The sequence below is a fragment of the Euphorbia lathyris genome, chromosome 5 (assembly GCF_963576675.1).
Source record: "Euphorbia lathyris chromosome 5, ddEupLath1.1, whole genome shotgun sequence".
Lineage (NCBI taxonomy): Eukaryota > Viridiplantae > Streptophyta > Magnoliopsida > Malpighiales > Euphorbiaceae > Euphorbia > Euphorbia lathyris.
This window is the reverse complement of record NC_088914.1, coordinates 42219366-42291454: the sequence shown is the minus strand read 5'-3', so window position 1 is coordinate 42291454 and position 72089 is coordinate 42219366. Positions and strand designations below refer to the sequence as shown.

The window sequence follows — 72089 nt, the reverse complement described above, 5'->3', positions numbered from 1 at the left end:
GTGTCGAATTTTCTCTCTCTTGGACTAGGTGATTTTCGAAAATCACAGTAGGGTATGGCTTTCTTGGATTTCGAAAATCTCAAGGGAAGGGGTATTTATAATCTCTTGTATCTAATCCTTAGTCAGATAGAATTAGGTTACTGAATAGGAATTCAATTCGGAATAGAATTCCTAATTATTATCTCACTATATATCTAATATATTAAGGATAATAATAATAACCTTATTGGATAATAATAGGAGTATATTAATCTAATTAAAACTCCTAACTTAATTATCTCTTAATTAATTTAATTCATATTCCTAATCTAATTAGGATTAACAAAATCAAATTAATTATTCATGTATATTACTACATGAATTTCGACCCCCTTATGTCCATGGGCCTTATTGGGCTCAATTGGGCTTCTATCAATTAATTAACATCTATCTCTCTTTTAGGTTCCAAGTCTTATGTGTGATCCATTAGGTTCTTATTGCTTCTAGCCGTATGCAATGTTATTAAATTAATTTTCAAAGAATTATATTTAATCTTTGCATAACGGAATGATGTACATAGTATGTGATTAGCAAGTCCGTAATCATTCCCCCAGAGCTATAAGAAGACAGGTTGATTCTGTCGTTAACCTTTCCGTATTAGTTACAGTATAATTCGATCCTTTATCAACTACATCCTTGAACTGAATCTTATGACTATGGGCGATGTCAAGTCACATATAGTGAGACGTTCGTTTTACTTGTACAGGCCGAGTCAACTCAAAAAGATAGGTTAAGTGAAATCTGTATTTCTTACTCTTAAGCTATCACCTTGCAAGGATTTAGAGTCGAGTCTTCCACAAGCGATCCATGGATGTATCTCCTATTTATCGGGAGTGATAAATGCTCAATCCAATATATAACGACTCCACAATTACTTCTTGTGATACCCAACGTCTACTGTTCACACCCCAGAGTCAAAGCATCACATTCCGTAATCCAGAATACCAATTAATATTCCTTTGAGTCTGAGGATTAGTTATACCTATTAATACCAATGAGATGAACAGGTGACAAGGATGAATCTACCCATCCTGTTATCTCAAATCGGATCCCCAATCCTAATGAACAACGTTTCATCGGATCTATGTAACTGTCCAGATATCTGTATATATGAAGCTTGTGAGATCAGCTTTCTGTCGGACAGAAGACATTGTTACATACAAGTCTCAACAGTGATATGTCAATCCCAAACATATCACTTGACTTGGGGTGGTTTTAAGTTTATCAGTTTACTATAAAGTTTTGTCTCACTTCATGCTTGTATGAACACTTTATAATCACTTTAAATAAACTTACGAATTTCCTTTTATTAGACTTTATTTAGTGCTTAAAAGGGATTGCCTTTATATAGTTATAAAACATATATCTCATTAAATAAATGATATAAAGAACAATTCATTTACATTAAGTTTGTATCCTAGAACAATTGTCTATAGGATACTAAACCCCAACACAATATTCGTTCAGTTAAGCATTTACTAGACAAAATAAAAAGCAAGCAGATAAAGGAGTTAAGGGATAGAAAAGGTTACTCAGTAGTTTTATCATGGTTCGGCCTCTTGTCTACATCTAGTCCCCGGAATCCTTCTGAACTTTAATCCACTATTGAGCTCTTTTGGGTAGAGCACAAACCCCTTACAATAGTCAGCGAGTATACATAGTACCGTCCTCTATATCCTATACTCAACACTATCTACCTCTGAGTGCTAAATACTGATAGCTCCCATTTATATAGGGTTTTTAGGATTGTTTTAGTTCGTTTTTGCTTTATTTCCATTCAATTTCAGTATCATTTTGCTATCTTTCAGTCAAAATCAGTAATTTCCATTATTTATGGCATTTTCTGTATTTTCAGGTGTTTTGGGACTGTTTGAGCATTTTCGAACCAGACCCGTGCCTTGTGGAGCACCTCCGGGCAATTCAGGGTCCGTTGGAGCAAATTTCGGAAGTCCAGGGACCAAAACAAAAGAAAAACCGGACTCAGCCCCAATTTAGTGCCTGTCTCGCCGAGATAGTGCATGTCTCGTCGAGACAGGCCCTCGTCTCGTCGAGACACTGCCCGTCTCGACGAGACGAGGCGGGCCGATGGTTCCCAAAAAGGAACGATCGCGTGGTGTCTCGACGAGACGCCTAGTGTCTCATCGAGATACCCTCTTGTCTCGACGAGATGAAACGCTGGAAGCAATTTCCCAGCGTTTCCTCACTCCTTAGGCGCGAATTTCAACCTGCAAAATGCCCAAACTACCCCTAACTAAGCCTGCACTATAAATAGAACATGATGTCATCTTTGTTAGGGTTCTTCTTTTTTCCTTTTTGTTCTTCTATCTCTCTCTTTCCTGTATTCATTTTTATTATTTTACTTCCATTGTAACAGTTCTTAGCTTGGGGGGAAGATTGAGATAGGAGAGTCCTCTCCCGATTTGTAATCAGAATCAGACGAAATCGGGTTTTATATTCCTAATTCCTTATTCTGTCTCTTGCTTTTTGCTTATTTGAATTAATGATGATTCAGGCTTATAATGCGTGGTATAATTGCTTGTTTAATTTAACTATGAACTAATCCCCATCCAATCTGGGATGGGGATGAATTGATTGCGTAACCATGTATGATTAGGGATTTAGTTTACTGGATTGTTTCCAATTGATTAGATTATGGGAGCTTAATGTCTAGATTTGTCAGAGATAGGATGATTGCTAGAATGAGATTCGATGATGATCAACTAGCCTGACATAGCAGAACCTAATGCATTGAGTCTGACAAATTTAGGATTACATATAGGTAGATACCTGACCAAGGAATTACTTAATCCGAATTAGCATAATCTGACCTCGCTAGAGACCACTAGGAGTGCGGGATAGTGGCTGGGTTACGGCTTTAGCCTTAATCACCACAGACCCTAATGCTTTGCATGCCCTGGGTTATATGCCTAATCAAGCCGTCAACCAAATGCATGTGAATAGACTACAGGAGATTCACAATCTCCACGTGGTTAATTAGGTGGTTACCGTCAATTATCATTATGATATGAAACTAAATCCCAGTAAATCATACATGGGATCCAATTAAGGGAATCCCCATCTTAGATTGTGTCATCAATTAATTCGAATTCTTCCCTGTCAAACGTTTTTATCTTTTATTTTAGAAAATTTAGCTCTTTAATCACTCCACCATATATTTAACCTTCCGAACAATTGTGTTCCTACCTTGGGCCGACTAGTTGTGATAAATAGTCCTTGTGGTTCGATCCTGTGCTTAGCACTGTATTACTTGCTGCGATAGGATACACTTGTCCTATTAACCGCTATATATTTTACGAGCATCAAGCTTTTGGCGCCGTTGCCGGGGACTATTTTTGTTTATAACTAGTTTACTTTTGGTGATAGGTTTATATAATTGTTTGGAATTCCAAGAACCGAGGTTCTGGGAATTACTCATCATTGCATCTTGATTCTTAAGCTGATATTGTTCTTGCAGGACGTAAAAGGGGCACACAATGGCGGAAGATCCGTCGGTCATGGAGTTGTTAAGGGCAAAGCGACCTATAAGCACCTCTGGCATCCTCGATCCGACAATAACAGCAATGTCATTTGAAATCAGACCAACAATGATTCAGCTGATCCAGAACTCGGGACAGTTCGGTGGGGATTACTATGAAGATCCTAACTCACATCTTGACAAATTCATGGAATACTGCAGCACTTTCAAGTGCGAAGACGTCGCATCTGAACAGATCTTCCAGAAGCTGTTTAGATTTTCTCTGAAAGAAGAAGCTGCAGAATGGCTACAATCCATTGAGCCAGGGTGTCTCACTGACTGGGGCACTACAGTATCAGCGTTTCTAGCAAAGTACTTCCCTCCGTCAAAGACTGCATAATTTAGAAGCGACATCACCTCGTTTAGGCAGTCCGACAGTGAGAACTTGCATCTGGCCTGTGAGAGGTTCCAGAAGTTGTTAAGACGGTGCCCCCACCATGGTTACCAGTGGTACCAGCTTATTGACATGTTCTACTCAGGAATATCTCCTGTCAGCCGTGCCTTTCTGGATGCAGCAGCGGGAGGAAATCTATTCAACAAGACTGCAGTTCAAGCATACAATCTGATGAAAGAATTAGCTGAACGAAGCGCATGTTGGCAAGTTGAGAAGCCGGCTCCAAGAAGAGGCACAATAGCCAAAGAGTTCCCTGGAATATTTTCAGAATCAAATCATCAGATAGCAGCGCTTACAGAAAAAGTAGATCTGCTGGGAACTCACCTGAAATCATCGGAACCAGTATCAAGCTGTGAGGTTTGCAGCGGAGGGCACAAGAACGTGGAGTGCCCGATGGTACTTGAACAGATCCATTATCTAAAACAGTATGGGTCAAATAGCACGCATTGGCAGCAGGACATACATCGAGGATCAGGTTCTGAGACTGAATGGGAGAGAAGTATAGATGTCCTGAGACAGAGCCTGAGTGCCATAGAAGGAAGATTGGCACACAATGAAGCTTTCTGCCAAAGGCTTCAAACACAGGTCATTAAATTGGTAGAAGAGGAAGCACGAGCAATCACGCTTAGGAGCGGAACACAGGTAAGCGCACCAGCCTTTGTGCCTCAGTAAGACAAGGCTTCAGACCCCATTCCTGGTAATATCTCTACCCCGTCTGCTCCACAGGTAAGTGTTTCTGATCCAACTCCGATTACTGAAACTGATGTACCACCAACACAGGTTACCTTGCCTTACCCTACTTCTGGGAGAGCTAAGTTAGACAAGGATTATTCCAAAATGTTAAATGTATTTAAGAAAATCGAGATTAACCTCCCGTTTCTTGAACTTCTTAAGAATATGCCTGTGTATGGAAATTTTTTAAAAGAGCTGATCTCTAAAAAGAGAAAACTAGGAGATCATGAGACTGTAATGCTAAGCCGGGAATGTTCTGCCATGCTAACAAATCCGTTACCTAAAAAATCTAAAGATCCTGGTAGTTTTAGCATTCCCTGTACAATAGGCAAGGTTCATTTTAAACGTGCTTTATATGATCTTGGTGCAAGCATAAATCTTATGTCGTTGTCTGTTTATAGGAAATTAGGAATGGGAGACCCAAAGCCTACGTCAGTCACAATTCAGTTGGCTGACAGGTCTATAAGGCGTCCGGTTGGAGTGGTGGAAGACCTTTTGGTCAAGGTAGATCAGATCATCTTCCCAGCTGACTTCGTGATCATGGACATTGAAGAAGATGATCAAGTCCCGATCTTGTTAGGGAGGCCTTTTCTCGCCACTGGACGAACACTAATTGATGTTGAGGGAGGCAAACTGATTCTCAGGCTTCAAAACGAGGAAGTTGAATTCAACATTCTAAAATCTATGAAATTTCCTGTTGATGATGAATGTTGTAATTTTTTGAGCGTAACTGACTCTTTGGTTGAGAATGTTTTCCAGGAAACTGAAGAACGGAACCTGAGTATTGAACTAGATGAGGAGCCATTGGATTTGGAGACCGAGGTAGAAGGTAAAGAGGGTTGTCATTGGCCCCAGCACGACGAACTCCTGGACAGAGAAACAAAGACAAGGCCTAAGACCTCGATTGAAGAACCACCAACCCTCGACCTCAAACCCTTACCTGCCCATTTAAAATACGTGTTCTTGGCACCTCCTTTACACTTACCTGTGATTATTTCGGCTGAACTTACAGGTCCCGAGTAAGATCGCTTGGTGGAGGTGCTGAGGAAGCACAAGGGAGCGTTTGGATGGCAAATGTCTGACATCAAGGGAATCAGCCCGTCTCTCTGTGAACACCGGCTCTATATGGAGGATAAGGTGAAGCCGACTGCTCAACCACAGAGAAGACTCAACCCAAAAATGAAGGAAGTAGTGAAGGCTGAGGTAATTAAGTTGCTTGATGCAGGGATGATCTATCCAATCTCTGACAGCCAGTGGGTGAGTCCCGTGCATATGGTGCCGAAGAAGGGGGGCACAACAGTGACATTGAATGAGAAGAATGAACTAATCCTGGTGCGGAAAACCACCGAGTGGTGAATGTGCGTGGACTCCAGGAAATTGAACGACGCCACCAGGAAGGATCATTTCCCTCTTCCGTTCATTGATCAAATGCTTGAACGGATGGCAGGTAAGTTTTTCTTCTGTTGTGTGGATGGGTATTCGGGCTACATGCAAATATCAGTGGATCCTGACGATCAGGAAAAAACCACTTTCACTTGCCCTTTTGGGACATTTGCATATAGACGGATGCCCTTCGGGTTATGCAATGCACCTACTACGTTTCAGAGGTGTATGACAGCTATATTTTCTGATATGATAGAAAAATTCATGGAGGTCTTTATGGATGATTTTTCTGTTTTTGGTACCACTTTTGATAGCTGTTTGCATAACTTGGGATTAATGCTGCAAAGATGTGAGGAAACTGACCTAGTCCTAAACTGTGAAAAGTGTCAGTTTATGGTCACTGAGTGTATAGTTTTAGGGCATAAGGTATCACGAAAAGGGATTGAGGTAGACCCTGCTAAAGTTGAGGTCATTGAAAAACTACCTCCCCCTTCCAATGTCAAAGCAGTTAGGAGTTTTTTAGGCCACACTGGTTTTTATAGGCGCTTTATTAAGGATTTTTCTAAAATTGCCAGGCCTATGACCCAATTGTTGCTGAAGGATGCCAATTTTGTTTTCACACCTGAATGTCTTGAATCTTTTAACACTTTAAAAGATAAATTGATTAAAGCTCCCATAATGGTTAGTCCCAACTGGGATTTACCATTCGAGCTAATGTGTGATGCCAGTGACACAGCTGTAGGTGCATGCTTAGGTCAGAAAGTGGATAAAATTTGCCGACCAATTTCATATGCTAGTAGAACTCTGAATGACGCTCAATTAAATTATACCACCACAGAAAAAGAGTTATTAGCTGTGATTTTTGCACTTGACAAGTTTCGTTCATATTTGGTGCTTTCAAAAGTTATTGTTTACACTGACCATGCTGCATTGAGGTATTTGTTTTCAAAACAGGATGCCAAACCTAGACTCCTTAGGTGGATTCTATTACTGCAGGAGTTTGATCTGGAGATACGAGATAAGAAGGGAGTTGAAAATGTGGTTGCTGATCATCTTTCTAGATTGGAACAAGAGGAGGTGGATACAGACACCGATGCAGACATCCAGGAGACATTTCCCGACGAGCACTTACTGTCAATTAGACATGTCCCTTGGTTTGCCAATTTTGCTAATTTCCTTGTAGGAAAGCTGATCCCTCCAGACCTCTCTTACCAGCAGAGGAGGAAGTTCCTGCACGATGCAAAGCAGTACCTCTGGGATGATCCCTACCTATTCAAGGTTTGTGGCGACAACATCATCCGTCGATGCATTCCTGAGGAGGAGGTAGCTTCCGTCCTTGCATTCTGTCATTCTAAAGAGGTAGGTGGCCACCATGGCGCGGACAGAACTGCAGCTAAGGTATTCCAGAGTGGGTTCTATTGGCCCACAATCTTCCATGACGCTTTTAATTTTGTTAAAAACTGTGATAAGTGTCAACGAACTGGTAACATTTCACAGAGACATGCCATGCCTATGAAACCAATTTTAGTATGTGAAATCTTTGATGTTTGGGGGATAGACTTTATGGGACCTTTCCCGAAGTCGTTCAATAACGAGTACATCCTTGTAGCCGTGGAGTACGTTTCTAAATGGGTGGAGGCTGTAGCCCTGCCTAGTAATGATGCACGGGCTGTCATCCGATTCTTGCAAAAGAATATCTTCACACGGTTTGGCACCCCCCGCACCATTATTAGCGATGGCGGGTCTCATTTTTGTAACCAAGCTTTTAAACAGGTCCTGCATAAATACGGGGTCACTCATAAAGTGGCTACCCCGTATCATCCCCAGACTAGTGGTCAAGTTGAAGTGTCAAATAGAGAGATCAAAACCATTCTTGAAAAGACAGTAAATTCCTCTAGGCATAATTGGTCACTCAAATTAGATGATGCCTTGTGGGCATATAGGACAACGTTCAAAACACCAATTGGCATGTCCCCATTCAGGCTAGTTTACGGTAAGGCATGTCATCTCCCTGTAGAATTCGAACATAAAGCCTACTGGGCTACCCGTTTTCTAAACTTTGATACACGAGTTGCAGGTGAGAAACGGTTATTGCAGCTTGATGCCCTGGAAGAGTTCAGGCTCAGTGCCTATGAGAATTCACGGATCTACAAGGAGAGGACGAAAAGATGGCATGACAAGAGAATAATCAAACGCCACTTTGAGGTAGGGGATAAGGTTTTACTGTACAACTCCAGGCAGCGATTATTCCCTGGTAAGCTGAAGTCGAGGTGGTATGGACCGTTTGAGGTCACCCAGTTATTCTCCTCCGGAGCAGTCGAGATCACAGACGGCCACAATGCCCCTTTCAAGGTCAACGGGCAGCGTCTGAAAATTTATGAAGATAACTTGGGCGTAGTGGAAACACTGCGTTACATAGAGGCCCCCTGAGGGAGTTTTTCCTATCTCTTTTCTTTCACTTACTGTTCAATTTCATAAATATGCATCTTTTGGAATTAAATGCATGATTTAGTGTGGGGGAGGAGGCAATAGGATAGGACATTTTGTACATGTACCAATTGCATGTTTTATGCCACTATTTGTATTTGTGTTTTGTGGCATGTTTAGCTTTTGCTTTCAATATTTCGCTTTCAGTAGTTAGAAATAAAAAGAATCTTAGGCAGTTGATTTTTGATGCATCTAGCAATCCTGACATTACAGTTGAAATTGTTGCTTTGAAAGTCTGAAAGCTCAGTTGAAATCGATGCATGCAAAAACTTGTGAACAACATTTGAGTCTCCAAAGAGTGTTATTTAACTAAGATTGACATGGAACGTTTCGTTAGGTGAGGCTAGGATTGTGCAAATAACCCCTAAATTGTGAGCTAGAGCCTAAAGGTCAATATTTTAGACTCATTTTTAGGAACAATCGATCTCTTAGGTGTGGGATTACAGTTACTGCCATTATGCTCATAGGGATTACATCCAATACTGGTTGAATATTGTGTTATAGTCGAACTTGAAATGATTAGGCAATCTAGGTTTAGCCCTTTGTGAACTTAGCCTATTCTTTGATTGGCCAAAATCCCTTACCAATTCCACTAGATAAGCCCCTTTGAGCCTTATTTACCCATTTTCTTTGATCAACCTTGTTACAAGCCCTTAGCCTTCCTAAATACCCTTTCTCACTCAAGTTAATTGACTCAATTTCGGTTAGAAAATCCTTAGGCACACATCCTTCAAATTTCCATTAGCTACCATTGAAAGGTTGTAATTCTAAATAGAAGAAGTAACCAATTCAAATTGACCCTTTGTCCCCTCTATCTCAAAAGAAAAGAAAAGAAATATATATGGTTCAAAATTGAACCGAATAAATTATAAAGGAAATGATAAAAGGCATTCTTTAATTACTTCCCATACTGAAATAAATCAACCTTGAGCTTCTATCTCGTATATAGCGGGAAAAGTGCCAATTTATGCAAACATATTCCAGCTAGTTGAGTCGTTAACTTTTTGCCTAAATTCCCTTTTTCCTACCCCCAAACCTTAGCCTATGTTACAACCCTTTGAAGACCTATAATCTTGTTTGATTGTGATGCGTAATTTCGACTGGATGGATGATGCAATTCCAACGTGACCATTTTGTGCAATAGACTGTAGAGCGTTTGCCAAATTCATATTTCACCCAAACACTTGAGTGCAAGAGCGACCACCTGTGAGCTAGCAATCATAGTCCTCGCCTTTTCGTTTTCGCAAAGTGTTGGTTGATAAAACTAATTAATCAGTTTTGGAGATTTATCTGAGGTTCACTTTGTTTTTAATTGTAACTTGAGTAGTCTGAGACCGTATAGATGATAAAAGTGCAGTGGATCTTTGTCTGTGTACGGGAGCTATTTGTTAAGTTTTCGTTGCCTTTGATTCTTTCTTGCTTGCGGACAAGCAAGATTCAAGTGGGGGGGGGAGGTTGATAGCTCCCATTTATATAGGGTTTTTAGGATTGTTTTAGTTCGTTTTTGCTTTATTTCCATTCAATTTCAGTATCATTTTGCTATCTTTCAGTCAAAATCAGTAATTTCCATTATTTATGGCATTTTCTGTATTTTCAGGTGTTTTGGGACTGTTTGATCATTTTCGAACCAGACCCGTGCCTTGTGGAGCACCTCCGGGCAATTCAGGGACCGTCGGAGCAAATTTCGGAAGTCCAGGGACCAAAACAAAGAAAAACCGGACTCAGCCCCAATTTAGTGCCTGTCTCGCCGAGACAGTGCATGTCTCGTCAAGATAGGCCCTCGTCTCGTCGAGACACTGCCCGTCTCGACGAGACGAGGCGGGCCAATGGTTCCCAAAAAGGAACCATCGCGTGGTGTCTCGACGAGACGCCTAGTGTCTCGTCGAGACACCCTCTTGTCTCGTCGAGACACCTCTTGTCTCGACGAGACGAAACGCTGGAAGCAATTTCCCATCGTTTCCTCACTCCTTAGGCGCGAATTTCAACCTGCAAAATGCCCAAACTACCCCTAACTAAGCCTGCACTATAAATAGAACATGGTGTCATCTTTGTTAGGGTTCTTCTTTTTTCCTTTTTGTTCTTCTATCTCTCTCTTTCCTTGTATTCATTTTTATTATTTTACTTCCATTGTAACAGTTCTTAGCTTGGGGGGGAAGATTGAGATAGGAGAGTCCTCTCCCGATTTGTAATCAGAATCAGACGAAATCGGGTTTTATATTCCTAATTCCTTATTCTGTCTCTTGCTTTTTGCTTATTTGAATTAATGATGATTCAGGCTTATAATGCGTGGTATAATTGCTTGTTTAATTTAACTATGAACTAATCCCCATCCAATCTGGGATGGGGATGAATTGATTGCGTAACCATGTATGATTATGGATTTAGTTTACTGGATTGTTTCCAATTGATTAGATTATGGGAGCTTAATGTCTAGATTTGTCAGAGATAGGATGATTGCTAGAATGAGATTCGATGATGATCAACTAGCCTGACATAGTAGAACCTAATGCCTTGAGTCTAACAAATTTAGGATTACATATAGGTAGATACCTGACCAAGGAATTACCTAATCCGAATTAGCATAATCTGACCTCGTTAGAGACCACTAGGAGTGCGGGGTAGTGGCTGGGTTACGGCTTTAGCCTTAATCACCACATACCCTAATGCTTTGCATGCCCTGGGTTATATGCCTAATCAAGCCGTCAACCAAATGCATGTGAATAGACTACAGGAGATTGATAATCTCCACGTGGTTAATTAGGTGGTTACCGTCAATTATCATTATGATATGAAACTAAATCCCAGTAAATCATACATGGGATCCAATTAAGGGAATCCCCATCTTAGATTGTGTCATCAATTAATTCGAATTCTTCCCTGTCAAACGTTTTTATCTTTTATTTTAGAAAATTTGCCTCTTTAATCACTCCACCACATATTTAACCTTCCGAACAATTGTGTTCCTACCTTGGGCCGACTAGTTGTGATAAATAGTCCTTGTGGTTCGATCCTGTGCTTAGCACTGTATTACTTGCTGCGATAGGATACACTTGTCCTATTAACCGCTATATATTTTACGAGCATCAAATACCGAGCAACTCAGAGTCTCCTAACAATTTGATAATAAGGTTTTTGTTCTAATAACAAAGAACACTTTGAAAGATCTAAACTAATCTTTTACACAAATTTAAGAGTTAGTGTAAGATTGCTTTGCTTTGCTTTTGCACAGAACTTCAAGGAGCAATTTGGTCAGCGTTTCGACTTGTTGAAGAACTGATTCGATTGAAGCAAATGAGAGGCCTATTTATAGTGACACTTGAAGCCATCGGTCATTTCGAATTTCGAAATAACCGTTGGAGGGAAATGGCTCTACTGTCCCTTTCATCCTCAGTTGGTGCTCGTAAAATATATAACAATTAATAGGACAAGTGTATCCTATCACAACAAGTAATATTGTGCTAAGCACGAGATCGAACCACAAAGACTATTTGTTATAATTAGTAAATCTACCTAGAGTGATCTAATTGTTTAGAGGGTTGAATGATAGTTTGGGTTTTTGATAATTATAGTTTGGGTTTTTGATAATTAACTAATTGAATTAAATGAATTGAAATAACAAACTAAAGTGAACAATTATCAGGGTAGAAGATGAATTAATGGATGGCACAATCTAGGATGAGGAATCTTTTGATTAAATCCTATGTATGAGTTTAGGGAGTTCAGATTTATGTTTTACCAGTGATTGACGGTAATTGCCCTAATAAGAAAGACAAATGTGATCAAGATCCATCTAACCTATTCACATGCATTCGGGTGACGGCTTGATTAGGCATATACCCTAGGTCATGCAAAGCATTAGGTTCTTTGGCAACTAAGGCTAAAGTCGTAGCCTAGCCACGAAGCCGCACTCCTAGTGGTCTCTAGCGAGGTCAGGTTTACACAGATTCAGCATAGATAATTCCATGGTCAGGTTCTTATCTATCTATAATCCTATCTTTGTTAGGTTTATAGGCATTAGGCATATTATTTACATTAAACAGGCTAGTTGATCATCATCGATTCTCATTCTAGCAATAATCTTATTCCTGACAATTTCTAGGCATTAAGCATGCATAAACTGATCAATCAAAGGCCCTAGATCCCTAATCATACATATTCATACAATCAATTTCATCCCCATCTCAGATTGGATGGGGATCAGTTCATAGACAAACTAATCATAGCAATAGGAAAATAGGAATAATGGAAAACATCTTCAATTCAATATAAAAGGGTAAGAGAGAAGAAATCTAGAACCCGTTTGTCGATTCCAATTACAGAAATAGAAGATCAAGCGCTTCTCCCATCAATTGTTCTTGAAAGAAATAAAAACTGAAAATAAACCTAATCTAGAAACCAGGAAAATAAAACTAAAACTAAAAGCTAAAACTACATTATGGAGGCTGACTTATTAAAAATCTAATCTCCCCCTCAAAGATTAGGATTATCTCCCTATTTATAGAGTTAGGGAGGAAACCATAATGCCTCAAGGGTAAAAAAGGACATTTACAAAGTGTTTTAGTGGGCCTCTAAGCCCAAATCCGCGCATTCCAGCAAAGGGGAAGGCGCTGGTGCGCCTTCCTCCGCCTCGTCTCATCGAGACAGGGCATGTCTCGACGAGACAAGGGTCTGTCTCGATGAGACAGTCTTTGTCTCGCCGAGACAGATCCCATTTGGGGAATTATGGATCCAGTTTTTATCATTTTTGTCCCTGGGCTTCCGAAATATGCTCTAATAGTCCATGACGAATCCCAAAAGTGCTCCGACGATCCCTGAATAATCCGAAAATTCTCCAAAAGGCTTGGGTCTGGTTCGAAAATGCTCAAATAGTCATGAAAAACCCTAAAAACACCGAAAATGCCATAAATAATGGAAAATACTAAATTTAACTAAAAACTATCAAATTAATACAAAAACTTAACTAGAAGCTAATTAAAACAATCTAAATTAATCCTAAAAACACTATATAAATGGGAGCTATCATCAGTGCTCAGTGTCGCGGCCAATAGGAACGTAGTCTTCTTTGTGTCTTGATCATTGCTTCAGTTGCTTTTGGTCAGTAAGCGTCAAATTGTCTCTCCATTTTCGGCAAAGATTCCTAGACAACTTCTCTGTTGCGTCTGAACCTTTCCTCATTTGGATAGACTTTGTCCCCAACTTTATTGAGTCAACTCTTGCTTTGTTTGCGTTGTCCGTTGAACTCAGCGGCTTCGTTGTGAAGGAGTTAGCCAATCTTTTGGATCCTTCTACTTGCTGGGTTGAGTTGGATCACAAGCCTTTGATCCAGTTGACTTTCTTTGGGCCTTGACTTAGCTTGTTTATTGGGCTTTGTCTTAATGTTTTTTACACTTGTACAATTTAATTAATCCAACAACACTCAACAAACACATTATTGGTCCCGTGTAACGTGACAATATTAGTTCCAAGGGGGGGGGGTTAGAAACTATTTAAAATTTTCACGTAAGGCTGACTAGTATTTTGAACTTAGACTTTTATTAAGTCTTTTAGCACAGCAATGCTGAGTAAGGTTAGAGGCAGATTTAGTCAACTGCTGACTAAAACTGTTTCTACCGTGAGTCAAGAGATATCACTTAAGTCTATTCCTGAACTCAGCTCTCAGATTACTCAACTCAGCGTATGTTCGTTAATGTTCACTAGGCAGTATTTTAGCAAGTAATATATAAAGGAGTAAAGGGTTAGAAGTTACTCAGCAGACTTATCCTGGTTCGGCCTCTCTGCATACGTCTAGTCCCCGGAATTCCTTTCGAGCTTTTCGAATCCTCTACCGAGCTCTTTAGAGGTAGAGCACAAACCTTTTACAAAATAGTCACTGAGTATACAAGAGTACCTTCTTCTATTCTTCTACTCAATACTATATCTACCGATGAGTGCTATAACCGAGCAACTCAGCTTCTCCTTTCTATTCTTCTAGAAATGATAAGTGTTTATTCTAAACAATAAGCTAAGAACACTTTAGATGAAATTGAATCACTCTAGACTTTTACACAATGATATGAATTGGTGTAAGATTTTTGCTTTGCTTTTCAACACAGAACTTCGAGTTGTGATTTAGTCAGCGTTTCGACTTAATGAAGATCTGCATCGAATGAAGCGTTTGAGAGGCCTATTTATAGTGACACTTGAGGCACCGGTCATTTCGAATTTCGAAATAACCGTTGGAGGGAAACAGCTTCCTGTCACTTTCACTCAGTCAGTGCTCAGCGTCTTCGGCCAATAAGAATCCTATATCTTCTGTCTTCGGCAGTGCTCAGTTGCTTTTCGTCCGGCTGATCAGAATGTCTCTACATTTTTGGTAAAGTCTTCCAGACAGCTTTCTGTGTCTTCTGAACTTTACCCAAAGTAGAAATACTTTGTCTCTAAGTTGTCCAGGCCAGCTGCTGACCTGACTTCCTTGTCGCACAACTCAGCAGCTTCGTCTTGAAGCTTTTGGGAAGGCTTCTCGATCCTTCTCTTCGCTAGGCTGCGTTTTGTTCAGCCTGTGCCATGTGGCTTTCAACCGTTGACTTGGGCTTGACTTTCTCTTGTGGGCTTTTGGGCCTTACACTTTTAATGTCTTGATTCTTATAAATACAATTAACTCAACATTGAACAAACACATTAGTATTAATAAATCAAAGCATTTAAATTTAATGTGTTGGAGATTTTAACTTAGGGATTTAATTCTAATTTAAATAGATTTGTCAAATCAAAATCAATGTGAAAATGTGTTTCAACACACAATTCATGTGGCATACTTTCAACTGCCTTGCTAGGTGTATTATTTATAATGAAAGTAGCCGTTTCCAAAGCATATCCCCAAAAGGAGATTGGGAGAGACGTTTGACTCATCATTGAGCGAACCATGTCAAGTAGGGTTCTGTTCCTCCTCTCGGACACCCCCATTCCATTGTGGAGTTCCAAAAAGAGTGAGTTGGGATACAATCCCACATTCTCTCAAGTATTCGTCAAACTCTTGGCTTAGGTATTCACCCCCTTTATCAGACCGGAGTGATTTTATTTTCTTGCCAAGTTGGTTCTCAACTTCGTCCTTAAAGTCTTTAAACCTTTGGAGGGTTTTAGACTTGTGTTTCATCAGATAAACATAACCATATCGGCCATAGTCATCCGTGAAGGTGATGAAATAGAGATATCCTATTCTAGCACTTGAGCTCATTGGTCCACATACGTCCGAATGGATTAGCCCCGATAGCTCTGTTGCCCTTTCACCAATTTTGCTGAAAGGTGCTTTTGTCATCTTGCCACGTAAATAAGATTCACACCTATCATATGACTTTAAGTCGAATGACCCCAGCGCTCCACTAGAGTGGAGCCGAGCTATGCGTTTCTCGTTTATGTGCCCAAGACGATAGTGCCAAACGAATGTAGGATTCAAATCATTCTCTTTGATCCATTTAGTATTTATGTTGTAAATGTGCGATTCACGATTTAAATCGAGGATATATAACCCGTTCTCAAGAACGCCATTTCCATAAATAATATTGCCACATTTTATAGATAAAACTCCATGTCCAATATCAAATGAAAATCCGGATCTATCTAATGTAGATATCGAAATAATATTCCTGCGTATGGCAGGTACAAAACAATAATCTCTGAGCTCCAACATGAGCCCAGTAAGCATCTCCAAAGAGTGGTCTCCGATCTCTAATGCCTTTACATGAGCGCCATTGCCAACTTGAAGATCCACCTCGCCAGATCCCAGCAACCTTCCAATTCTAAGCCTCTACACATTTGAACAAATGTGAGATCCACATCTAGTGTCTAAGACTCAAGATGTTAAAATAGCTACGTTTATTTCGATAACATAAATACCTGAAGTCGAGGCTACAGCTTTGCCCTTTTGTTTCTCCCTTAGCTTTGGGCACGCACTTTTCCAGTGCCCTTTCTCCATAGACTCATGGCAGAGGTTATTAGGGTTTGGTTTGGAAGCCTTCTTCGCTTTAGGCTTCATCTTTTGGGCCCTGGCCTTAAACTTGGAATACCCCTTCTTAGCACTGTTAGCCCCATTGCCCTTGCTAACCAGCAGCACTTCTGGAGTCCTTTTCATGGACTGCTTCAGCATGCTATGCAACTCTATGATAGTTCCATTCTGACCCTGCATATTGTAGTTCAGAATAAAATTATTGTAGGACTCTGGGAGTGAGCCTAGAACGATGTCCACCTGTGACTCTACACTAACTGGGGTGCCCAACCTCGATAAACAATCGATGTAGCCCTTCATATTTATCACATGCATGCTAACAGATGTTCCAGCTTGCATAGTTGTTGTCATTAAAGCCTTGGTTGTCAGGTAGCGTTCCTGACGTGCCTGATCCTCGAACATCCTCTTCAAGGAGTCCATCATTTCAAAAGTATGCATGTCCATGAACTGCTTCTGCACACCAGGGATCATCGTACCAAGCATGACACAGGTCACCTCTCTGTCGTCCTTGACATGATGCTCATACTATGCTAAAGCTTCCTCTGTAGCGCCTCGACCCATCGGACGAGCTCTTGGAAGAGCAACATTCAACACGTGTTCCCTTGCCTCGTGCCTAAGAACAATGAGCATGTTCTTAGCCCAATCAAGGAAATTCCGGCCTGAAAGCTTCTCCTTCTCCAGGTGTGGTCTGAGTGAATTATTTGTTGTTGCCATTAAGTCTTTGATTTAAATGATTGTTGATTCTACACATTGAAAAATTGGAGAGTTAGAATTAAGGTCTTTAGCCAAATACTCAAATTATTAATCTGTTACTAATTCGTTTTTAGTGATGTGATTTGGCTATTTATACCAAGATCCACAACCGGCTATTGAACGATTAGGTAGGACAACCTATCCAATTCTCCAGCCTAGAGAACTCCTTGTTTGATGAGCGAATTGACACTTAACTCATCATGCTTAAGGGCCTACTCTGAACTAAGACTACCCCATGTTGAGTCACACCTCCATTCACGTGTTAACCGCACCGAAGTACCTTAACACTCGACGACCCACCAATCACTACAATATACTCAGCTAGGGCATGACGCACACTGCAACCTTGCTTGGGAGGAAGAGCTGTGAATTAGGATAACACTTTTAACCGACTCACTATTTACCAAAGATTTTACCCACCCAATAGTGAAATCCTGCAAATAAAGCAAAACGGCTCCCATAGAAAGTACATAATGGAAATGTGGCACGCAAATGGAAGCTCCCCCTATCACCAACTAGCCTAAGCTTTGCACCACCCGTACGGTCTTTATGCCGTATGTCATAAATATCCTATTAAAATATTAAAATAAAAATGCAAGAGCATCTAAAGATGAAAATCTTGTCCGCTTTGGTCATTAGATTAAATTAGTTGATCGGCTTAACATGTAAAGACGTGTGATGATCTGGTGATCATATTGCAAATAAATCATACTGGATATCTTATAGAAATATAAATAAAGTAATAGACATCCTATGGGCCTTATAATACATCCTAAAATGATCTAAAATCATCTTGGGCTTGTCTGGTCGCTTCTGGGCTTCCAACATGGGCCTTGGCACATCTGGACTTCCTTCATGGGCTTCAGATTACAATTTGCAATTGAAATATAAGCCTAATCTAATTTACAAAATTAAAAATGGCACGCATGTCATATTTAGCAAATTAAATTAAATTAAATTACAACCAAACTTCAATTAGGGCCCATAGAATTCTATGAATTAAAACACATTGCTGCAGGATTAGCCAAATAAATAAAATGCATGATCATGGCAAATCCATCCACACTTAACCTTTTTATTTAGTTAAACCGAATTCCTTAGAGTGAAATCACTTTTAATTTTTCCAATTAATGACTGAGGATTGTGAAGGTCTAATTATGCAAAATTATCAATTCTGCTCCCACTGAAATTGGGTTGCCATTAACTCTAAAATTTAAGCCCATTCAATGCCCGGTGCCACGACCCATTGAATTAATTTCACAGTTAACATCAATTTTATTTATTCCAGCATAAATATAAACTATATCTTATAACTAAATAAATAAAATGCATGTCCACCAAAATTCATTTTATCAAAATTATTTAACCTAAATAATTTTAATCTGTGAATTTATCAATCAAAATTTACGAAATACTTTTCCAATCCACAAACTTTTAATTGGTTCAAATTTGACCCCGAGTGCCTGAAAACCTTTTAAAACCAATTTTAAAATTTCACACCCGGCCCAAATTAAACCCTAGAACTGAATAGTCATGCCTTCATTGTTCATTGAATGCCATTTATAAACAATGTAATTGACTTAAAGATGCTCCTTACTCAGTTACTATCCCACCCATTTTCTTATAACTGTCATGATGTGTAATGACGGATCAATAGCTATCCCTTTTGATGTATCCCTTATGTGGGGGGATATGTCCATGCCAACCTTTGCATCTGTCCTGGTGTATCCCTTACCTGGAAGGGATACGACCACACTAGTCTTTTGGTGACATGTGACTGGTTAAGATGCTGGCAGCTCCTTGATTTTATGCATTATTTTCATACTACTCCTTGGATCATATTTCAGATGTTATCAAGTTGGTAGAACATCATCAGGGTCACTAATATGAAAGTAGATTTTATTGAGAGACCTTAGCAATATATTTTCTCTTACCATCAAACTCCTCACCACTAGATTCAAAAGAAAAAGGTTTATCCTAGAGAAAACTTAAATAAAATTTCTTACAGATTTGAAAATACTCACCACTAGATTCAGAAGTAGAAGGTTTATCCTCCCTTGAGAAAATTTAACAAAATTTCTTAAACATTTGAAGATAACAATAAAAAAGCTCTTTGTTGTTTTAAGCAATAACATTGACAAAAAAAACTTAACATATATGGAAATGATGAAAAACGAAAGTAAAGTAACGAAATCAAGAACAAGAGTATAATAAAAAACTATATCCAATATTTACTGGATTACGATTAAAAAAAAGTATGTTAAGTGATATGAAGTCTTTAACCATTCAAGCCAACCTTAACTGATTTATAGAGTTATTTTACTCAAAATTGCTCATTTTTTTAATAAATATTAACTATAATAATATTTGACGGGATAACTGAGTTTTTGTAAACTGCATAGATCATGAAAATACTGTTTGCAACTTTTAATTGTAAATTGGTCAAAACAACAAATTTATTTATTTTTTTTAGTAAAAGAAATACAGCAAAATCATATTTGCCATTAAATATAAGCAAAAAAAAAAAAAGTATCATTTCATGTTTTGGTTCATTAAGTCATTGATCTTTTATTTGGATACATTAAGGCCTTGTTTGATAAACCACTTAATTGCTTAAATTAAAATGTTATGCACTTATTTAATTTAAGTGCGTTTGATAACGGTTGTTTTTCCACCACTTAAATTAGTTAATTAAGTCAAAAACCACTTATTTTGATAAGTCAAAATATTTAACTTATCATTTTAAGTTAAACATTATCAACTAATATTTTTTTTAAATGAAATCATTCAATATTTTCAGCACTTATAATATTCAGCACTTAAAATTCAGTACTTATTTTTTCAGTACTTAATTTTCAGTTTTATCAAACAGCACCTAAGTCCCTGATCATGTATTTTTTTTGTCTCATTAAACCATTGATGACCAAATTAGTAAGTTGTAAACATCTAATTCTATTAAAAAGACGCTATTAACTTCATATGCATTTGAAATTATTAAAAAAATATTTTTTTTACAGTTTGAATTAAAGTTTTTATAGTTTTCCTATAGCCACATTACACATCCAAAACTGTTTTCAAACAGTGAAAAGATACAAATTTCGAATGCATGTGGGATGAATAACAGTCTGTTAACCGAATTACATGTTCACAACTTACTAATTTGTCATTGATAGCTTAATGAGATAAAAAATAAATGATCAGATACTTAATGTATCCAAATAAAAGATTAAGTGTTTAATGAACCAAAATATCGAACATGGGGCTAATGATGCTTTTTTCCTTAAATATATAGCACATTTAAATTAAAGTATTTTTTTCTCTCTATTTACTTGGTGTCATCATGCCAGCCGCCCATCCATCCCTGGTGAAACCCCATGGTAACGATCGAATAAAGATTTTTGTGCACCGGAATGCCACACGACATTCGCATCCAGAGGTCTCTGCATTTTGCTCAACATACAATAGGAGAGATTGTTTCTCCAATGGCGATCGTGGCGCTGTCTGCTTCCGCAGCAACACTACTGCCTTTTAATAGTTGTGTTCTTTGTCACTTATCCGACAAAACTCTATTCCATTTATCAATTTCCCAGCTTACTAAGTAAGTCTCTCCTTCGTATTGAACTTGTCTAACTTTGGTGTTTTAATTAGGGATTTCAAGTGGTGGAAAGCGACTAGGTAACTTGTTTCCTATTTGTCAAAGCTGGGGCGTACGCTCCCCCTTCTGTTCAAACGTCCCGAAGAGAGGAATTCAATTTGTTACTTCGGGTGCAATTGGGAAGAATGAAGGCGTCGCAGAGTTATCTCAATTGGAAGTACAACCAAGGATTTATACTTGGCCTGATAACAAGGTTAGACTCTGTTTGCATAATTTAGTCAAATCATAATATGGTATTACTATGCATCTACAATGATGGTCAGGGATATATCTTTTGTCATTGTTGCATTTGCATATATATTACTGATACCAGATTAGTTAAAGGAAATATATCGAGTTAAGAGACAATATCCTTATCACTCTACATGTGGAAGTTAATACATTTTCAGGAAGTGGATCAACGAATTTAAACGATCAATTTGAATGTGATGTGTGATGAATAAGATTGTTTTGAGATGATGAGTAGGGGATGTCGATAATCACTTTAAGCACTTGAAAATTAAAAAATATTCCATAGTTATTTAAGGCAAGAAGTTCCTGGCGACACAAGGCACAGTAAAGAATGAAAAATAAATTTTTTAATTATTTATTTTTACAGAAAATGCAAAAAATAGCATAAATTAGACTCAGAATTATCATGCAATTATGACAAATCCTACAAAATTGCATCTTGGTCTTTAAAACGGGACAACATTTTTTCTGTCATTCTTTGCAATATGTCTGTCATTCAAAGCTTTTTCCCTCTTTTGTTTAATTTTTTTTTATCCCAATTTAATTTCAGCATAGATGATATAGATAGGGAAGAACTGAGATTGAAAAAACTACTTAACCCTCAAAAATTTGTCTGGTGTCTTCCTTATAAGATTGCGCGCGTTCATGCAAGTGCCTCTTGAACAGAACGCTCCTTTTGGTTTCTCATGCGACATGCTTGGAGCCGAACGCCTTTTGCGCCACAGGAGTGTCTTTTCAACAGCTCGTGCCAAAATATGAACAACCTGATTGTCTGCTTGTCTAATAAAAAAATTGACAAAAATCAAAAGAAAGCGATAAAACCTTATAATGATCTTTAACTAAACCAACATAGATAAATAAGAATAAGATCCTTGCTAGGAAAGCACTAGAACTTGTGAATCCATATCCATGAAAATCTGTGTGTAGCCACTAGCCACTCACCTTGAGCCAGGAAAGGGCTTCCTTACAAGAACGTGCCTCTTCCATAAGAGGATCATGAGCGAACAGAATTCAACAAAGACCTGCAGCTAAGAAACTCCTTGCATCATCACGAACCACCCAACCTAAATCGCTTCCATTGCTGCCAGAACTTAGCTGTATCTGAATTGCATTTGACGAAACCAACCAGAGGGTAGCCCCAAACACTATAAGGAACCAAAGAAGCAGTAGAAAAGGACCACTTCAGAGCATTAGCTTTCCTCCAAGCATGAACAAAAGAATATGACGCTTTAACCACAATAACTTGAATGATTTAGTTCGGTAAAAGCTCTCTTAACATGACAAGTTAAAATAATTGACTTACATATATCACTTAACACCCTCAGCTTTTGAGTTTAATAACCTTTTTATGAAAATATATCCTTAAATTTCACGTTTGGCTTCTCCTTTTTGACCTTAATGATACATTAAGGGTAAATTACACCCAGGGCCGTTGACCTTAATGATACATGAGAGGCCCCAAAGTCACACTTGGAACCTTTAGAGCTCTATGTTGCTGAAGCAACTGGAATACCATCTCTAGGTGTATAAGGTGCTCCTCCACGAATGTCATAAAAAACACAAGAACAAGTTCTTAATGTAAGGTGCAAAAACTGTGTTCATGGGGGACTGAAAGGTGGCTGGGCGTTACCAAGAACTCATAATGTCCTGTGTGAGTCCTGAATGCAGTTTTTGGAATGTCTTCAACCTTCATCCTTATTTGGTGATAGCCTACTCGCAAATCAATCTTAGAAAATACCCTTGCTCCATATAATTCATCTAGTAGTTCCTGTATCACAGGAATTGGGAATTTGTTCTTGACTGAAGCCTTGTTTAGTTCTCTATAGTCAACACTGGACCTTCATGTTCCGTCCTTTTTCACTAGTAATACTGGTGAGGCATAAGGACAGTGAATAGTTTGTATGATTCCATTGGCGAGCATTTAGTAACTAGTTTTTCTATTTCATTCTTATGTTGGTGAGAATATCTATAGGGTCTCATATTGATAGGGTCTCTTGAAGTTTTTAGAGGAATAGCATGCATGGTCATGAGACCTTTGTGGCGGTAGTGTGATAAAGAATGTCCTAGCCCATTAGTAGAAGAAGTGGTCCAATAAAATAAAGAAGTGTGACAATTCAAACAAAGTGAAGCCCATGTGGCCAAATCAATGAGTCAAAGCATGAAATTTTTGAAACCCTTCATACCAAATCAAGAATTGAGAATTTGAATCCAAATGTAGACACTAGAATATGAATGGTAATTACCAAAAAGAAAATTGAAGTCGGATTATAAATAATGTAATGCTCAGGTTCACGTATTTTTTTTTTTTTATTATTTGAAAAAGAAAATAAATCCCACCTATAAACATTTTGGTCACTTTGGCATTTACTCCCCTTCAATAAAATTGCATGACTTGAGATCATAGAACAGTAACTAGAGATCCATTAATTTGGGGAAATTATACACATGGCCAATAAATTTTTCCTTTACAGCCACTCAACTTAAAAACCTAACATAGAAGTTATCAACTTTGCCCTTTACTAACATAAAATTCACTTAACTTTGACCACTCTAATATTAGGTAACCCTCCATTATAGAGCTGATGAAAATAATATTCTAAGTAGCTTTGCTACTTGAACTTTTGGTGTTGAAGTAATTTTGGTTAGGAGAGAGAAAATGACTGTTTAGAGAGAGATCCAAAAAATGCTGATTTGAAAAATCGAAAACGTGATTACATGGGAAATGTGGTTCTATCTCGAATTTTCGAAACGTCCTAATGGCCCTCCTAAACTTGCTTAATTTGATATGAATAGTCACCTAATCTGACGTGGCATTCTGCCTGAGTTCCTAATAATTCAAGTTGTCAAAATATAATTGAAAAATTAGGCTTAATGCTTCCCCAACCTCCTTAACTTGTCTAAATTGGTCATTTTATCCCCTCAACTCATCGAATGTCCTATTTACCCCCTTAACTCCATAAAAGTGGTATTTTTCACCCCCTCAACTTGTCCATTTATCCCCCAACTCATAGAATGTTCTATTTACCCCCTTAACTCCATAAAAGTGGTATTTTTCACCCCTTACAATCCGTTATTGAAGCTTAAATTGATAACTTTTTTTAAACGTTAAACCTATATTTATGCTATTTTATAAGTGGAACCTAAATTGATAAATCATAGGCCTATTTTGGTACATTATCCCTACATATAATGCATTTAACTTGTTTATATTAATGTTCTTGTTATTTGTATTTTTTATTCGTTCTTTCTCTTTTCAACTTTTTTGACTATTATAAAGGGATAAGAAATACCATTTTTATGGAGTTAAGAGGGTAAATAAGATCATAAGTGGTGAGAAATACCACTTTTATAGAGTTAAGGGGGTAAATAGGATATTCGATGAGTTGAGAATGAGTAAAATGACAAATTTGGACAAGTTAGGGGGTGAAAAATACCATTTTTATGGAGTTAAGGGGGGTAAATAGGACATTCGATGAGTTGAAGGGGTAAAATGACCAATTTGGACAAGTTAAGGGGGCTGCAGAAGGATTAACCCGAAAAATTACTATAAAATGGGTTCGCTTTTTAAATGGAAAAGAAAATAAGAGAGCCAGGCACAAAGTGGAAAAGGAAAAATCTAGTAACCTCTCTCACCACTTTCTCTACCCTCTTTCTATCACAATGAAAATCTACCCACTCTTCTCTCTCTCTCTTACAATCTTTTCATGTTTACCCTTTAATATTTTTGAGCTCCATTTTCCCAAGAAAAAGTTTAGTGGACTTATTTGTCTTCAACAAATCCTCTACCTTCCTCCATTTTCAGAAGTAAAAAGCCACTGATTAGTAATAAATATAAAACTCTCCATACCAAAGAAGTCCTTAATGCTCCATCCAAGCTTCTTTTCCAATCAAGCATAAATGAAACAAGTTTTGATCCCTCTGATTTACAAAGAAGGATCTTGTATGTTCAAAGATAAAGATATGTGGGTTTTCTTTTTCAATTTTAAAGGGAATCTTTCAAATTTTAATAATTCATAAGTTTCATATTTCCTAGACTTCAATGGTTGTTTAGATCTCTTAGAGCTTCAACGGTGGAGATGGGTGGGTGAAAGTGGAGAGAAAGGAAAGTAACGAAAAAATGGAGCAATAAGAAATGGACGAAAAATGGTGATGACAGGGAAATTATTAAGTGAAGAAAATTAAAAATTAAGAGAGGTAAGTCTATGAAAATTAAATATATAAGATGGAAGAGATGAGAGAGAGAGGTTTTTCCTTTGGAGAGTATAATTCGATATTTAATTTTCCATTATTCCAAATATCATCACTAAAATTATAGTGTCAGTTATTTTATGCCACATCAACACACGTGCCTCCCACTTACAAATCTGATCTGTAATTTGTCATTGAAATGGTCAACAAATATACCTTCAGCACTTAAAATTAATAAATTAAGTGCTTATTAGTTTTAACTTTGTTTGATAACACAACTTAAATATTTCAGTTGAGTCACAGAATCACTTATTCGGGTAAGTCAAAAGATTTAACTTAAAATTTTAAGTTGAACATTATCAACTAGTATTTTTAAATTCAATACTTATTTTTAGTATTTATCAAACAGTTATATCATTTAATACTTTCAACATTTATATTATTCAGCACTTAAAATTTAAATTTAGTATTTATTTTTTCAACACTTAATTTTAAGTTTTATCAAACCCCACCTAAATTTAGGGGTTATTAGGATGTTTTGAAAGTTCATGGAGACGTTAGGCGTTTGGGGAAACTTAAAGAAGTGATGTATATATTAGGCCTATAAAGGATCATGTAATTTTAATATGAAAGTTACTGGATAAAATATTAAAGAATAAAGTGGCTTACATCTAGAGAATGTTATGGTTTCTCCAATTACATTATATGAAAACCTTACAAGAAAATTAAAGGAGATATTTGAAAGAAAATATATATGTTTGAACAGTGACAGTAAGGAAAAACAAAGGAAACCTAGTAAATATTATCTCCTAGGACGCACTTATGCATACTTCAAGTTCAATCAAACTACGTAGTGTTCAAGTTGTTAGAACATTTAGATTTAGTTTTAGCTTTAACATCTTCTTCAACGTCTCGGGTCAGGCCACCTCCGGAACCGGACTTCATTACGGTGCGCTGGATTCTGCCCCCGACAGGCTGGATTAAGGTAAACACCGACGGGGCTGCGGAGGGTGCTCCTGGCATCGCTGTCGCTGGCGGGATTTTCAGAAACGGAAGAGGTTTTGTAACGGGCTGTTTCGCCTTTCACATTGACGAATCTTATGCTCATACGGCTGAGCTGATGGCGATCGTCTTTGCTATTGAAGCTGCTTGGGAAAGAGGTTGGCACAATTTGTGGATTGAATCTGACTCGGCATATGCGGTTAAGTTGCTAAGTGAAAAATCTATTGCAGTTCCATGAAGGATTAAGCAAGAATGGTTAAGTTGTTTATCACGTTGCTCGTCTATGAACCATAGAATCACTCATATCTACAGAGAAGGTAATTAAGCTGCGGATCGTTTTGCCTGTTTTGGCAAATCTGCGTCTGCGCTCCACTGGTGGCATTCTGCGGCTTATTTTTGCCAATATCATGTTTTCGATGACCTTTGTAACGCTGCTCATATTCGTTTCCTTTAATTTTCTCCCTCTTTTGTAATTTTCTATTTTTTATTAATAATATTCAGGGTTGGTTAAGTGCGTTAGGGGTGCCAACCTAGTTGGGATGTCTAACCTCTTAATCGTGTCCCAATCTTTCATTTAAAAAAACTTCAACATCTTCCTAAAGAGAAACTGAAGTCACTGATAAAAGCATTTGGATATTTTGTTCTTAAAATCTAAAATCTGAGCATAACGGAATTCCAATTAATAGATTCTTCTTAACAGCGCAGAAAGTTCAGGGACTGAAAATGTTATTGTTCAGTTTCCTTTTACGGTTCTGTTAATTCAGTTATTTCTGCATTATTTACTTTCCCTAAAAGCTTGAGCTGTGTAGCTAGAATCTAGAATGTAGTAGCTATGTTGTTATTTGGGTTGTAGCTAAGTTTGTTATGCCAGCTGTTAAAGTGCTACAACTGTTCATAACCATCTTTGTCCTTTTCTCCATTTAAGAGAAAAGTGCAATGTTTGTGAGATCATCCTGGACATGAAATCATTCATCCTTCCCAAATCCTTCTCTCTTTTTCTCATCTTTCTCCCATCTAATTCTTCCTAAATTCTGATGCCAGAACTGAGGTACTGACATTGGTATTAGAGATCTCCTTCCTTGGCCATTACACTCTGTATGGTCAATAATAAATGAAAAGAAGCCTAGAGCAGCCTAAAAGCGCATAAAGAAGCCATGGACACCTTTGAGCATAAATTCAAAGAGGTTCGATCCCAAATTCTGGAGATATGAGAGTCTACTGCAGCTCAGCTAAAAATTATGCAAGCTCAGATGATGAATATGCAAGATGCGCAGCAACATCGCATTGACTCCATTCATCAGGAGCTGGTTCAAGCTCGCGAGGTGCAGCTTAGTAACCAACACACAATGACAGAATTTAACAAATCCATGGCAACTTCAGCTAAGCTAGTTCAAACTTCCCCTGAAGGTTCTCCTGCTCCTCATTCTACGCCTTCAATTCCCGAAAAAAATAAGGGAATACTGAGCACCCCACACCCATTCCATACTGGAGATTCCTCTAGTAAACCACCCTTCTTCAACAAACTCTTACCCAAATGCGATTTGCCCAATTTCGATGGAACAAAAGTGGACATCTTGGTTAGCAAATGCCAGTAGTATTTTCAACTTTTTGAAGTTGCGCTAGAGAAGAGAAGGGTCTGGCGGGATTGTATCTCCTAGGGAAGATGGACAAATGGTATAAAAATTGGATCCAGGAGAAGGCAGGATCGTGTTGGGAGGAGTTTGGGATTGGCACTACCAGCGGGTACCCTACCCGTTGCCATCCCTAGAAGGGGACCACTAACTGTATGCTTGACACATGGGCTTCACTTTGTTTGAATTGCCACACTTCTTTATTTTATTGGACTCCTTTCTCTACTTTTGCTGTAGACACGGGTCAAGCAAACAATGGGGAAAACTGAGAATAGACCCAAAGAGAGAATTTCTAAAATTTATCTCATTTGCAAAAGCGACCCAAAGAGAGAATTTCTTTTCTTTGTCTCCATTCAGCAGCCTGGAATCAATGAGTTGGGGGAAACTCCGCTAGTGCTATCACGAGAGGGGAAGGAGCGGACTCGAAGGTGGCTGGGCTTTTGGTGGGGACGACTGTTTTATTTGCAATTTTTCATCAAGTTCCATAGTCAATTGCAAGAGGAAGCTGCACTTGCGGAGCTTCTGAATCTTACAGATAGTAATTCCTTATCTACTAATACAGCTCCTGGCTTGCTTGATGTGCCGATGGCTGCTGATAAATACGAGGTTGCTGCTTGCATGAGATATTGCAGCCGACAGGTGCGTAATATGCCTATGACACCTGAATCTGCCTTGCTTTGTCTACAGCTTCCTTCTGCAATATTAATGGCAGATGCGGTCCAACCGTTGACGGATGCTGCAAAGTAATATCTGGCATCTCGTTATAGGGACATGACCAAGTTTCAAGAAGAGGTAACGTCCTTGCCCCTTGCTGGAGTTGAGGCAAATGTTTCCAACGACAACCTGCAGGTTGCTTCAGAAGATGTATATGACTCTGTGTTGAAGCGGGCCAGAGTTCAATACCCAAAACTGGAGGAGCGCCGAAAAGTCTTCGGTGGGCACCTAGCATGTTTCATTCGCTTCCTGTACATGACTTGCAGGAAGTTGAAGAAGGTTTTAACATGTAATTACTTTGATCACGATGTTGCATCCAAGCTTGTTCTTGAAGCCCTCTTACTCAAGGCTGAGGTTCCACACATGCAACCATCCCTTGCGGCAGAGGAGTCTGAATCCTTGGTCCATCGTTTGTGGTAGAGTTTGAGTTGCCAAGGCAGCAAGGTATGGTATTGAACTTGAAGCGGGAAGAATCTGCGACCTAGTTTCCCTCTGGACGAGTGTATTCTTAGGCATTCCACCTGGGTGGACAAGGATTCTTTGTGTCAATGCATTGCAACATGGACCAGCAAAGCTAGTTCCATTGTTTGGGTTCTTTCAATTGCAAGGCAAAATTCACATTGCCTCGCTGTCAGAAAAATTGTTGTGGGCAGTCCTTGCAATAGTTGAAACATTAAAGGGGTGGATGGATCAAGTTTATAGTTGAGTGTTGGCAAATCAATTAAAATGTGATGGGAATCACTCTCGCGAGAAAATTATCACGGATACTATCAGTTTTCCACAATAGTCTAACAGTCCCATTAATTTCATTGTTAGACTTATTAGTGCTTATCTTGTTCAAATGATTCAATTGGAAATTGAAGGAATACAATTTGGTAGGCATAGTATCAGAGCCAGTTTGACTAAGTGGTTCGATTCCTGGCAGCCCCATTTGTTGATTTAATTGCAGGACATGGTAATATGAGCCTGTGTGGTGCACGCTTCAAGCCTAGTGGGCATTCACGTGTGGAGGTGTGTAATATATCAATATGAAGTGGACCTTTAACTATAAGGTTGAGCTTTTAGTTCAATTGGTTTCATGACAGTTTGAATTGCAAAGAATCAAAACATGATGAGCTACCAACAATTGTGGCGTTTGCCTGTGGTTATATGGAACAAGTTGTCAAGCAATATATTGACCAATGGTTGATTCCATGGAAGACTACGATTCGAAGATGTTCCTCGAAGGGACTGCATTCAACAAACAGTTCTTGACTCGAGTCTTGAGTACAAGACTGTTTTAAAAGGGTGGGTAATGATAGAGAATGACCTAGTCTATGAGTAGGAAAAGGGGTATAAGACATTAGTTTTAGTATTTAGGGTATGAGTCATTAGTATATAAGTGATAGTTATAGAGAAGGAAGAGTTAATTTTGTATTTTCTTTGGTTGCCTTTAGCAGAGGCTCTACTTTTGGAGAGAGGGTTGGCTCTATCCATTTTATCTTTTGTTCTCCATTGTTTCTATTTCCATTCCATTAGTATTATCAATATTGCCATCTGTGTTTTGAGTTTCTAACACTTTGACTCATTGATTTGGCCACACAATTAGTAACAATAGAAGACTAGGTTTTTAATTATATAATTGATATACTAGTTTGCCTTCTATACAAATGTAGATGTATTTTATTTTCAACCTGTGTTTCTCACTTTCACTGACAAAAATATTTGGTATGTTGGCTACAGAGGCCAAGAGTGTGTATCCTAGGTGGTGGATTTGGAGGCTTATATACTGCATTAAGATTACAATCACTTGTATGGGAGGATGATAAGAAACCTCAGGTAAGGTGTGCAATTGAGGAATATTTTGCGTATGCAAATTGCATTTCTTAACTTAGTAGCTGCTCTCCCTTTCTATATGTTCTTACCAAGTCTTCCTTCCAGCAAGAGCTGCTTGAGTTTAAGAAATATTATTAGTTTGTTGTTGCTTCTTCAACCCCCATCAGAGCAGGGAGTCTTGTGCATGTTTGATCCTTTTATCTTATCATGAACAATGGCATTGGCAGTCAACTAGTGAAAGGGCCTGTTCGGAGTTCCATGATCTCCTATACTTTGCAACCACTTCACCTAATTTTAACTTTTGCTAGATGTCAATGTCTCCTTACTTTGCTTAATATAATGTTACCGCTATGAGCTTTGTCAATCTAGTGTGTAATATGTTCAATCTTTCGTACAGTTCCTTGAAAGCCATATATTTCTTCATTACATTCGAAAAAATAGACAACATGCAAGATATATATATATATATATATATAGATAAGGTCCATATTTGCCCTTACCGTTTTTAGGAAGTGTAGATTTACCCATAATGTACGAAATAGTACAAGTTTATCCCTAATGGAAAATTTGAATGAGCTGGTTTCACAGGTATTTGACTATTATATCGGACTTTCCAAACAAGTTTGTTGAAGCATTTTTGTTTATTTTGAGAGATTATTTGTAACTAGACACTTCAACTGTTTTTTTTTTTCTTTGACTTAAACATGACAGACTTAGTTTTTGAACATTTGGCAACTTGTTTGTAATTGTGTTAGTAATACAGTGAATATTTTAGACAAAATTGATGTTTAGATTTTGGAAGATTCTATACAACAACAACAACAACAAAGCCTTAGTCCCGAAATGATTCGTGGTCGGCTAACATGAACCATCATATAAAACCGTGAAATCAAGTCGTGTCAGCGACAAAATTCGCTCCCTCCACTTCGTCCTATCCACTACCATATTTTTCTCAATTCCCAGTAAACTCATATCACTCTCGATCACCCTCCTCCAAGTTTGCTTAGGTCTTCCCCTACCCCTCACCACTATATCCCTTTGCCACTCTTCGGTTCTCCTAACCGGCGCATCAAGCGCTCTACGTTTCACATGGCCAAACCACCTTAGTCGGTTTTCTCTCATTTTATTCTCAATAGATGTGACCCCTACTTTTGTCCTAATTATTTCATTACTCACCCGATCCTTTCTCGTATGACCACACATCCATCTCAACATACGCATCTCCGCCACCGACATCTTATGGATGTGGCAGTGTTTCACTGCCCAACACTCCGTACCATATAACAATGCTGGTCTAATTGCCGTCCGGTAGAATTTTCCCTTCAATCTATTAGGCATGCCAGGGTCACAAAGGAAACCCGTAGCACTCTTCCACTTCGACCAACCAGCTTTAATCCTATGAGCAACATCTCCATCTACTTCTCCATCCGTTTGGATAATAGATCCTAAATACCGGAAGCAATCCGAGGCCTGAACAACTCTCCCATCTAGGGTGATCGACCCTGCCTCCCTACTCCTATGGCCGCTAAACTTACACTCCAAATATTCTGTCTTACTTCGGCTTAACTTAAAGCCTCTAGATTCTAGAGTTTGTCTCCATAGTTCCAACTTCCTCTCCACTCCTCCTTTCGTCTCATCAACCAACACAATATCATCTGCAAACAGCATGCACCATGGTATACCATCTTGAAGTGAACTTGTTAGTTCATCCATAACGATGGCAAAAAGAAATGGGCTTAGTGCGGAACCTTGATGCACTCCAATCGTAATAGGAAACTCTTCAGTCTTCCCAACACTAGTACGTACACTCGTGCATGCTCCCTCATACATGTCCTTTATGATGTCAATATATTTCCGCGAAATGCCTTTCCTTATCAAGGCCCACCAAAGTACTTCCCTTGGTACTTTATCATATGCTTTCTCCAAGTCAATGAAAACCATATGCAAGTCTTTCTTCTTATTTCGATAGTGCTCCATTAATTGTCTCATTAGATGGATGGCTTCCATAGTTGATCTTCCCGGCATAAAGCCAAACTGGTTTTCCGAGATCTTCACCGTCCTCCTTAGCCTTTGTTCGATCACTCGCTCCCAAAGTTTCATAGTGTGACTCATTAATTTGATTCCCCGATAGTTGGCACAATCTTGGACATCGCCTTTGTTCTTATACAAAGGGATTAAGATACTTTCCTCCATTCTGATGGCATCTTATTGTTTCTCCAAATTTTGTTGAAGAATGTCGTCAACCATTCGATTCCTCTTTCTCCCAAATATCTCCAAATCTCAATAGGGATGCCATCAGGTCCTACTGCTTTCTTCAACTTCATCTTACTTAATGCTATTTTGACTTCACCCTTTTGAATTCTCCACAGGCATTCATGATTTATCATATCGTGATGGATACTTATATCTCCAACATCTTGTCTGCGATCTCCATTGAATAAGTCATCAAAATAGGACCTCCATCGTTCCTTGATATCCTTATCTCCAACTAGGACTTTCTGGTCCACATCCTTCACACATTTAACTTTTCCGAGATCTCTCGTCTTCCTATCTCTCATCCGAGCAATTCTATATATGTCTCTTTCCCCTTCTTTCGTATCCAATCTTGTATACAGATCCCGATTCACCTTTGCTCTAGCATCTCGTATGACCTTCTTTACTTCCCTTTTAGCCTCTTTGTATTTTTCGTAGTTCTCGTCACTCCTATATTTTCCCAATATTTTATAGGATTCTCGCTTACTCTTTACTGCTTGTCGTACTTCTTCTGTCCACCAAGATGTGTCCTTACCCGGTGGCATGCTACCTTTAGATTCCCCTAGAACTTCCTTCGCTACTTCCCTTATACTATGCTCCATCTTAGTCCATATCGAATCTATATCTAAATCCATATTACAAGTCCAAACATCTTTTTTGGTCATCTCATCCACAAATTTTTGTTGATTCTCCCCTTGCAATTTCCACCACTTAATCTTAGTCTCTACTTGTGGTGTTTGTTTTCTTATACATTTCCTACTTCGAAAATCAAGCACCACTACTCTATGTTGGGTTGTCGTACTCTCACCAGGGATCACCTTACAATCAATATAACTCTTTCTCCAAGCACTCCTTACTAAGAAGAAGTCAATTTGGCTCGCATTACCGCCACTCCGATAAGTCACTAAGTGGGATGTTCTCTTCATAAACCATGTGTTCATGATACTCAAGTCATAGGCTGATGCGAATTCCAAAATATCATTTCCAGCTTCATTCTTATCTCCAAAACCATACCCTCCATGAACACTCTCAAATCCATCTCGCCTAGAACCCACGTGTCCATTGAGATCACCCCAGTACCATTTTTTCATCCCTAGGAACCTGTTGCACCACTTCCTTCCTCTAAGTCCTCCCAAAAAGCTTGTCTTATAGAGACATCTAATCCTATTTGTGGCGCATATGCACTAATGACATTCACAACCTCATCCCCTATCACTAGCTTAACACTCATAATTCTATCGCTCTTCCTAGACACCGCTACTACATCATCAATATACTCCCTATCAATGAGAATACCTACTCCATTTCTACCCTTATCCTTTCCTGAGTACCAAAGCTTATAACCCCAAGGAGCTATCTCTCTAGCCTTGGCTCCAACCCACTTGGTTTCTTGTAGGCACATTATATTTATTCTCCTCCTCTTCATAACATCTACAATTTCAGCTAATCTTCCTGTCAAAGAACCTATGTTCCATGTCCCAAAGCGTAACCTACTACCCTTACCCCTACCCCTATCACTACCATTACCGTGGACTAGCTTATTTACCCGCAACCCTTGCATATTTGACACCACCCCCGGGTCCTGGGGTGGCGCACCGCTTCGGGGCGACGACCTAGCAACCCTTGCACATTTATCACTACACCCGGGTCTAGGAAGTGCAGCGCCTCGCTGAGTAGGGAACGCCCCAACGATTTTTATAGTATGGTTCATGTCATAAGATGTGGCTAAGTTTTACGCTGGCCGCCACAAACCTACCGCAACCCTCCTCCTTTGTCCGGGCTTGGGACCGGCTGTAAAGGCCACCAAGTGGCCCTCACAGGCGGAGTTATTTTGGAAGATTCTATGTGATAGTTAAATTACGGTCAAACCAGTCCGTTCAAATATTCCGTTATGTAGGGGTAAAATTGATCTTGCTTGGAAACTTTAGGAATAAATTTGTATCATTTCGTACTTTAGGGGTAAATCTGCACTTCCTAAAAATGATAGGGGCAAATTTGAACTTTATCCTTGTTTTTTTAATTATTCGTTATATTCTTTTATCTAACATTCAAATAGTTTTCTTACTTCTTTTCCTATCTATTTTTAGCTTTCTTGAACTATAATAAAATAATAGTTTTACTTCTCAAATAGATTGAACCTCATGTGATCAGGGGAGTTAGAGAAAGGTGTACAAAAAGCTCTCCCACATAGGCCCCAAACTTAATTATTGTTATTATTTATTATGTGAAAATTAAGTGAATGTTAACTTATCGAGAAAATTAACGCTCTAAGAGTCTTGAGGGCCAATTTTTTTTTTTTTTTTTTTTATTTTATTTTATTATTATTATTATTATTATACAATATCTAATTAAATTATGTTTATTATATTTATTATGTCAAAAATCAAGTTAAAAGTATTTTAGTGTTTCATTTTGTAGAAACATTATTATTGTATGAAAGTATTACTTTTTTTAATGAATAGATCCTAATTTTTTCATTTAGCACGGGACCCAAAAAATGTTTAAGATGGCCCTGCATGTGATACTATCATTCTCAGAATATCTAAAGTTTCCAAGATTCTACAGATTTTCAGAAAAGCTTGAGCTTTGGATATTATGTTCTTAGATGTTTAGTTCTTATGCTCATTGGTAGTTACTTTGTCGTACAATTATTTTTTCATTTCCTAGCCATTGCGCCATTGATTTATTTATTTAGTTTCTTTTATAGTATATATTTAAATGTTTTTACTTATCCCCTTTAGTATTCTAGAAAATTGAGGCATCACTATAATGGCATTTAGACTTCTTTTGCCTAGTTGTGTTCATTACATCTATTTTTTTTAGTTTTAAGTTTCACTGATATCTTTAAATATCTAAAGAAAAATAAGTTTTTACTTTTACTAGTGGAATTGATGATTTGATTAGAATATTCTCATAAATAATAAATTTTTCTTTGTCTATATATGTATATATAGCCTTGCGATAGAAGTAGTGAAGTAATAGTCATATAGGCAAATTTCTAGCTCCCCTAACGAGCCAGAAATTCTTGTAGGGATTAACTAAATACTATTATGTAACTTACAAATATATGTATACTACTTTTTTTTATTTTTTTTAACAAAACTTCGTCAAATTAAGGTGGGCATTGCCACACTCTACGAACAGGCACATAAACTACCGCCTTAGCTAAGCAATGGGCTGCAGAATTCGTTGAACGCTTGACATAAGAGATTGACACGTTATCTAACTCTTTAATGAAATTGACACTCCTGAACCACATTGGCCAAATATGATAAATAATGAGCTGATTTATTAATGGCTTGAACAACCGAAAGGCAATCCGATTGAACTACCACATTACTTCTACCTGACAATTTAATCTACGATAGTGCTTCCCGAATCGCTATTATCTCTGCCATAACTGGTTCAATACATCCTGGAATAGAAGAATGATGAGCATATAAGCATCGTCTATCCAAATTTCGAAGGAGAAAGCCAATCAAACTAAACGTTCCTGCATCCACATTGCAGTACAGGGAACCCGATGGAGGCTTCTGCCACTTATCGAAAACGAGGCCGAAGTCGCAAGGAGGTTTCGAGTGGGACTTTTGTGGCACAAGGATTTCCTCCATATAGGTTCTTGGCCTTTTGTTCTTGTCAATAAGAATTAGGATTGTTATTTACTTCTCCTAGGGTTTTATTCTGTTGTCAGTGATTTCTGACAAAGGATTCCAATTCTGTTAATATATTATGTTAATGTGTCACATCCATATATATTTATTCCTTTAACATCTTTAATATTCATAAATTTTTGCTCTGGGGCCAGGTACTTCTTGTGGACCAGTCGGAACATTTTGTTTTCAAACCAATGCTATATGAGCTTCTGTCTGGAGGTATGTTGTTCATTCGGCACTGGCATAGCAGTTCATCTTGCTATTGCAATACAACGTATATGATCTAAGCAAAAAGTTGATTACCAAAAACTGATGCAGAAGTAGATGCATGGGAAATTGCACCTCGGTTCTCAGACTTGCTAGCGAGCACTGGTGTGCTGTTTTTGCAAGACAAAGTAAAACTATTACATCCTTGTGATCATTTGGGAATCAATGGATCATCAGGGTCATGTGGGGGAACTGTGCAACTTGCCAGTGGTTTCCATATTGAATATGACTGGTATTGAAACTCTAACTACTATAAGGTTTCTATGCGAATGTGGTGTTTGGAGAAAATGAGGGATGTGCCAAACCTGTCTCTACAAAATATATTTTAGACAACTACCCGTTACACCAAAGGATAAGTCGTGATGGAATTTCCTGCTGTTCTTATGTCATAATGTGCATTAACATTTTAGTAGACAGGCACCTGATTAGTATTTCAGTAAATTGTCTCAGTTTTTTCATTTATTTTCATAATTTAAGAAGAATTTAAAATGCTTGGGCTATTTTGTTGTGGACAGCTAGGCTGGTACTTGCTTTGGGAGCTGAAGCAAAACTTGATGTTGTACCTGGTGCAACGGAGTTTGCATTTCCATTCTCCACCATAGAGGATGCATGTGTAAGTCTTCCTGAGGCTATTTATATTGAAAATAATATAATTCCACAATCTGAACTTTTTCATGTAATCCTTCCATGCAGAAGGTTGACAGTAAATTAAGGGCACTAGAGAGGAGGAACTTTGGTAACGAATCTCTGATTCATGTGGCTGTTGTTGGGTGTGGTTACTCTGGCGTTGAGTTGGCTGCAACAATATCGGAGAGATTGAAGGATAGAGGGGTAGTCCAAGCAATTAATGTGGAAACTACAATCTGTCCAACTGCCCCACCCGGCAATAGGGAAGCTGCACTTAAGGTAAAATATATGGATTTCAAATTGGAAAATGGTCCATCAAGTTCTATACGGTTATTCCTTATGCACTAGGGGGCGTTTGGTATTTGATGGGAATAGGGATAAATAGAGATAAGGATAAAGGATGGAGATAAAATAAAAATAAGATAATTGAGAATTATTATTCCATGTTTGTTTTGTGGGATAGGGATAGCTACAGGGATAGAATAATATATTTTACTATATTACCCCTACTTAAACTAGATTTGAGTGATAAAATAGACTTTTCCGTCTCATTAAAATTGTAGGAGCTTATCCCACCCCATTGCTAGGTATATGATTTGAGGGATAAGGAGTTTATCCCTTCCTTATCTGATTGCTCTATCCCTAAAACAAACATGGATAATTGACTCTTAGGATTTTTTTATCCCTATCCCACCTCATTTGTCCCTTGTACCAAACGCACTCTAGAGGCACTGAATTTGAGATAGCCTTTTTTTCCCCTTACCATAATAATCTAAGCCTTTGAATTGATTATTCGTCCTAGTTCAATACCTTTTCTGTTTTTATTTTATTGTTTATCGATTTCCATATCAACCTTTGACATATATTTCAATTTTACCAGCAAACTTAATTTCATAACGGAAGTTTGTTAAATTTTTATTTGTTGGTCACACCAACTTATTAACAATTCCTGAACAAATAACGATATTATTGTAATGTAACTAGTTGTTGCAGTTTCCTAACCAACACACAATAAAAAGCACAGTAAATACATATAAGAGAAATTTCTTATTTTAGCAACCATGTCTTTTTAGCTGCTGAATTATAGTGATTATATATTCAATTCACATGCACTGTAGAAGTATGTAATATTTTGAGATATGCAGTATTTGAAAAATCTTCACTTTCCTCGATTTCTGTTACTTTGCTTTATCCTAATGTAGCAGTTCACTTTATCTATATTTTCCACTTCATCAGGGTTTTTTCTCAACAAATTATTTTGTACTTGCTTTTGCAATTGAATTTAGGTTCTTTCTTCAAGGAAAGTTGAACTTCTATTAGGTTATTATGTTGGCGGTATCCAGAAGGCGAGTGATCCAGAAAATTCTGCAATGCCAACCGAAACTGGTGCCATTACGGACATCTCAGCACAATGTATTTATGAGAAATATTACTTGGAACTTAACCCTGCTGAAAGGGGATTGCAAAGTCAAATTCTGGAAGCAGATCTGGTGTTATGGACAGTTGGTTCTAAATCTCTGCTTTCTCAACTGGAAGCTCGCGATCAGCCATGCGAGTTGCCATTAAATGCCCGAGGACAAGCAGAAACAGACGAAACTCTACGTGTTAAGGGTCATCCACGGATATTCGCGCTTGGTGACTCTTCTTCTCTTAGGGACTCAAGTGGGAGGCTTCTTCCAGCAACTGCTCAGGTGTCATATTGCTCAAGTTTAACATGGACATAGACCCTTTTGAACTACTGATTGTTACATGTTGACTTGCTTCTTCCATTCTTCTTAGGTTGCGTTTCAGCAAGCAGATTTTGCTGGTTGGAATATATGGGCAGCAATTAATGACCGTCCTTTGTTGCCATTCAGGTAGGATACAACAGCAATTTAGATAACAAGAAAAAGTAATTTCTTGCTTGTAGATTTATCCTTTCTAGATCATTGATTGCATATTCATTGGCAGGTTTCAAAATCTAGGTGAAATGATGACTCTGGGGAGAAATGATGCTGCTCTTTCGCCGAGTTTCATTGAGGGCCTAACCTTGGAGGGCCCTATTGGTCATGCTGGTAATTTCACCTTCTAACATGTTGAGTTTTAGTTTTTGGTCTTAAATACATGCTCATGGATCGCCAATACTGCAGCCAGGAAAATTGCATATTTATATAGATTACCAACAGATGAACACCGCCTTAAAGTGGGGATCAGCTGGCTTACAAAGTCTGCCATAGATTCAGTTGCGTCGGTACAAAGCACCCTTGCTAAAGTTCTTTCAGGCTCGTAGGTGCACTGCTTTTATTTTTTTTATTCTCATAAAACCTTCAACCTTTACGTCAAACTGAATCACAACGTTTTCTTAATTTTGCTATATTAGTAAGATAAAAAGGATTTACATATGAGAGACAACCACCTATTCGATTGTTCATGTTTCAGTTTCCACCTCTAAGCATGAGAGTGTGTTAAATCTATATATATATATATAAGCCGAACTCCGTAGACCTTCCAACATGATTCCACAACAGCAATCAATCGATGACATTGACCACATATTTTTCACTATTTTTTTCCACTACTATGATGCCCCATCTGCAATTGATGACGTGTCAAGCTACTAGTTTTCATATTTCCACCTTAAATTCGTTCACCATTCCTATTTATTACATTTAATTTAATCTTCACAATATGATATCATTAATTGAATTAAATGGAATTAATATTCATTATTAATTTAATAAGATTAATCTCTCATTAAATAAATTAATTCTTGAATTAATTGAGGAACACAAAATATTTTAATAGTCTTCCCGTAAGAGTGTTTTTTTGCTCATTTGAAACAAATAGATAATTTATCTGAAATTTTTTCTTTCATATCAAATTTTGTTCAGTTCCTAGGACTTTTATTTTGATTCATTCAACCTATTTTTCAGTTTTCTGGTTTTGACACTATTATTATTTTGTTCTTCAATTAATAGTGAATTTAAAGGTATGCTTTTTTGGAAATTATATATATATATATATAGGCCTTCTTAATGGAGAATGATAAATTATCTTCATCTATGAGGAGTGTTTAATAGCTATTGGATTAAAATCCAATGGTCCATGATTAAAGTTGTGATTTAATATTAAAATAGGTTTTACTTGATGACATGTTAGTTGTAACTTGAAATATTGTGCTTTGAAAAATGTGCTATTTCCTTAAGATTTATTCCAACTTCCAAGAAATAACTTTTTTCTTCGGATGTTTTTATTTTACATAAGAAGATATCTTCATTTGAGTAATTTTGTATCCATCAAATTAATGTTATATACGTTAAATTTATTTCTCTTCTTAGAGCATCTCCAACGTAACTAGTTGTTTGATTCTTTAAAATAGTATAAAATATTAGTAACCAAATTTAGCTAGCAAAAAAAAAAAAAAGGTTAAAAAGAGAATAAAAGAAAAAAGAAAAAAATAAATAAAAAATACAAATAACAATAACATTAATAAGAACAAGTTAAAGAGATTATATGTATGTAAGTGAGGACTAAAGGCCATGTGACATAAGATAATTTGAAAGTGGGTTCAAATCTCATTTTTGATTTTTCCAAAAAAAAAAATCTTTTGGGTTTTTCACGTAACTTTTTCTTAACTTTTCAATTCATTTACAGTTATGGATATAATTGATTGAGTCGCTCATAGAAATTTACGTAAATTATGTCTATTTTTTTTTTTATAAAAGTAAATTTTATAAGAGCAATAATCCTTTTGCAATTGAATGCTAACTAAAGACAATTTCACATCCATTTTGCCATTAGATAAAATTGAGTGAAATTATGTGAGATAACGTATATTAAACCTATTAGGAGATTCAATCTCATTTCCCTTAAGTTGCAATTATGTAATATGTTTAATAATTTGATGAAAATGAAACAATATTGATGAAGAATTCTTGAAACTATATTTGATGAAAATGAAAATGCAATTACAATTCTTAAAACTCAACTAAAATGTGATGAATTCTTGAAATTCATATTTCATAATGATTTTATTAAAAATTAAATAATATGTTTAATAATTTGATGAAAATGAAACTATATTGATGAAGATAATAAATGATACCCCTCTATTGTTTTTTATAAGTCATTCTAGGTTGTTTCACACAGATTAAGAAACTCAATTAATGTAGATAAAAATTACTAATTTGGAATCCTTACTGTAGAGAGAATTTTTAATAAAATTGTCTAATTAAGAAAAACTCTCTCTCATCAATTTATTACTTCTCTCAAGAAAAACACGTCAAAAACAAAAACTCCCTCCCTCTCAATAATACGTTTCTTTCCCTCTGTAAATTCAGAAATACAATCTCTCTCAAATTTAAATTTCTCCCAAAAAATTTGATTGCTCTAATTTTAAAATTTAGCACCAAAAAATGGAATGAAGAGTCTCCATTTATATATGAACAAATTAAAGATTGATCATTGTACTCAACAATACGTTCTCTGGTTTTTATCCTTCATGGTTATAGATTGCTATCTTCTTCTTTTTTATCTGTTTTTTCTTCTCCAGTAATGAATTTTCTTTCATTGTCCATGGACAAAGTGACTGAAATAGAGCTAAATGTTGATATTAGTCATGGAGATTTTAGACAAAATGAAACAGGCTATATTCTACCAGGCCTTAATGGCTTTGAGGAAGCAGAAGCTTTGAGTATTGATCTCAATGGTATTTAATTCTTTTGTTTTTTTTTTCTTGTTCGATTTATGCTTCCTAAATCATACTTGAAGTGCTATATAAGTACTTGGCTTTTTCACTTTTATTAGTACTGTTTCTGACATTTGAAATCTCAATTATTTCTAATGGAGTTACCTTATACAATGGCACTTGAATCTATATACTTGCCACATGCTTTGAATCATTTGTTTTGAATTATGCAGATATAGAAGGTGAACATATACCATACCAAACAAGAGGAAATATTTATCCAATGCTCAACGTCGATCAATATACGATATGTTGTTACAGAAAAGCATTGATGGAAAATTACCTAAAGGGACGACCAAGTTAGTGGCATCAATATTTTCGGTTGGTATTCAGGCTGTTCAACGCATTTGGAAACATTGGAAAAATGACGGATTGCATGCTGATGTTTCGCATAGAAGGACAAAGAATTGCGGTCGTAAGAGAATTCAGATTGACTGGGATCGATTTCGTCAAATCCCTTTGCAGCAGCGGACAACCCTTAGCTCTTTAGCTTATGCAATGGGCATGAAAAGGACTACAATGTTTAGACGTTTGCAATATGGAGCAATACGAAGACATTCAAATGCTATAAAAGCTCTTTTAAAGGAAGAAAATAAGAGATCCCGATTGAAATTTTGCATATCAATGCTTGAAGAAAGCAGTATCTCACATGATCCAACGTTTAAAGAGATGTACAATATTGTCCATATTGATGAGAAATGGTTCCAGATGACAAAGAAAAATCAGAATTATTACTTACTATCGGATGAAGAAGATCCATTACGCACATGTAAAAGCAAAAACTTTATTGGGAAAGTCATGTTTCTAGTTGCCTTAGCTCGGCCAAGATTTGATGCTGAAAGAAATGAAACTTTCTCTGGGAAGATCGGTGTGTTTCCTTTGGTTACTCAAATTCCAGCCAAAAGGAACAATGTTAACAAAGCTGCGGGGACTTTAGAGACTAAACCAATAAATTCAATTACTAGAGATGTTATAAGGTCTTACTTGATCGGTAAAGTACTACATGCAATTAAGGAAAAATGGCCAAGAGTAGATTGTAGGGATCCAATATTTATTCAGCAAGACAATGCAAGAACACACATTGATCAAGATGATGAAGAATTTTGCCAAGCTGCTACCCAAGATGGGTTTAATATTCGTTTGATGTGTCAACCTGCTAACTCTCTAGATATGAATGTCTTGGATCTCGGATTTTTTTAGTGCAATTCAAGCTTTACAGTATAAGGAGTCACCAACTACAATTGATGAGCTTGTACATGCTGTGGTGAAATCGTATGAGGATTTTCCTTCATGGAAGTCCAACAAAATTTTTTTGACATTGCAACAGTGCATGATAGAAACAATGAAACTTCAAGGTTCCAACAAATACATAATTCCTCATATGAAAAAGGTAGTGTTAGAAAGAGAGAGCCAGCTTCCTACTCAACTAAAATGTGAGTCTGAGTTAGTACAAGAAGTACTTAATCATCTTACTACAACAACTTGATTCAGGTATATGGTTATAGTGTCTTTGTTAAGTAAATTTTGGTTAATTACTTTGCATAATTTAAAGGGAAAAGTACAAAAATAAACCTTGTGGTTACACCTGTTTTTGAATAACACCCATGTGGTTTAAAAGTTTGCAAAATGGTACTTTGAGGTTCACTCCGCTAGCAAACACATACCAAATTGACTAACGGTGTTAAAAGTCAAAGAGAAAAAGAATTAATTTGATCCTTATATTTATTTATTTTATAAATTAACCTTATTTATTATCTAATTATCACAAACAAACCCCAAAATAAAAAATAAAATTCAAGTATACCATCTTCTCCATCTCTTTAATTTCTTATTTTTTTTCTTTTTTCTCTCTCTACTCTCTTAATCTTTCTCTCTCTAAAATCAATCTCTCAATTGTACATCTGAATTCATCGTTGTTCATATCCTCCATCGACTTTCTCGCCAGAGAATCACCACCTGCCAAAACCAGTTCTCTTCCATTTTCTGTCTCGGATCGCAATAGAGCCAGTGTTTTCTTCTTCACGGCTGTGTATTTCTCCGATTGTGTTCTTCTGAGATGAATCTCTTCATCCTTAACAACCTTAGGATTCTCTTCCTCCGGAGCTGATTGAGCATTCACTTAAACAACAATCTGCTTATCGCAGAACGTATCCTCCTCAGATAATTGAATCTCTATTGCCGGAGAAACCATTGCTTTTGTTTCCTTGTCTGCTAATTTTTCATGGAGGTCGGAGGTGGAGGAAAGTGAGACATAGTGATCCTCAGATAATTGAATCTCCATTGCCGGAGAAACCACTGCTTTTGTTTCCTTGTCTGCTAATTTTAATTTCGTAGAGGCTGGAGGTGGAGGAAAGTGAGACGTAGTGATCGTAAAGATCAGACTGAGATGCCGCGTCGTTGTTTGAAAAATGGTAGATAATGAAAATAATTACGTTGATTAGGAAAAAACATAGATTTGGCGGTTAAAGAGGGAGAAATAGGCGGAGGAAATTTCTTTGAGGACTAGAAAATAAGGAAAGGAGCAGAGAAGAGCCAAGGCAGTGATCAAGCGATGGGAATAGAAAATATAGTTTGTGTTTCTGTTGTAGGTTCTAATGGCGTCGGCTTTCTCAGCCTTGACGGAGTCGAATTCGAAAGAAGACATTTCTGAGAATCGATTTGGGGTAAGCGGAGGTTGCTAGGCCAAGGCCAAGGCCAATATCGTTTTAATTAGGGTAAATAACACTTATAGTCCCTTAATGGGTGGTTGAGTTAATGTGTAAGGGTTGAATAATGAGTGTTTGTTTGGTGGTTCAATTGATTTTAGGAGAGAAAGATTATGAGAGAAGAGGAAAAAAAAAAAGAAATAAAATAAGAAATTAAAGAAATGGAGAAGATGGTATAATTGATTTTTATTTTTTATTTTGGGGTTTGTTTGTGATAATTAGATAATAAGGAGGGTTAATTTATAAAATAAACAAATATAAGGACCAAATTAACTCTTTTTCCTTTGACTTTTAACACCGTTAGTCAATTTAGTATGCGTTTGCTAACGGAATGAACCTCAAAGTACCATTTTGCAAACTTTTAAATCACATGGATGTTGTTCGAAAACAGGTGTAACCATAAGGTTTGTTTTTGTACTTTTCCCTAATTTAAATTAATTAGTCTTTATTGTATTATTGATCGTTGCAGGTATCAAAAACTTCATCTGCTATTTTTGCTCAGCTAGTGGAAAAGAGGAAAATTTATTGTTATTTGATTGTGTTTTAGGATTTCTAGTTAGATATATTTTTGTTCAGCAGCTTTTATTATTGTTTAATTTCATTGGAGTAGCTTTCTTAAACTGCATCAATGAGTGTTTAATCTGTCTTTATAATTTGGGTCCATGCCCTATCAAATTAGTTTGGGTTTATGCTATAATGTGTTCGATTACGTTAAACTATGTTTAATATAGCCTCTTTTTATGTTGATGTTCAATTATGTACTTGATTAAATTATGTTTAATAGAGTTTTTTTTATGTTGATGTTCAATTATGTTTATATTAAAGCTCATGTTATAAGAAAATTGAGACTGAATTTTGCTCTATCAAATTGAGGACAACCTGAATTTTATGTTTTCAGTGGGACTGAGTTTTGCTCTGTCAAATTGCTTAAGTGGGGCTGAATTTTATGTTTTAGTTAGGAGCAGCCTGAAGTTTATGTTTTATTTAGGAGCAGCCTGAATTTTATATTTTAAGTGGGACTAAATTTTGCTCTGTCAAATTGAGGACAACCTGAATTTTATGTTTTAAGTGGGATTGAATTTTGCTCTATCAAATTGCTTGCATAAACAGAAAAGAAATAACGATCAATAGGAGAAATCAATACTGGAAATTAGATTAAAAATGAAAAGAAGTTATTGTCACGAGGTTACAATTAACCTAGGATTCATAGGAAAGATATAAAGTATACATGAAATAAAAGAGAAGAAATCCCTTTCAGGGAACTTGTCGACCAAGCCATCGTCTTCCTAGGACTTAAGGATGAACAACCTAGAGGAATCCTTTGGAGCGTGGAGATGCAGTTCTTTAATGGAAGACGGAAGGAAGGAGGAAGCATTCTCAAGGTAGGGGGTAGGGTATTTTACACAAGCAAAAGATAAAGTTACATTATTAAAACGTCATATTTATAGATGTAGATGACCTGAACCTAATTCCAAAATGTTTCCCAATGCAGGTAGGAAGTCCGAGGCGTAGCAAAGGAGACGTGGGGCCGGGAATCGGCTAAAAAGCTGATTCCCGCAGGCCAACTCGACAGGCTGATTTTGCCCAACTCGCTGATTAACTCTCAGGGGTCCTCGAGACGCGATTTTCTACCGATTTTGACCCCGTTCAACCTGCACACACACACATCAAACTCCAAAAATCATTAGTCCGAAGGCTAAATTGACCCACCAATCTTTAGATTTGAGTAAAAACTCCTTTTGGTGTGACCTTTGGTGGATCCATTAGCCGAAATAAATAAAGTGAAGTTTAATTGTGTGCTATTTTGGCGATATTTTGCCTGAAAACACTCAGAAATGGCTAAAAACTACAAAAAGTAATAAGACGAGTGTGAAAACTAAACAACTGTACCTAAAGATAGGGGTTTTTGACCCATATCACTTCTTCATCTTTAGCCAAATAATTACTTGGTTGATTCGAAGAAGATGAAATGATGAAGGAGATACCATGAGTCCTAGCTTTTCAAACTCAAAAATGACAAATACACCATTTAGCAATAAAGATGAAAGAGTTTCAAAAATCTTAGGACTCATACATAGTTATGTATATGGTCATATGTCTACACAAGTTAGGGGTGGGTATAACTACTTCATTAGCTTCAAAGTTGCTCACTCTACCTTTGGATACATTTATTTTATGAAATATAAACCTGATGCATTTGAAAGGTTCAAACAATTCAAGAATGAAGTATAAAAGCAAACTAGAAAGAACATCAAGAGACTATGATATCATCGTGGTGGCAAATATCTATCCAGTGAGTTTTTAGATTATCCAAAGGAGACTGATATCCTCTCATAATGGACTTCTCCTTGTTGAAACATAATTTCCATATTGATTTTGATTGTGACAAAAATATTAAATTACATTAATATCTCGATAATTAATAACACATTAAAATAAAATGTTGATTTATTTATACTAATGTGTTTGTTGAAGTGTTTGATAATATAAGCTTTAGCTCAAAGAAATTAAGTTGGGCCTTAAGGCTTAAATCCAAGCCCATTTCACACAGACTTGTGAATCAAAGCTTCAGCCCAGCCTTTAGAAGGATCCAGAAGCCTTCCATTCATCTCAAAGATAAGATCATTTTCGGAAGACAAAGATCAAGCCACGTTGGACAGAATCAACCACGCTGGACAAGATCAAGAGTTGACTTATGCGCAACTGACAATGCCATACCAGATAAGGAAAGTTTCAGAACCAACAGACAACTTGTCTCCTAGTCAACCTAAGAACTTTGCCTGATTTAGTTAGACCAAACAGTCTGCCTCCGACCAACTTTGAAGCACAGCACAACAGACAACCAATGGTAAAGGATAGAAGATCATTGATTGTTGGCACTGGCCTTTGAGTACTGAAAATGACAGTCGAATGTTTTCCCTCTCAACGGTTATTTTGAATTTCGAATTCAACCCAGCCTCAAGTGTCAACTATAAAAGGCCTCTCATTTACAACATTGGAACTTGATCTTCAACGCACAAAAACTCTGATTGAATCATTCCTTGAAGTTCTAAGCAAAGAAAATCAATAACTGTTACACACACCTTTATACTCGTTTGTGTAATCATTTCTTTAAGTTCCTTCAAAGTGTTCTTAGTTTAGAACAAACATTATCAATTCTTTAGAATAGTTCGGAAGCTTTGTTTGTTCGGTATTTAGCAAACAGAGTTAGATAGTTCGGAGTATAGGATTATAGAGGAAGGTACTCTGTAATTTCTCAACAACTATTGTAAGGGTTTGTGCTCTACCAGAAAGAGCTCAGTAATGGATTAAAGCTCGGAAGAAGAATTCTGAGGACTGGATGTAGGCAAGAGGCTGAACCAGGATAAATCGGCTGAGTATCATTTTCTAACTCTTACTCCTTATAACTTATTGCTTTTAATTCAGAACCATTAACTAGTCAGAGTTATATCTTAAACACGTGCAAAGTTTGGAAGTCTCCTAAGTGTTATCTTTCGAACGAAGGGCAGAAGCAATCTTAGTTGGTAATCAACTAAAGTTGCCTCTGAACTTTAATATTTGCACTCTGAGTTGTGCTGTGAGAAACGTTTTACACTTGGCAAAAAAATTTAAGTCTTAAATAGTTCCATTAACCCCCTTGGAACTAATTCTCACATAACTAAGGGGACCAACACTCCTTATACACCATAACACAATAATGTTTTGGAAAGAAGGGATCACACTTTATTAGATATGGTGCGTACCATGATGGGTTCAGCAACTCTCCCATCTCCACCCTCAATCGAGTTCCAATTATGTCTGCCTCCGTAACTCCTTTTAAACTGTTCAAATGTAGGAAACCAAACTTCTCATTTATGAGAATTTGGGGGTGTTCGGGATACATTAAACCTATTGTAAGTCTGATAAATGTGTCTTCCTTGGATACCCAAAGGAAATGGTTGGGTATTACTTTTATCATCTAGATGAACATAAAGTAATTGTACCCAAACATGATGTCTTTTCAGAAAAAGAGAGTCTACTCGAAAAGCATGCAGATTATGTGATTGAACTTGACAGAGTGCAATAATAGAGTGATTTTTTTTAAACAGTGGAAAAGCTGGTGGGAGCCTAACCTGTAATACAATTGGAAACACAGAAGGCATGAGTACATCGTAGGTCTGGTAGGATTCATCAAAACCTAGAGAGATATTGATTTCTAGTGGGAGATAATAACACATATCATAGACAATGAACTTACAAACTACGAGGATGTCCTGGACAGTCCAAACTTTGATAAATGGCTAAAAGCCATGAATCTGAAATGGACTCCATGTACCAAAACCAAGTTTGGACCTTGGTGGCGCCACCTGATGGAATTGTTCCTATAGGGTGCAGATGGGTCTTCAAGAAGAAGACCGATATGGATGGTAATGTTAATACCTATAAGGTTTGGATGGTAGCTAAAGGATATCGTCAAGAATAAGGAGCTGACTATGATAAGAACTTTTCTCATGTATCCATATCAATAGGAGAGAGAAATCCTTATGCCGAAATTTATGTAGTATATTAAGGTTAATTGATTTTTAGAGTAATTGTAATTAGATTATAATTATCTATAAATTAATTAAACAAGTTAGAAACTAAATAGGAAATATAAATATTTATCCTTTAAGTATTTATATTAATTCCATATATCTATATATTATAGAGTGGGGAATAAATAGTTATTCCGATTCCTATTTGGTTTAGCTTTACCTTATGTGATTAGAAGACTAATTAGCTACTAAAATAAAAGCCATGTATATACCTATAGTGCTCTAGATTTTTAGCCAACACTAAGCTAATCTTAGCCTGTCACGTCCGTGTCCTTAATTTTTTTATTTATTATATCCTAAACCTTAAGTTGTATTATATTCGTTTTAGGATTAGTCGATTAAATTGGGTGTTACAGGTATAGTTTTGAGGGTAATTGCACATTTTTATAACAATTATAAGTTTAGGGTAAGTTTTAAAAAAATTAGATTTTTGGAGGACCAAAGTGAATAATTATCCACTCAAATCAAGGCCTATATATAGGATAAATTCAGAATTATTGATCATTTTGATCAAAACACTACCTTCTACATTGTTCTTTCTCCATTTTCTCTCATTTCTCCTCCACCTTCAACCACCACCAAAAACAGGACAGCTCCACCGTTTTGGGTGTTGCCAGAGATCTAACCGTCCAAATCACCTCAAATTTTAACTGGAGACTCGAGACACATAGAAGCAACTTCTGACCGGAGGGAGTTTGATTTGGAGTAGTTTACAAAGAATACGGGCTAGGCACATTTGGGACAGATTTAGGGTTTTGGTGGTGTTGTTCTTAATTTAGGCTAAGGTAAGTAACTATCAACTAGTTTTTGGTTTGCATGTATAAATATATGTATATTGAGCTATAAATTTTCTTGAATTTGTCTCCCCTAGAAATGATTTGAGTATTGGTTGTTTATTTGAGTTTGTGTTCAAGTTTGAAGAAAATGAGTTCACAATGGTAATTTTTGGACTATTCTGATTCATACCTTGATGTTGAATTGGTTTTCTTAAGAGTTTGATTATGATTTAGTTCAATTGATGTTGAAATTGGTTTCCCTAAGGGTTTAAATGCTATTTGGGTTCAATTGATGTTGATTGAATTTCATTAAGAGTTTGAATGTTATTTTGGTTCAATTAGTGTTCAATTGGATTTGTTTAAGGGTTTTAATGTTATTTTGGTTCAATTAGTGTTCAGTTGGATTTCTTTAAGGGTTTTAATGATATTTTGATCAATTAGTGTTAAATTGGATTTCTTCAGGGGTTCAATTGCTATTTTGGTTCTGTAAATGTTGGATTTCGATTTATTGATGATTGTAGTAAAGTTTGATCCATTTGATGAGAAAATGTATACAATTGAAGTTTGGTTGGATTTTGGGTAAAATTTGTATCCATCAGGAGTAGTCCGGACGGGTGGTTTGATATTTGAAGACCATGTTCAGTGAGGAACATGGCCTGTGTACACAGTCAAAAGACCTAGTCGGGTATTGTCACACCCGACCCAAAACGACATCGGGCATGAAGGAAAAATATGATAACGAACTTCGGACAGCCTGAAAGTCGTATCTAATAGATAAAAATTTATTCGGACTCCCTAAAATTTATTTGATTATTTGGCTTGGACTTGATAATTCTATCAAGCTTCCTACGTATCCCGAACATCTTTTAATCTTTAAACCGGGAATCGAAGCCACGTAGTTCTACCTATTTTAGGTACTTCTCTTAATTAGGTAGTTCTCTTAACTTATGAACTCATTTTCACTTATTGACACGTTGAATGACATGCTAATACTTTAATTGTATATTTCACTTTGTTATCATCTTTATATATCGATATATCATTTTATCAAAACGAATCAAATTAAATAACCATTTTATCAAACTAGCTCATAATGAAAGAAACGTTTTATGTAACCAGTTCGTAATCAAAGAAACGTTTTATCAAACAAACTCGTAATCAAATAAATTTCTTTAACAAACCAACTCGTAATCAATCAAACGTAAAACATTATAATTCAAATCATCAAGCATTTCCAAAACGTAATATAAAATTTGCGTGTGTGTCCATCCTCGAATTCCACCCGTGTAGCTTATCATAACATCAATCATATGAATAATCGAGATATCTCATTCATATCTCGCATTGCCTAACGTTAGGACTACCAGTCGTGCACTCTGGCCATACCGCCCTTAGGTATGGTCTTACAATTACTACCCCTACCCCGGGCAATCCTAGATGGACAAAACCATTTTGTCTTTCAAAATATCACAACTCATTAAAATCATATTTGGACTTCAATCCAAAATAATAACAACCGCAATAACTTTATCAATCCAAAAAAAATCGCATCAGATCATCAAACCAAATTTCCAAAAATACCATTATAATAAATAATTATTCTTCAAATAATCAAAATCAAAAGTACATGAATATTTTAAACAATTTACTAAAACGTCACTATAATTTAAAACTGAAACTTATTTTTATCTGTTACCGGAATAGTTATTTTAGACCGAATATATCGTTATACTCGTTATATTAATAATAAACTCTACTTGGACTAATTTTATATTCAATCTCTTGTACAATTTTATATTCTACTTTATACCGACTCTAACTAACAATTATCGATATTCTTTCTAATTTATAACTTATTTTAATTCGATAATTTAACGTAACTTAATTATTATATAATATTAAAATTTCAATCAACATTTTTATCAGACTATTTATGTTCGTCACCGAAATTATAAACTGTAACACTAAATTTTATAACTTATTTTAATTCGATAATTTAACCAATTTGAGTAATATAAAAGTAATGATAATTAACTTCTTGAAAAATAAATAAGAGAATAAACTTAATTATTAAAATGACATAAAAGAAAATCAACTCCAAAAGATCAATTCCAAAATGATAACTCATTTTATTTAGAAACCATATTATATTACCTAGTTATATCATATAAGAGTTTATAATAAACATCATACATCTACTTTTAATATATAGAGTATTTAATTGCATCAAAATCAATTAATTCATTCAACTTACTTAGATTTTGTCTCTATTGAGAATTGGAGCATTTAACTATCAAAGATTTTCCTCTTGTGTTTTTTTTTTCCCCGCATATCATTACTCCCCATTTTATACACATGTGACCATAGCCTAACCCATTAATATTCTAAGCTTTATACACATGTCACACTTGTTACATGCTAGATGACACATGGAGAACACATGGTGACTTAATGTTATAATAATAAAAGAATTTAAACTAATTAATTATTATTATTTTAATCATTATTCATTAATCATTTTATCCAAATGATAGGTTGACATAAAATATGAATAAATTTTCATATGTCATTAAATGGTTTAGTACTACCATTTTCTATTTGAAATTTGATTGCACTTTATTATACTCATATGATAAATATATACATGATTTGGTAATAATAATATAAAATCAATTTTTATCCTTTTAATTATAATTTTTTATAAAACTTACCCAAAACTTTTTAAGTTAAACTTAAAAACATTAAATTAAACCCGATAAATTAAACCCAAAAGTATATTTAAATTCGTAATTAATTAACACTATAAAAATTATATTATAATTTATATCGAAGATTAGAATTTTATACACGGACGTGACAGGTATTGGCAGCGAAGTGTTGGGTAAAACCAATACGGGATTAGGCATGGTTACAGAGACGTCTCGATTATGTTTGCGTGTTGTGGATTGGTTTACGAGGGGATACTCGGTGATGGATATGATATTGAATTTGATTCGAACTTCGGTTTTTTAGTAAATGTTTATATAAGAATCGTTGTGTTTTGATTAAGTTTGATTTGAGGTTATTGATTAAAATTCTGTTTTAATTGGATGTTGTTTACAAGTTAATAAGTTAATAAGTTTAAGGTTTGGTTTGGTTAAATGTTTTCACAAATGTATACATATAATTATTTTACGTAACAACTAGTTTCTATAGTTGATAGTTGCTTACTGAGATTTTTGTCTCATATTTTCAAATGTTTTAATGTTTTTAGGCGAAGAAGTACGAGGTACTGAGGGAAGTGTTCGACACTAGGGCGAGGATTGGATACGGCCACGATTGTCCAAGTCGTCTTCTAGGGTATTGCATACCATTTTGTACATGTAGATATAGGTTTGTTTTGTGCTTGTGAATGTTTAGGCACCCGAGTTGCAAATTTTGGAAGGATAAAGAAGTTGTGGTATGCCGGATTTTGGTTTGAATGTCCAATTATGGTGTTAATTTATGAGATTAGGCAAACTAAAAGTTAACAAGTTAGAACTGGAGTAATTTTCTATGTTTCGAACTCGTTTTGGTAAAACGCACGAGAAAAGGATTCGTATTTGGAAATTATAAATGATTTTCGACCTTTTACAAATGTAAAAGTATATGTAGAAAATGTTTTTAAGTTCAAACATGATTTGTAATTCTTAACATTGGATTGTGAGATGTTACTTCCGACTCGTTCATGTCTGTGGTAATGTCTCACTGTCATATCTGATTCTATTTTGGATTGGGTTTGACATAGCCTCCCTCTCTCGCTGTCACACTAACCAAAATTCACTTTGTGTTTCGGGTTGCTTTTTGGTTCGAGGTTTGTATGCCCGTTAGAGGCACTCTAGGTTGGGTGCTTACAAGTTTATACACATTCGTTCAAGCTTTTGTGGTATGCTACATCAACAATAAATAAGTTTCAAAAGGTAATTCGATAATACTCTCTTGAAACATAATTATATTATTGTCAAATAACGAACATATTCTTTCCTTGGGTTAAGGAAATAGTTTTAAAAATTTAAATATTCTGATGCATATGTTATTTCCTAATAGTATATGAAATTGGGAAAGAATATGGGGTTATTGAATGCAATTGAACAAAAATATTTAGTCGTTTGGAACTTTTGAAAGTTCAGGGGGCATTTGAAGTTTTGGGCCAAATATAGGAGGCAACAGATGTACTAAGCCTATATTTGCATTATATGTACTATATATATGTATTTGACTAGCATATGTCTAAATTATTGTGATGATGGGAAACTGAAACAGACCAATTGAGAGAAATAATGAAACTCAGTATTTCATATAAATAGCAAGCCCTATTATATCCTATTTATACAAAATAGTATATTATACAAGGAAACTATATTTAACCTAATTACCTTATGATATAGCTATATAAAAGGAAAGACAGATCATATACATATCACGATTTTGTAATGTTCCCTTTCAAGCTACAGCATAGATATTGATCATGCCTAGCTTGGTATAAAGAAAATTGAATCGAGTTCATAGTAAGGCTTTGGTGAACACATATGCTAGTTGGCTCCCTATTTTGACATTTGGAGTGGATTTTGTACTGTCTTTTAACTTTTCTTGTGTAAAACAAGTCAATTTCTATATGCTTAGTTCTTTCATTAAACAATGGGTTGTTAGCAATATAGATGACTTGGTTCATTATCACACCAAAACTTCATTAATTTTGTTTGAGCAAACCCAATTTCACAAAGTAGATGATGATGCCAAACAAGCTCACATGTAGTCTATGTCATTGCTCGATTTTCAAACCCCACACTCAATTTAAAAAGTGCATTTTGTTTCTTGTTTTTCTATGAGATGATATTCCCCCCTCCCCAATAAATCCATAATAGCCATTAGTAGAGCGTCTATCTTTAAGGTCCTCGATATAGTCTGCATCAGTGAGGTCTTCTACTTATGATGACTATGGTTTTGATACACCAAACCACACCCTAGAGCACTCTTAAAGATACCTCAAAATCTGATTGACTACATCCTAGCGTGATGTCGTAGGTGAAGACATGGACTAGCCTATTACACTTACTGGCACTACGCCATTTTCAATTCCATATGACATAAGATATATGACAAACATTTATTTTCGTGTCGTCTGAATATTTTTCGTGACACTATATTAAAGTTATGTCATCTGAATACTTATGTGAAAAGAACCTCAAAGCACATACGGCCTTACGATGACACACGTCTATCATCTAAAGAAAATGCGCTTTTAATTGAAAAGTTACTTAACCATCAGATGATACTTGTTATATATAACTGTCATGGTTGTCTGAAAACATAAAAGTGGCAAATGAAATTAAGTTACGTGGTCAACCAAAATGCATCTCAAATTTAAGGCGCTCAAAACGTTTGACTAATATTTCAGCTCATATATAAACAAAAACCTACATAGTAAATTAGGTTTCTTCTCCTTGGGCTTGATTCTTTAGGGTTTAGCTCTCATATCCCTATCTTTGGCCCTTCCATGGAAGCTTTCTACATGCAAATCTATGTTTCTAAGATCGACACATAGAAATGGTAAGCCATATTTACTCTATTCCTCAGTGTATTAGAGTTTCATTGTTCCTTAATCTATATTTTTTGTTCAAACATGTAATAATTGTGAGATTTACTCTTGCGAATGTGTACTTCAGCTGCTGGAATAAGGATGTATTAATTGTCAGACTTACCAATGAAAATATTAGATTTTTCGCTTAGATACACCGATTTCTTTATATTAATGATAAGATTCACTAATGAAAATGGTGGGTCTTTATCTTACCTACACTGATTTTGCCATTTCAATTCATGTTACAGGTAGGCAATATGTTTCGTGATGCTATTGTGGGTGATGCTGAGATACCAATGAATTGCAATTTCCCTATTGGGCTAGGTCATTTCGGGGCAAGTGGATCATTTATGATGAAGAGGATGGGCCCAAGGATTCTGCCTTCTTTCATTTATTCACCTAGTCTTTCTTCTTAGATAAGAAAAATTGTAATGCTTGCTCTTTTTATTTGCAAATATTATTAACATTATGGGTTATGAACATCCGAGTCTCTTTTTATTTGAAAATAATATTTGGAGGGATATTAAGAATGCTTATGTACATGGGAATATTGATTGAAGAGTATAACATGAGAAGATTTCTTTAACTTATTGAGTATATGTGATTGATTGATTTTTATCTTATTCGAGAAACATGTTCTGTTTATGGTTACGAAGCATGTTCTGTATGTTATTATACTTTAAATGTTCAGTGAGTATATTGTATTAGAATTGTGATTAGTCGTTGTTGGTCTATTACCTGTGGGTAATATAACATGCCAAACATTGCATAGATGTTCAATAGTTGTAACAGAATCCATATTAGCATACTCTTATTTATTGAAGTGAAACCCTTGGTTACTTGAAGTGAAACAATTGCCTTGTTGATTGATTTATTTACATTTTAGAATGTTGTATTGGAATCGTAGCTAGTTGTTATTGCTCTATTGCCTATGGGTAGCATACCATGCCAAACATTGCATAGATGTTCAATAGTTGTAACAGAATCCCTATTAACATGCTCTTATTTATTGAAGTGAAACCCTTGGCTACTTGAAGTGAAATAATTGCATAGATGTTCAATACTTTATGAAATGGGCCATAGGAAACTATTTACAAGTTGTTTATGACTTTATCTACCTTGTAGTCTTACATCCCAATTGCATAGCAATTTCTAATGTCGATTGAATGGCTAATTAAGTACTTTTTATGGACTTCGCAAGGTTAGAATCAATGCATAAATGTTCAACAGTTGTTTCGAACATTCTCTAACTTATTGTTGTTGGTCTATTCAGTATGCCATTTTCCCTTTCACATGACACAATGTACATGGCATGTTGGGGTTTAGTGTCTTGTAGACAATTGTTCTAGGATATAAACTTAATGTAAATGAAATGTTCTTTATATCATTTGTTTTAATAAGACATTGTTTCATAACTATATAAAAGGCAACCTCTTTTAAGAACTAAATAAGTCTAATAAAAGGAAATCCCTAAGTTTATTTAAAGTGATTATAAAGTGTTCATACAAGCATGAAGTGAGACGAAACTTTATAATAAACTAATAAACTTAAAACCACCCCAAGTCAAGTAATATGTTTAGAAATAGGATTGACATATCACTGCTGAGACTTGCATGTAACAATGTCTTCTGTCGAGATAGAGAGCTGATCTCACAAGCTTCAGATATGCATATATCTGGATAGTTACATGGATCCGATGAAAGCGAGTTCGTAGGATTGGGGACCAGACTTGAGATAACAGGATGGGTAGATTTATCCTTGTCACCTGTTCATCTCATTGGTATTAATAGGTATAAGTAATCCTAAGACTCAAAGGAATGTTAATTAGTGATTCTGGATTATGGAATGTGATGCTTTGATCCTGTTGTAACACGATCCATAACAGAGATGACTCTGGGGTGTGAATGGCAGACGTTGGGTATCACAGGAAGTAATTGCAGGATAGTTATACATTGGATTGAGCATTTGTTACTCCTGATAAATGGGAGATACGTCCAAGGATCGCTTGTGGAAGACTTGACTCTAAATCCTTGCAAGGTGATAGCTTAAGACTTGAAATGCAGATTTCACTTAACCTATCTAATTGGAGTTAACTCGGCCTGTACAAGTAAAACGAACGTCTCGCTATATGTGACTTGAGATTATCCATAGTCATAAGATTCAGTTCAAGGATGTAGTTGATAAAGGATCGAATTATACTGTAACTAATACGGAAAGGTCAACGACAGAATCAACCTGTCTTCTTATAGCTCTGGGGGAATGTTTCGGATCTGCCAATCACATTTTGCGTACTCATTCCGTTATGCAAAGATTAAATATAATTCTGAGAAAATTAATTTAATGGTTGCATATGGCTAGAAGCAATAAGAACCTAATGGGTCACACATAAGACTTGGAGCCCAAAAGAGAAACAGATGTTAATTAATTGATGGAAGCCCAACTGAGTCCACTAAGGTCCAGTACATAGGGGGCGATTTTATGTATATAAAATACATAAATAATTAATTTGATTTTTAACAATTCTAATTAGATTATGATTGTGAATTAAATTAATTAAAGGATAAATAAGTTAGGAGGTTTAATGAGATTAAATTGCTTCTATTATTATCCTGTCAAGTTATTATTATTATCTTTATATTTAGATATAATTATAGATAATAACTAATAAGAATTTTATTCCGAATTAAATTCTTATTCAGTAACCTAATTCTATCTAACTAGGGTTTAGATACAAGAGAGTATATATACCCCCTTACATGAGAATTTCGGGCAACCCTAGCTAATCGAAGAGAGAGAATTTCGACACCCCCAGTTGAGGACGAAATAATCCACCGCTTCCTCCCGTTTCAATTGATTATTAATCTCTTTCTCTTATCCTTGATCTTGTGTTGATTTATTAGAGGCAATCTACTTTGGTTGCTTTTATACGGTTGAGTTCTAATCATAATTTGAATTGTGTTTTTGTCGTGTGCTCGGGAACTCGGAGTAAGAGTTGTGGGCACTACGATTGCAACGGTAGATAGATCTTCAAAAGGTATTTCCTTTTATCCCTCTTTATATGAAATAACGATTAACGGATCTTGGTTAATGGAAAAAGGTTAAAAATTTTATATTTCTGCTGCCAAACATTAGCCTATTTTCCTTCATGGCAGATATTTGTTTTCGTGTCGTCTGAATATTTTTCATGACAGTATTTTAACATTATGTCATCTGAATGCGTAATAAAAAACGCGCTCGATTCTCATATGATGTTACGATTACACACTACTGTGATCCAAAGAACATGCGCGTTTTCATTAAATTTGATGCGCTCAACAGATGACACCTCTATTAAATGAATGTCATTGTATGCCGAAAACAAAAAAGCGGCAAATGAAATTTCACTTACACGACCATATACCAAATTTTAGGCGCTCGATCGTTTGACTGAAATTTCAACTGATATATAAACCCTCTCTCTAATCCCAAACCCCAGTTTATGTTACACAAACTTCATCCCTCTCATCCCTCTCTATCTCCATGGTTGATTTCAATATGCAATCACTGAGAGTGAGCTCGAAACATGGTACTGGTAAGCCATATTTTCTTCGTTCCTAGATGTATTAGAGTTTCATTGTTCCTTACTCTATCTTTTCCTCATCCGATTTACTTTTGTGTATGTCGATTTCAGCAGCTGGAATAAGGATCTAGTGATTTTCAGACTTATCGTTGAAAGGTTTAGATCTCTCGCTTAGCTACACTGATTTTATTGTATTCAAATTCACTGCTGAAAAGCTTGGGTCTTTATCTTTTTTAACCTAGGGCAATATAGTGCCTAATGTTGAAGATGGTATGAACTCATGTGATTCCTTTTTATTTGAACATAATATTTGCATGAATAGTAAGAATGATTCAGTACATGGGAAGGCTGACTGAAGAGATTGTTAATCGGTTCACGCCTTTAGCATATGGGAAGATTTCTTCAACTTAATGAATATATATTAATGTTATGTTGGTTTGAACTGATTGGTTGCATGCATGATGTTGTTGTGGGTGGTGCTGTTGAGATAGGTTTATAATATATCTTCCACTTGGCTTGTTATCTAAATGAGTATGTGTATGTATATGAAGCATGTTGGCTTGTTCATGCTTGATGTTCTGCTTAGGAAGCTAGAAGTGATTGAGTATGTGTATGTGTATGTGTATGAAGCATGTTTATGTTTGATGTACTGTTTAGGAACCTAGAACTCATTGATTTAGGAAACTAGACTAATTTAGTATATATATTGTTATGTGGGTTTGAACTGAACGATTACATATATGTATGATGTTGTGGGTGATGATGAAATGATTGGTATGAACTGATTGGTTAGATATAACTGTTTAGGAAGCTAGAACTCATAGAGTTTATGTATGAATGATCATTAAGCATGTGGCTGATTAGGCATACTCTAAAGCTTTGAATGTTCATTGTGATTGGCAATACTCTTACACCTATAAGTTATACTACTAGAAGTGATTGAGTATGTGTATGTATATGAAATATGTTTATGTTTGATGTCCTGTTTAGGAAGCTAGACTGATTGAGTATGTGTACGAATGTTCATTTGGGCATGTAGCTGATTAGTTACATGTATGATGTTTTTGTGATTGACCATACTCTTATGCTATGAATGTTCATTGAGTGAAATAATGTTCATGCCTACAACATATGTTTTGTGAAGCATAGTCATATCATACACTTCATCACCATACTCCTTTTTATTTGAACATGAGCTATGCTGATAAGTAAGGAATAAGTTGTCTTGAATAAGTAAGGAATAGACATGCACGAATAAGTTGTCTACTTGTTATAGCATGTTCACTTGAATATACATATGTCTACTTGAATAAGTTGTCTACTTGTTATAGCATGTTAGACATACTCTTAAAGCTGAAAATGTTATGAACTCAACTGACTCATTTTTATTTGAACATGAGTTATGCTGATAAGTAAGGAATAAGTTGTCTTGAATAAGTAAGGAATAGACATGCACGAATAAGTTGTCTACTTGTTATAGCATGTTCACTTAAATATACATATGTCTGCTTGAATAAGTTGTCTACTTATTATAGCATGTTAGGCATACTCTTAAAGCTGAAAATGTTATGAACTCAACTGACTCCTTTTTATTTGAACATGAGTTATACTGATAAGTAAGGATTCTGAATGCAATTCGTTTACAATATACCTACCACTTGACTTGTTATCTATTTTAAAAACATTCGGAATGGTGATGGGTTTTCGATGGTATCAGCATAAGTTATGAAGGATATCAACATAAGTTATGTGGTTACAACATCGCAAACTTCATCACCCTGCTTATTTTTCAACGAGTACAATCCAAGTGGCAAGTATATTGTAAAGGGTTATTTATGTGCATTGCTATTAACTGATTGGTTAAATACCTTAATCATGCATCAAGTATTAAAGGAACATTGTAAAAAGGTCATTGAGCATGTATAAAGCATGTATTAAAGGGTAAATTTAGGCTAATTGCATGTACTGGTATGGCTTGCAAATGATAAGATATATTTTGATTAGATAGAATATATATATATATATATATATATATATATATATACATACGAACTGAATAGCAAGCTCTACGTAAAGGGTTATGTATGTGCATTGGCCATACTCTTACTATGTTCCTTTTCATTCGGCTTGTTATCGTAACAACAACATTCAACATGGTGATAGGTTTATGATGCATTCAGCACAAAGAGAGTCTCTTATGGTGACAACATCATAAACCTCATTACCAAGTTCATTGTTCAACGAGTACAACCCAAGTGGAAGGAACATTGTAAAATGGTCAGTTTAGTCTACTTGCATATACATACTAACTGAATAGCAAGCTCTACATTACATTGCAAAGGGGAGGGGGGGTTGAGTGTTGCCTTTTGATTCTTCTCCAAATTCCAAATCTCCTTTCTCTTACTCAAGATAGTTTAGGAAATTTGGAATTTAAAGGAGAACCTCATCCTCTACCCCTCATATCCACTTTGCATACTCCTCAGTCCATATCCGGGCGAGCCCCTCATACTCTTCCCTGTTGCTGCGGTATTGCTCAGCAACTGCTTCTTGCCCAGGATATGGCTCCTCACTGTAGGGCTGTAGAAGTAGATCATATAGGTGTCACAGACACTACAAAATGCATAGAATAATTAGATCAAAAATATGATGTTGTGTGTTTATCAAATGAAATAGATAAATGGTTGCATTATACCATGGTAGTGGATAAGTGATGGGTATTAAGGATACAGGAAAGACAAATCAACCCCTGAGGAGCCATGTTAGGATGATATATCCTATTCCAGAAGCGAAACTGAGAGACATTTATTAGTGTATGTTTATATGTCATGTAGGTGATTATATCTTACTGATCTGAGTTAATATTACTCTTGCATGACTGTTTGGAAAATCCGGAGGGTCGCTGATTCTGATTTCAAATACACTCCTTTCATATGGGGTGTATTGGGGGACTTTCATTCTGATCGACCATGTGAAGAAGTTACTATTGAGAGGACCTGTACGTTATCATCCAAGAAGAATCATTAGAAATACACAAAAGAAACCAGGAAGAGTTACAGAATAACTATGGATTGACATACGTACCATCGATGGCCAGAAGCCACCCTGGGTTCTCCATGTACAATTTCTCCAAGTCAACAATTATCTCTTGTGGAGTTTCTATTGGAAAAATAGGCTAACGTATAGCATCGGAAATATAAAAATTTTAACCTATTTCCATAAACCACAAGATCCGTTAATCATTATTTCATATAAAGAGGGATAAAAGAAATACCTTTCTGAAGTTCTATCTACCGTTGCAAACGAAGTGCCCACAACTCTTACTTCGAGTTCCCGAGCACATAACAAAACAAATATAAGATCAAGTTAGAATCAACCGTTGAATAGCAACCAAAATAGATTGCCTCTAATTAATCAACACAAGATCAAGGATAAAGAGAGAAAGATGAAAATCAATTGAACAGAAGGAAGCGGTGAAATCTCGTCCTCGGCTAAGGGGGGTCGAATTCTCTCTCTTGGAATTCTATAGTTGATTTCGAAAATCCCTAGTAGTATTTATAATCTCTTGTATCTAAACCCTAGTTAGATATAATTAGGTTTCTTGAATAAGAATTCAATTCGGAATAGAATTCTTAAATATTATCTATTAATATATCTAAATATAAAAGATAATAATTGATAGGGGTCAAAAACCCCTATCTTTGGGTACGGTTTTAGGACGGTTTTTAGTGTTATTTCATGAATAAGCGAGCAATTCTCGCATTTATATGCTTTTGTGTGAGTTAGTTAGGAATTGGAAATGTTTTATTAACTTTTCGTTGTTTAGGCTCGTTTTCTGATCATTTTAGGCAAATAAGGCCAAAATGGCATGTATGTTATAATTCCGTTATCTTTTATAGCTAATTGATCCGCCAAAAGTCGCACCAAACGGAGCGTTTGCTCAAAATGAGCGATTGGCGGGTCAATTTAGCCTTGAGACTAATGCTATTTGGAGTTTTCGTGCATGCGCAGGGATAAGTTCGGGCGAAAATTACATCATGGGACATCGAGCGATAGTGCAGAAGCGTGCAGGGCAAAACCGCTCGTCAGACTGGCCTTTTTAGGCCAGCTCGCCGAGCTGGCTATGTCAGCTCGCCAAGCAGGCCTCCAGGGGCCTGCTCGCCACAAGCTGGCCAGGCCAGCTCGCCGAGTAGGCCTCCAGGGGCCTGCTCGGTCGAGCTGGGGGCCAGCTCGCCGTGCAGCGCGCCCTGCTCGGCGAGCTGACCTGCGGGAATTGGTCAAAAATGTCAGTTTTGACCCCACGACTCCACGACCGGTCCCACGACTTCCCACCTGTATAAGGACACGAAATCGGTCAAAAAGAGGGCATGAGCTACAACTATAAATAGAACTTTTCCATTGTAAATTAGATATCTTTTATCTTTGTAATTTTCTTAGCTTTCACCTTGAGAAATCCTCTCCACCTCCTCCATATCCTTCAAACCTCCATTGAAGACACCTCCGAAGCTCCATTCACCGAGGATTGCTCAAGCTCCATCCTTAAGTCCTAGGAAGACGCCTGCATTGGTAGACAGGTTCCCTGAAAGGGATTTTTCTTCTTTTATATTCTGTCTAGCCTCTGATCCATGTTATGAATCCTAGGCTCATTGTATCTTCGTGACAATACTTTCATCTTTGATATATATTATAGTTTTGTTTATTGAATTGTTTTATTGCTTTAATCTTTGTCTTACGCTTTGTCTGATTGGTTTAACTCATTCGATAATCCCAAAATTAAGTTGGCACATATTGCGAGCTGAATCTGACCTAGTCAGTGCCTATAGGATTGATGACCCTATAGAAGATTAAGCCCAAATTGCTGAGCCTTAGAGCTAGTTTCGGCCTTACAAGGGAATCACGAACTAGGGACCTCAGGAGGATAGGTAGGGTTAATCGCCTCGGACACAAGTGACTTAGATTAGGTTTTAATTCCGTTGTCTAAACAATCTATTTTCATTATCATCGTATCCCTTCATGTTCCTTCGGATAATTACATTGGTAAAAGATCACCTAGGAGTAGTTTAACTTAATTAGGGGTAGAGTAACTTAATTAGGTGTAGAATAACTTAGTTAGAATTAGATAACTTAGCTAGGAGTAGTATAATTCAACCTAGGAGTAGATTAACTTAAGCAAAACCAAACTCGAAACCCCCAAAGCCTAGATAACACCTGAGACCAAGTAGCTCGATACTTGTGGTAAATAAGTCCTGTGGATTCGATACCTGGACTTTCCAGATTTATTACTTGATAACGACGAGGTACACTTATCGCTTAGTGAGTCTCCTTCAACCGAAGGCGCATCAAGTTTTTGGCGCCGTTGCCGGGGATTTATTTCTTCTGCAATATCGAACCAAAGGTCGATTTGTTAGTTTAGGCATTCCTTGTGAATATCCTTTGTTTATATCATTTATACATGTATACTTGTTTATAGCTGTTTACATTCATACTTGTTTATAATTATATCGTTTATACATATATTTGTTTATAAATACACTTGTTAATATACAGTTCTTTTTTTTGTGAATATCCTTGTTTATATCGTTTATACTTGTTTATACATATACCTGTTTATACATACACTTGTTTATATACGATTCTTTTTGTGAATATCTTTGTTTATATCGTTTATACTTGTTTATACATAATTCTTCATACCTGTTTACCAACACTTATAATCGTATACTTGTTTATATTATTTATACTTGTGTATACATAATTCTTTATACTTATTCTCTATACTTGTTGATATATAATCTTTATAACTTCTATACTTGTTCATATCTTTTGTATTTGTTCATAACTATATACTTTTACTTATCAACTTTTGTGCTAGAACTTCACTTTTTCTCAGCATTCTCTGGTCAATGAATTGGCAAGAAAGAGTCGAGTGGCAAGCTCAAAAGTTTACTATCCCATCAAGACAATACATTCATGCCCTGGAGAATGAGGCTCCCAATCCCTCCATGGCCGAGTTAAATAAGAAAATGGATATCTTGATGGCGAAACTGAGCCTCAACACCAATGAAAGTGTAAGTTTTATGGGTAATCACCAAAGGTATAATTCTAACCCCAATTCTTACAACTTTTATGGTAGTGATTGGAGGAGACCTCAACACTCAAATCTGTCCTACGGGAACCCTAACATGTTGAGGCCTCCAAATAGGTTTATTAATGAGCATAGGGAAAACGAATTGGGAATGTTCCCTTACGAACAAGCAAGCCAAGTTCCTCCACAACCCTCTAGCTCACGAGATGAGGTGCTGTCCCTTTTGAAAGGAATATCAGCCCGACTTACAATCAACGAGGAGGTTTGCAAGGACTTGAGCAACCAATTGGCTCAAATAAACCATGAGATGCAAGAGCAATCCCGAGATGCTCTCCCAGGCATAAAGGAAAACATAGAAATCCCACAAGGGGAATCAGCTCAAGCCATCTCCTTGAGGAACGACAAAAAGGTAGAACCAAGCCCACTGTCACATGCATCACTCAAGGTAAGTGACGAACCAGAAGCGGTAAGCAACCCCGGTTCAAAACCTAAAATCCTAAATCATGTGATAGAAATAAATGATCAAATCGAAGCTTGTGTATATCAACTACCTTTTCCTCAAAAGTTAGAAAAGTTTGGATTTACTCCTTGTTCAGAAGTTTTCATTCTCTTTGACCTACCAAGAGAATCTAAAAGGGAGCAAACCAAACGTTTTCATAATCTGTTCAAATTTGGCCTCTTGTTTTTATTTAACTCATTTGAGGCTCCTAATCCGTTTTGTAGGTACGGATTATTTGTTAAGGAATTCGAGTTCCTAATGCGGATAAAAGCTTATACTTAGGAAGGAACTCTACGTCGAGCTAACCGACTATAAAAGTAGCGCTTCTTGGGAGGCAACCCAAGTTTGAATACAACTTTCAGGTTTTTACTGTTTAATAAATTTTATAGATATACTTTTAGGTTTGTTTAGTTTTCTTTTACGTTTTTTTTAAGTGCTCGGTTTTTAAAAAAAAAAATCGTAATTTCGCCCCGGGAGGCCCAGCTCGCTGGGCACCCCAGCTCGGGCGATATAAGCAACAGTTCGGGATTTTTTCCCGAACGGAGCTGAAAAAAATAAATAGATAAATAAATAAATAAATAAAAAATGGCACCGCAAATCATCAACTTTTTGGCGATTGCGATAAAATCAGTAAGTTGTCTTCTCCACCCTAACTTCTTGCACATGTGTTTTATGGTTTTAGATGCAATGTTGGAACTTATTGCATATTTTAAGTGTGAGGAGGAGGGGTAGACAAACTTACAAAAATTTGTATAATTTTTAAATTTTTGTTGCGTCGTGTCTAGCTTAGTTAAACGCTTTCGAGTTTTATTTATGTTTCTGCATGCTCAGGACCTAAAACCGTGAACCTCCTTCGAATCTAAACTTCGTTATTTGTCCTTGAGTGCTGAGAACCGAATCTAAGATTGCATGACAACTAGTTTAGGTGTAGGACACAATCCTTGTATCTGTAAAAGCATGAGCTAAAGTTTGCATTTAGACCCTACTTTTGAAGAAATGCTAAAATCATTACTTAGGTAAATAACTTAAGAATTGAAGGCATGTGATATTAAACTTGAGTTTGGGGAGAACTAGTAAGCACAAAATTGAAACCCAAGAACTGTGAGTTGAATTTGAGCCCAAGAGCGAACATCAAAAAGCTCTTTTTCTTGACATTTTTGTGTGAATGCTTTGACTTGTGGAAAGATTACAGATTTTGCACCTAATACTGAGTTGAACCTACATGCAATGATTTGAGATGGTAGACGATGAATCAGCCTCACTAGAATTAACTCTTTTCTTTACCTTATTTTCTTTTTTTCATCCACTCTAGGAAGCCCCTTTGAGCCTGTATTTTTGTAGTTTGTAGATTTTTCTTTCGTTCTAACCCAATTTTTGCAAACCATCACTTGGTTTGTTACCTAACCCGAGTTTTTGCAAAGCTCACATTGAGCCTTTGTTTTCTTCTAGCGCTTTATCTTTGTTTATGGAATTATAGTAGCAAGCCAAAAGGCTAAGAAGTGAATGAGCATTTCTATCCCAAAAAAAAATGAAAAAGAGAAAAAGAAAAGAAAAAGAGACGAACAAAAGAGGGAGAACTCTATTCCCCAGTTCTAAAATTAGAACGTCTCAGAAAAAAAAAAATATATGTAAATAAAAATCTCAATCACTTCACAATTTGCTAAAGCCATTTTAAACTTTGTTTTTCTAGCGCCAGAACTCCTAACCCTTGTTGTACCTTTAACCCTCTAACCACATTACAACCCTAATTCGAGGCTGTTTTTGATATCATCGGAGTCATATAGCATAGTAGAGGAACTCGGATGAACGTGCAAAATCAACGTAATCCTAAGCAAGAACATAAGCCGAGAGTAAACACTTTAGCCACCGAAATTGTGTGAATTGAGTGAACTACCTATGGTGAGGTGTTTTACTTAGCTATCCCCTTGAGCTCGTTTAATTGAACATGTGTCCTTTTTCTTAAACATATGGCATGTGATAATTGAAATGTGGCTTTTGGATATCGTGTCTCTACTTTGTACTTCCGAATGCATGTAATTACAGATGCTCGAAATTGTGTCAAGCACCTAGTCAAACCGGGAGGTTTTCTAGCTTGCTTGTGATTGCGGGTTTAGTTTTTTAGTTTACTTGGGGACAAGTAAAGTTTTAAGTGCGAGGAGGTTTGATAGGGGTCAAAAACCCATATCTTTGGGTACGGTTTTAGGACGGTTTTTAGTGTTATTTCATGAATAAGCGAGCAATTCTCGCATTTATATGCTTTTGTGTGAGTTAGTTAGGAATTGGAAATGTTTTATTAACTTTTCGTTGTTTAGGCTCGTTTTCTGATCATTTTAGGCAAATAAGGCCAAAATGGCATGTATGTTATAATTCCGTTATATTTTATAGCTAATTGATCCGCCAAAAGTCGCACCAAACGGAGCGTTTGCTCAAAATGAGCGATTGGCGGGTCAATTTAGCCTTGAGGCTAATGCTATTTAGAGTTTTCGTGCATGCGCAGGGATAAGTTCGGGTGAAAATTACATCATGGGACATCGAGCGACAGTGCAGAAGCGTGCAGGGCAAAACCGCTCGTCGGATTGGCCTTTTTAGGCCAGCTCGCCGAGCTGGCTATGTCAGCTCGCCGAGCAGGCCTCCAGGGGCCTGCTCGGGCGAGCTGGGGGCCAGCTGGCCGCGAGCTGGCCGCGCAGGGCAAGCTCGCCGAGTAGCGCGCCCTGCTCGGCGAGCTAACCTGCGGGAATTGGTTAAAAATGTCAGTTTTGACCCCACGACTCTACGACCGGTCCCACGACTTCCCACCTGCATAAGGACACGAAATAGGTCAAAAAGAGGGCCCGAGCTACAACTATAAATAGAACTTTTCCATTGTAAATTAGATATCTTTTATCTTTGTAATTTTCTTAGCTTTCACCTTGAGAAATCCTCTCCACCTCCTCCATATCCTTCAAACCTCCATTGAAGACACCTCCGAAGCTCCGTTCACCGAGGATTGCTCAAGCTCCATCCTTAAGTCCTAGGAAGACGCCTGCATTGGTAGACAGGTTCCCTGAAAGGGATTTTTCTTCTTTTATATTCTGTCTAGCCTCTGATCCATGTTATGAATCCTAGGCTCATTGTATCTTCGTGACAATAATTTTCATCTTTGATATATATTATAGTTTTGTTTATTCAATTGTTTTATTGCTTTAATCTTTGTCTTACGCTTTGTCTGATTGGTTTAACTCATTCGATAATCCCAAAATTAAGTTGGCACATATTGCGAGCTGAATCTGACCTAGTCAGTGCCTATAGGATTGACGACCCTATAGAAGATTAAGCCCAAATTGCTGAGCCTTAGAGCTAGTTTCAGCCTTACAAGGGAATCACGAACTAGGGACCTCAGGAGGATAGGTAGGGTTAATCGCCTCGGACACAAGTGACTTAGATTAGGTTTTAATTCCGTTGTCTAAACAATCTATTTTCATTATCATCGTATCCCTTCATGTTCCTTCGGATAATAACATTGGTAAAAGATCACCTAGGAGTAGTTTAACTTAATTAGGGGTAGAGTAACTTAATTAGGCGTAGAATAACTTAGTTAGAATTAGATAACTTAGCTAGGAGTAGTATAATTCAACCTAGGAGTAGATTAACTTAAGCAAAACCAAACTCAAAACCCCCAAAGCCTAGATAACACCTGAGACCAAGTAGCTCGATACTTGTGGTAAATAAGTCCTGTGGATTCGATACCTGGACTTTGCAGATTTATTACTTGATAACGACGAGGTACACTTATCCCTTAGTGAGTCTCCTTCAACCGAAGGCGCATCAATAATCAATAACCTTATTGGATAATAATAGGAGTAATATAATCTAATTAAAACTCCTAACTTATTTATCCTTTAATTAATTTAATTCATAATCCTAATCTAATTAGGATTAATAAAATCAAACTAATTATTTATGTATTTACGTACATAAATCGCCCCCCCTCTATTACTAGGCCTTATTGGGCTCAGTTGGTCTTCCCTTCAATTAATTAACATCTGTCTCACTTTTGGGTTCTTATTGCTTCTAGCCGTATGCAACTTATTAAAATTAATTTTCAAAGAATTATATTTTAATCTTTGCATGACGGAATGATGTACAGAATATGTGATTAGCAAGTCCGTAATCATTCCCCTAGAGCTATAAGAAGACAGGTTGATTCTATCGTTGACCTTTCAGTATTAGTTACGGTATAATTCGATCCTCTATCAACTACGTCCTTGAACTGAATCTTATGACTATGGGTAATGTCAAGTCACATATAGCGAGACGTTCATTTTACTTGTTCTTGGCCGAGTCAACTCCAATTAGATAGGTTAAGAGAAATCTGTATTTCAATCTTAAGCTATCACCTTACAAGGATTTAGAGTCAAGACTTCCACAAGCGATCCATGGACATATCTCCCATTTATCGGGAGTGATAAATGCTCAATCCAATATATAACGATCCCGCAATCACTTCCTGTGATACCCAACCTCTGCTGTTCACACCTAGAGTCATCTCTGTTAAGGATCGTGTTACAACAGGATCAAAGCGTCACATTCCATAATCCAGAATACCAATTAACATTCCTTTGAGTCTGAGGATTATTTATACCTATTAATACCAATGAGATGAACAGGTGACAAGGATGAATCTACCCATCCTGTTATCTCAAGTCGGGTCCCCAATCCTAATGAACTACTTTTCATCGGATCCATGTAAATGTCCAGATATCTATATATATGAAGCTTGTGAGATCAGCTTTCTGTCGGACAGAAGACATTGTTACATGCAAGTCTCAGCAGTGATATGCCAATCCTAAACATATTACTTGACTTGGGGTGGTTTTAAGTTTATTAGTTTATTATAAAGTTTTGTCTCACTTCATGCTTGTATGAACACTTTATAATCACTTTAAAACAAACTTACGGATTTCCTTTTATTAGACTTTATTTAGTGCTTAAAAGGGATTGCCTTTATATAGTTATAAAACATATATCTCATTAAAACAAATGATATAAAGAACACTTCATTTACATTAAGTTTGTATCCTAGAACAATTGTCTATAGGACACTAAACCCCAACATACTCCCACTTGGACTAAAGCTAATTGTTTCTATAACTTATCCCAGTAGAAGTTAGATGACGATCATGTACTTTCTGGGTTAAGGGCTTTGTCAACGGATCTGCAACGTTGTCCTCTGTAGGTACTCTTTCTATTCTCACATCTCCTCTTGCCACAATTTCTCTTATAATGTGGTATCGCTTAAGGTAATGCTTGGACGCATTATGAGACCGTGGTTCCTTTGCTTGCGCAATGGCTCAATTGTTATCACAATACAGTGTAATGGGATTTACAATGTCAGGCACCAAACCAAGTTCAGTAATGAACTTCCTAATCCAAACTGCTTCCTTTGCTGCTTCCGCAGCAGCGATATACTCTGACTCGGTCGTAGAGAAAGCTACGCTTCTTTGCTTGGAACTCTTCCAGCTGACCGCGCCCGCATTCAAGATAAACAGGTATCCTGATTGGGATTTAAAATTGTTCTCATCTGTGAGATGACTTGCGTCTGAAAATCCTTCTATTTTCAGATCTCCTTCTCCGTACACTAGAAACATGTCTTTAGTTCTTCTCAAGTACTTAAGAATGTTTTTGACGGCAATCCAGTGCTCGTCTCCCGAATTTCCTTGGTAACGACTCGTTATAGATAACGCGAACGCTATGTCAGGTCTAGTGCATAGCATAGCATACATAATCGAACCGATTGCACTGGCGTACGGGACTACAGCCATGCGCTTCTTATCATCATCGGTTTTAGGACATTGATGATTGTTTAACTTTACTCCATGTAGCATGGGTAAGTTACCTCATTTCGATTCAAGCATGCTAAACCGCTTTAGCACCTTTTCGATGTATGTAGCCTGTGAAAGACCGAGCAGTCTTCTTGATCTATCTCTGTAGATCTTTATACCAAGTATATAAGCTGCTTCACTAAGGTCTTTCATTGAGAAGTTACCAGATAACCATACTTTTACCGACTGTAGCAGAGCTATGTGATTTGCCATTAGTAATATATCGTCCACATATAATATTAGAAATGCTACAGAGCTCCCACTTGCTTTCTTATAAATGCAAGCTTCTTCGCAATTTTGTTCGAAACCAAATTGTTTTATGGTTTCGTCAAAACGCTTGTTCCAGCTTCTAGATGCTTGCTTGAGTC

The 72089-nt window shown here is 36.5% G+C and overlaps 2 protein-coding genes and 1 pseudogene across 5 annotated transcripts; all 3 read left to right on the top strand.

Annotated features, from left to right (window-relative positions):
* The first annotated feature begins 20639 nt into the window (after positions 1 to 20639).
* On the top strand, positions 20640 to 39760 carry LOC136229380 (alternative NAD(P)H-ubiquinone oxidoreductase C1, chloroplastic/mitochondrial). Of its 4 annotated transcripts, none has more exons than XM_066018128.1 (11): positions 20641 to 20902; positions 21005 to 21152; positions 30448 to 30543; positions 36599 to 36665; positions 36765 to 36945; positions 37233 to 37326; positions 37407 to 37619; positions 38627 to 39031; positions 39120 to 39196; positions 39291 to 39394; positions 39470 to 39760. In XM_066018128.1, exons 1-11 carry the CDS (start codon positions 20715 to 20717, stop codon positions 39607 to 39609), a joined length of 1713 nt encoding a protein of 570 aa, XP_065874200.1. In that variant the 5' UTR covers positions 20641 to 20714; the 3' UTR covers positions 39610 to 39760. The 4 variants fall into 4 exon arrangements, with proteins under 4 accessions (XP_065874202.1, XP_065874200.1, XP_065874203.1 ...); XM_066018129.1 differs by having other exon boundaries at positions 20642 to 20838; positions 20953 to 21152; XM_066018130.1 differs by lacking the exon at positions 30448 to 30543 and having other exon boundaries at positions 20640 to 20902.
* LOC136229030 (BTB/POZ domain-containing protein POB1-like) lies at positions 27355 to 29390 on the top strand (annotated as a pseudogene).
* A 1524-nt stretch (positions 39761 to 41284) lies between the features above and the next one.
* On the top strand, positions 41285 to 45350 carry LOC136230562 (uncharacterized). The gene is made up of 3 exons (XM_066019667.1): positions 41285 to 42027; positions 42240 to 43557; positions 45241 to 45350. Exon 2 carries the CDS (start codon positions 42316 to 42318, stop codon positions 43264 to 43266), a length of 951 nt encoding a protein of 316 aa, XP_065875739.1. The 5' UTR covers positions 41285 to 42027; positions 42240 to 42315; the 3' UTR covers positions 43267 to 43557; positions 45241 to 45350.
* The last annotated feature ends 26739 nt before the right edge of the window (positions 45351 to 72089 follow it).

What these genes read in the sequence shown, in the direction of transcription:
- LOC136229380 (XM_066018128.1), top strand. Translation starts at nt 20,715, where the DNA reads ATGCCACACGACATTCGCATCCAGAGGTCTCTGCATTTTGCTCAACAT. An exon ending in ATAGGGAAGCTGCACTTAAG is followed by an intron (nt 37,620 to 38,626) that starts GTAAAATATATG and finishes AATTGAATTTAG; the next exon opens with GTTCTTTCTTCAAGGAAAGT. An exon ending in CGTCCTTTGTTGCCATTCAG is followed by an intron (nt 39,197 to 39,290) that starts GTAGGATACAAC and finishes ATTCATTGGCAG; the next exon opens with GTTTCAAAATCTAGGTGAAA.
- LOC136230562 (XM_066019667.1), top strand. Translation starts at nt 42,316, where the DNA reads ATGTTGTTACAGAAAAGCATTGATGGAAAATTACCTAAAGGGACGACC.